The 72,089-nt window shown below is 39.8% G+C and overlaps 3 protein-coding genes and 1 pseudogene across 4 annotated transcripts in view; 3 read left to right on the top strand and 1 right to left on the bottom strand.

Annotated features, from left to right (window-relative positions):
* The window catches only part of LOC137624572 (glutathione S-transferase Mu 4-like), a 6,485-nt gene extending 895 nt beyond the window's left edge, over positions 1 to 5,590 (top strand). Inside the window, exons 2-5 of the mRNA XM_068355506.1 lie at positions 1,799 to 1,939; positions 2,459 to 2,638; positions 4,496 to 4,597; positions 5,381 to 5,590. Coding sequence (XP_068211607.1) covers positions 1,799 to 1,939; positions 2,459 to 2,638; positions 4,496 to 4,597; positions 5,381 to 5,581 — 624 coding nt within the window. The 3' untranslated portion in view covers positions 5,582 to 5,590. The remainder of the gene's footprint in view (positions 1 to 1,798; positions 1,940 to 2,458; positions 2,639 to 4,495; positions 4,598 to 5,380) is intronic.
* Positions 5,591 to 9,009: 3,419 nt separating this feature from the next.
* On the top strand, positions 9,010 to 9,873 carry LOC137624808 (zinc finger MYM-type protein 1-like; annotated as a pseudogene).
* A 5,994-nt stretch (positions 9,874 to 15,867) lies between these two features.
* Positions 15,868 to 54,456, top strand: POLDIP2 (DNA polymerase delta interacting protein 2). The gene is made up of 7 exons (XM_068355502.1): positions 15,868 to 16,019; positions 27,893 to 28,060; positions 28,347 to 28,452; positions 36,805 to 36,982; positions 44,037 to 44,200; positions 44,355 to 44,560; positions 50,005 to 54,456. Exons 1-7 carry the CDS (start codon positions 15,946 to 15,948, stop codon positions 50,114 to 50,116), a joined length of 1,008 nt encoding a protein of 335 aa, XP_068211603.1. The 5' UTR covers positions 15,868 to 15,945; the 3' UTR covers positions 50,117 to 54,456.
* A 13,506-nt stretch (positions 54,457 to 67,962) lies between these two features.
* Cpr (Cytochrome P450 reductase) overlaps positions 67,963 to 72,089 on the bottom strand; it is a 52,720-nt gene continuing 48,593 nt past the window's right edge. For both annotated transcript variants that reach the window (XM_068355500.1, XM_068355499.1), the window contains exon 14: positions 67,963 to 70,985. In XM_068355500.1, the coding sequence (XP_068211601.1) occupies positions 70,841 to 70,985 (145 nt within the window). In that variant the 3' untranslated portion in view covers positions 67,963 to 70,840. The remainder of the gene's footprint in view (positions 70,986 to 72,089) is intronic.

Raw genomic sequence — 72,089 nt, 5'->3', positions numbered from 1 at the left:
TCTTCTTCTTCTTCTAATTCGTGTAAATTCCCTTCGCCTCATTTAAAAAATTGTTTAGTCGTTTTCATTGTAGAAATTTATTGGAAGAAAAATGGATGCAAAATGTATAACCATTTTCAGTGGAACTTCACGGTCAGAGAGTGAAGTGACTAAGTTACTCAGGTTCCAACTAATGCCAGAGATAAGATTAATTGAATTTCAGTGTCATTTGGAGATGGTGTAAAGTTACCAGAGCATTCACTCTTCTCTTATTATGTTAAATAGTTATATATATGTATATATATATATATATATTATATGTATATATATATACATACATACACATATACACACGCATATATATATATATGTATGTGTGTGTATGTATACATACACATATATACACACACACATTTACATATATATATATATATATATATATATATATATATATATATATATAGTATATATATGTGTGTGTGTGTGTTTGTGGGTATATTTATGTACATATATATATATATATATATATATATATATATATATATATATATATATATATATATATATATATATACATACACAGATATACACGCGTTAGATTTAAATCACAGATGAAAATATCAGTATTTTTATAAAGACATATACGCATTTTATGCTAATGAGTGACCACAAAGCAAGTTCCTGTCCATGTCTATATTAAGAGATTGGAACTTGAGAAGACATTTTTTCTTTTGGGGGGGGGGGGAATTAAGTCCTCAAATAGGCCCATTTTGGGCTTGTTTATTTTTAAACCATTTATTTTATCTAGCTTTAAAGTGACGTAATGGGTCTCTAGGAAAAAAAAAACTTTCTGCACTGAGTGTTTCATGGCTGCAACTAGTACTGTTATTGATGAGAAGGGGAATTGTTGTAAGTACTGTATACGTGGTGTGGCTCTTCCATTGACTTTATATCTAGGTAATTCTAGACTTACGACACTCTTCAGCCTCCTCATCATTGTGGTAAATTGTATCCCCTTCCAAAATGGTTTACTAAGCGTTTCCTGTTTTCACTTTACTTTCGCTTAGGTGCCTTAACACTTTTTTAGGTCTGGATTCTCTTCTTTGTGCACTATTTGACCGGAAATTTACCTTTCACCTACTATAATTAGCTGACTATTTCCACCAATGAAGCTTTAATAATTATTTATCTGTAGATACTTTCCCCCTAGCAACGATTTTCTCGTCTCCTCACCTACGTACTGAAATTCGCTTTATCTATCACTGATCATGTACTGAAAATTGCTTATCATTTCCATGGTAATTTTAACTTTACATTTGACTTCATATTGCATAGTTAGTAGGCCTGCAGATCTCTCCTGTGACCTTAAATTTACTAGACATAAATAGCTCAAGAAATTACAATAGGGAAAATATCCCAGTGAGGAAAGGAAATAAATAAATTACAAGAGAAGTAATTAGCAATTAAAAAGAACATTTTGCTATATATATTTTTTAAATTCGTCTAACAGCCTTAATTATTGTCATAGAGAGCTCAAGTTGGTCTCATTCTTTTGGTAAATGCCTGAAGTTTCTCAAAAAGTTATAAAAAATATGCTAATAAAATGTAAATAGCCGTTTTTTTGCAAGGACGTACCAGTACATCCATGTGGGTAAAGGGATGAGTTTTATGAAACGTACCAGTACGTCCTTTGGGGGTAAAAGGGTTAAAATGAAATATTTTAAGAACAGTAACATCGTTATAAAGGCATTGAATACTTGTTACTTATGAAATATATTTCACCATCGTTTATATGCCTCCCTTTTTTTTTCATTTCCAGCTAGCACAACCCATTAGGCTGTTGCTCAAGTACACGGAGACCGAATTTGTGGACAAGCGCTACCCCGTTGGTCCAGCCCCGGATTATGATAAGAAAGAATGGCGCTCCGATAAGATTACTATGGGACTGGATTTTCCAAATGTGAGTTCACATTCCATATGTTTATTCATGTGATTACTCAATGCAAAGTCCTTTCCATATATCAGACAGTGTATTTATTTTAAAGAAATTTTGTTTGAAATTATTTTCGTTTTGCAATATTTATAAGTTTAGTGTTTGGTTTTCAATGAAGTAATTCACCTCCGAAAAAAAATTGTCATGTAATTTCTTTTATTTGCATTCCATTACCAAAGGATTATGCTTACAATATATATGTATATATATATATATATATATATATATATATATATATATATATATATAATTAATATATATATATATATATATATATATATATATATATATATATATATATATATATATATATAGACTATAAAAAAGACTTATGTCAGCCTGTTCAACACAAAAACATTTGCTGCAACTTTGTTCTTTTGAAGTTCTACCGATTCAACCACCCGATTAGGAAGATCATTCCACAGTTACTTTAGTTTCAACTGCAGTTCTGAAGGTACATTATATATTCTCATTATCCTTCACCAGCTGCCTTACTACATAGACGACGACGTCCGAATCACGCAGAGCAAAGCCATCCTGAGGTACTTGGGATGGAAACACGACCTGTGCGGCAACACCGCTCAGGAGAGAGCCAGAATCGAGATGTTGGCCGAACAAGCCAATGATGTTCATTGGGAATTCATCGTGTTCACCTATGATCATTACGTAGGTATTTTTATAAAAAGGATCCCACGAAATTCTTCTGTATTTCGTACTTTTCTTAATTTTCTAATGGGAAAACTCCAGGTGCCTTTGTTGTTAGTATTGTGTAAAGCTTATATCCCCTATATAATTAAGAGCAAGTGTCTGAATATATATATATATATATATATATGTATATATATATATATATATATATATATATATATATATATATATAATGTATGTATATTTTTCCTGTAACTCAGGGGAAGAGGTCCCTCTTTATTATTATTATTATTATTATTTGCTAAGCTACAACCCTAGCTGGAAAAGCAAAATGCTATAAGCCCAGGGGCCCCAACAGGGAAAATAGCCCAGTAAGGAAAGGAAAGAAGGAAAAATAAAATATTTTAAGAGTAACATTAAAATAAATATTTCCTATATAAACTATGAAAACTTTAACAAAACAAGAGCGTGAAATGGAAGTAGTAGTAGTCATACCCTGGTTAAAGGGGTTACCTCGAGAGATACACTCGGAAATTACACGCTCTCACAAATTGCTGAACCTGCGGGTTGTAGTTAGGAAAGGGGGGGGGGGGGGGTTGTGGGAAAGGTTGAATATGTGTGTGCATATCTAAATATGTAGACGTCATTTTTTGACGGCTCGGGTGCACTATAGTCCATTTCTTTTAGCGATGCATATTTGCACCGACTCGCAGCGGTGCCCTTTTAGCTCGGAAAAGTTTCCGGATCGCTGATTGGTTGGACGAGATAATTCCAACCAATCAGCGATCACGAAACTTTTCCGAGCTAAAAGGGCACCGCTGCGAGTCGGTGCAAATATGCATCGCTAAAAGAAATGGACTATAGTCTTTGATAGTTATCCCTATATTCTTTCATATTCACGCGCTATTATCATCGTGGTTTCCATGCATATTTATTATTTATCTTTTGTCTTTATATTTAAAGTTTTCTTCTTCGCCCTTCTAAAGTTTTAAAGGTTTAAAGGCCGCTCATGAATTGCAGAGGCAAGGGACTGTGACATCGCCCTATCAAGCAGGACAATGCCATAGAAGCTGACCATATATACATATGATCAGCGCCCAAGCCCCTTCTCCATCCAAGTTAGACTAAGGAGGGCCAGACAATGGGTGCTGATGATTCGGAAGATAGACCTTTAGGCTCCCCTAAACCTCCCATCCTTAGCTCATAGGGATAGTGAGGTTGCAGACATTTAAGTAACCTTTGCCATTTCTTATGACCATTTTTAATGAACTACCATCAACAATCATTAGTCTCATTACTTCTGATATTGTTAAAGGGTCTTTGCAGCGCCCATTCAACCCCTGGATGCATTCACCCAGGGCCTCCTTGCTCCCCATGTTGGGCCACGACACCAAGTTCTATAAATCAAAATAAAAATAAAAATTTGCCTGATAGGATTGACTGAGAAATGAAAATTGCAAGAATTACGTGTCTGTTCATAGACAAGAATTTTGAACTGATCATTATAGAATAAGATTAATTCATGCCTTGTGTTGCTATTAAATTAATAACAACATGTATTTTAATGTTATTACTTTTCTCAATATCTAATTTGTTTCCTTTCCTCATTGGGCTATTTTCCCTGTTGGAGCCTCTGGGCTTATAGTATCCTGCTTTTCCAAGTAGGGTTGTAGCTTAGTAAGTAAGTAAGTAAGTGAGTAATAATAATAATAATAATAATAATAAACACTTTATCCTCAAGCTGTGATTAAGGGCATGGGATCCATTTTAGATTCAATTTCGATCATTAGAATTTAAGTTTTCACATCATATGCACGTCTTTCCATCTTCTTAATGCCCAGAACTAATGGCAAACATGTTTCCTTTTTAAACCAGGACGATGAGCAGAAGAAGAAGGATTTCATGTCCAGTCTTCCAGGGAAATTCCAGGCCTTTTCCAATTTCCTTGGGGAAAGGAGATGGTTTGCCGGAGACAATGTAAGTGTTTACCTTTTAAATGCAAATATTTGGTTTGACTTGAGGGTACATTCGGGCACACTATTCTATCTTATTACAAGAAAAGTAATTATCAATTAAAATGAAATATTTTAAGAACAGCAACACCGTTGAAATAAATCTTTCACATATAAACTATAGAAATAAAAAAAAATCAAGAGAAAGAGGAATAGGATAGAATAATGTCCGAGACTCTAGTGTACCCTCAAGCAAAAGAAAAAAAAACTCTTCTAGCCAGTGGAAGACCATGGTACAGAGGCTATGGCACTACCTTAAACTAGAGAACAATGGTTTGATTTTGGAGTGTCCTCCTAGAAGATCTGTTTACTCTTACCAAGAGGAAAGTAGCCAGTGAACAATTGCAGTTATGTAGTTAACCCCTTGAGCGAAGAAGAATTGTTTGGTAATTTCAATGTTGTCAGGTGTATGAATACAGAATAGAACGTGGAAAGAATAGGCCAGACTATTCGGTGTTTGTGTTGGCCAAGGGAAAATTATTCGTAACGAGAGAGAAGGATCCAATGTAGTACTATCTGGTCAGTCAAAGGACCCAATAATTCTCTACTGGAAGTATATCAACGTCTGTTTGGTGTCCAGGCCAATCTACTACCTTCAGCGTTTTATTTAGACAATGATTACAACACGATACGAAATAAGCACATGAATGAAATAACTGCATTTATATGAACATTCCGTACATTACATTTGTGCTGATTTTGGCGTTTTTGTCTGTATACGATTTGCACGTTCTTTTATATCTTTCAGATAAGCTATGCAGACTTTTTGACTTACGAGGTTCTTGACCAACACCTTCACCTTGACCCCAACTGTTTGAAGGAATTCAAGAATTTACAGGATTTCTTAACTCGTTTTGAAGAGCTTCCGGCCATCAGGAAATACATGGCATCGGCCGAATTTCTCAGGACTCCATTGAACAACAAATATGCAAAGTTTGGCAATAAATAATTTCAAACAGCTGTTCTTTACTTTACTTTTACTTTTAGGGGTTTATTTCTCGCCCTCCATCAGACACTAAGAGTCTGTTCAGGCGGGCCTTGATGTGTGAAAATAATTTCTTTCCAGTTTATATTTTGCTCAGTATCTTTTCATTTATTCGCTAGCATTTGTATTCAGGCTTAATAGTTTCCAGATCACAATTATAACACTTTCCAAAGAGATAAGTCTTCAGGTTTTTCTTGAAAGCTGCGACATTTTTGCTATTCTTGACATCAAGTGGAAGGTCGTTGAAGAATCTCGGTGCAGCATAACAAAACGTTCTTCCTCCTATTGCATGATTCACACTAATTTCGAATAGTCTATATGGGTCATCAGCATGTCTAACTCTTACAGCAGCGCTAGTAGCTTGAGAGTAGGGGACTAAGCAATCCCGAAGATATTTAGGCTTATCACTTGTAAGTGCTTTGTGAGTCAACAAAAAAATCTTGAATTCAATTCTAGCCTTAACAGGTAACCAATATAGATCAATCAGTGCAGGAGTTATTCTCTCCCGAAATTTAATGCCTTTTATCAGTCTAGCCGCCCGGTTTTGCACATTTTGAAGCTTTCTTAGTAGTGTATTGGGCAATTTATAGTACAGAGAATTGCAATAATCAAGCCTTGATATTACGTGACTCATCACTAAAATTTTTGTACTGCCCTTTGTTAAATATTTTCTAATAAATGCTATGTTTCTCAGGTGATAGTTACACACTTTCACTGTGTTCACTATTTGATCCCTCATTGACAAATTACAATCTATCAGTACACCCAAATTTTTCACAACAGGCACAATCCTAACACAGTGTCACCAATTTTTATGCTTTGAAATAACTGGTAATTCTTCAAAGCCTCCTTTGTGCCAAAAAACATACATTCTGTTTTATCATCATTTAATTTAAGCTTTTTCCTCTGCATCCATGCTTTTATTTCTGTCATTATCTCATCAAATTTCTTCTTTGTATCTTGTGTTGTTGAAATTGAAAGGTAGAACTGAGTATCATCTACATATAGTTTAAAGCCCACTTTTTGTTTTTTCAAGATATGTGATAGCTCGATAGTATATATGTTAAACAAGATAGGGCCCAGAACACTACCTTGTGGTACACCTTTCATAAGAATTCTCTCACTAGATCGGTTTCTAGAAACTTCTACAATAGTCTTCCTGTTCGTTAAGTAGCTTCGCAAAAGTTCCAGTGGTTCCTCAGTCACTCCAATGGACTTCAAGTCGTCAGGTAAGTACTCGTGCACAATAGTATCGAAAGCAGCACTAAGATCTAACATAATTAAAATTCCCCACTTTCCCTTGCCCTACCCTAGAGGGTAGGGCAAGGCTTCCCCGCTTCGACTGCCTTCAGTACTGCCCTGAAGGATTTTTCTGCGAAGGGAAAAACCATAGTGTTGGGAGCAAAAAAGGATGGGTGTTTCTTGCTTAGGGCCGGCACCTTGGAATTGGTGTAGCCCCTTTCCTTCAGGCAGCTGGCGAACAGTGCCTGAGCCTTAGAGTGGTCAAAGACGATGGCCTCTTTAGGCTCCGTTTCTTCCTTAGAAGCCGGTTCTGTCTTGAGACGAACAAAACAGTCTGGGTATGAGTCGAAGTTCGGCCAGAATTCCACATCTTCAATGGGAATGGCGCCCAGCTTGTCCGAGATGACTATCTTCCCGTTTGTGATAGGCATGTACTCGGTATGCTTCCATGGGTTGATCTCTGAGCAGGAGGGAAGGTCCTCAACGTTGAGTCTCTTCTGAGACCCTCGTTGAATCGACAAGCAGAGAAGCTCCTTCTTAAACTCCGCGTCCCTCTGCTTGATCTTCTCGTCGAAGATCGCCATCATGGCCTGGATGGTAGCCATGGTATCGTCCGACTTCGTAGGAAGGCGAGTGGAATAGGTAGAAGGTACCGGTTCCAGGGTAGGAGTTGACAGCACTGAGAGGGATGCCACATCCGCCATCAGCCAAAAGGTCCTTCTCGATGTCTTCTGACACCTCCGACATCCTGTCATCTTCAATGTGGATGTCTTTCATTATATCCGAGACATCCAAGTCGATCGTCAGCTGGATGCATGGGATCTCAGGGTGAGGACATTCCCTACCCAACCTAACCTTTACCCACATTAACCTAGATGATATCTCCTTCCATTCCACTACTTTACCTGTCATCCATTCACTCAGCAATAAAGCCACTCCATCTCTTGCTCTTCCCCTTTCAATCCCAGACACTCTACCAGACATTTCACCAAACATCACTTCACCTTTTCCTTTTATCTTTGTCTCACACAAAACCAATATATCCATCCTTCTATTCCTAAACATACTTCCAATCTCACATCTTTTACTCTCTATCGTACTACATTCACGTACATTCAAACACCCCAAAACTAGAGTACGGGGAGCAGTCACTCTCCCCCAGCTCCACCTCTTTGATGTCTCACAGGATTATAATACAGGAGAAGGGGTTCCCAGCCCCCTCGTCCCATCCCTTTTAGTCGCCTCTTACGACACGCAGAGATACGTTGGCACTATTCTAATTGTTTTTTATGTCCCCGCGGCCACAGGAATGAGGAATATAAGGAATAAAAGTTTTTATGTCAAGAATAAAACAAAATTGTGGATATTTATGATTTATGTTTTTTTCATCGCGGAAAACTACAGTAAAACCCAAGTTAAAAACGTGATATTATTAGAAATTTAGGCTATGTTTACAGTTACCCCTAAAAGTACCTCCAATCTATTTTTGAATGCATTGTTGGTTGACAAAATCGGAAGGGACGGTTTTAGGTAAGTCTGATTTCAAATATTCCTATATATTTTTTGGTTTCTGTGAGTTTATTTATTGAATGTATGTATTTGCACCATTGTCTGCGTAATCAGTGGTGGTTCTTTGCCAAACCAAGGACACAAGGCTCAAGAAATGTTTGAAGGATTAAAAGTTTCTTGAAGATAATGACATTGACATTCAAAATTGTCGTGGTCAGTCATATGATAACGCCTCTGCTATGAGTGGGAGATATAATGGCCTGGAAGCCAAAGTGGCAGCTGAAAATCCTCAAGCAGTTTGGATACCCTGTTGTGGTCATTCACTGACCCTGGTTGGAAAAGATGCAGCTGAATGTTGTCTGGAAGCTCTCACATTTTTCAGTTTTCTTGAGGCAGTTTATGTGTTTTTCACAGCTTCTACACATCGGTATGCAATCCTTACAGACCTACTGAAAACTGTTGAATCTAGTCCAGTATCGGTGCTAAAGAGGGTTTCTACAACATGATAGTCCTGTCGAGCAGATGCCGTGAAAGCACTTATTCAAGGATATCACCCAATCTGTGAAGCTCTTGCCAAAATAGCAAGTGATGAAAACGACATAGCCAAAGCACGGTATAAGGCCAATGGACTCCATGATAAGATGCTCAAATTAAAGACTGCCATTTATGTTGTTTTTTGGCATGACCTTCTTGGCCGAGTTGATGCTACAAGTAACACACTGCAAGACCCAAAACTTGATCTGAACACAGCAGTAGCAGTGTTGAAGTCCTTGGAATGTTTTGTACGTAAAAAGTGAGAGTGATTTCATGTTTATGAGAAGAAGGGACAGGACTTATCTGAAACCGTTGAATGTTCTCCACCACGCATTCGTCACCGCAATGTGCGCCTGAATCCGTTGGATTATGGACGATCTGAGGAAGTAACTTTTTCTGACTCTGAAAAGTTTCGTGTTGATAATTTTCTTCCAGTAATTGATCAGTTTTTGAGTTCCCTTAATCAACGTTTGAAGGCCTACGAGAACACCTGTTCCCTTTTCGGTTTCTTATCTGGACTGGAATCACCGAGTTGTACTGAAATAGAAGCAGCTGCAGTAAAATTAGTTTGTAAATATAATGATGATCTGGATCAATCACTTGGTGTTGAACTTGTACAGTTTGCAGCTTTCTCCACCCAGTTTCTGGATGATTATGTTAAGACTGATAGCTTTGTGAAGGAACATTTCCTTTACAAATTGCTGCTAGACAAGAAAGTTGCAGATACTTTTCCTAATGTTGAGATAATGCTACGGATTTACTTGGTGCTGATGGTCACAAATTGCTCTGGAGAACGTTCATTCAGCAATATGAAGTATATCAAAAACAGACTTCGTACTACAATGCATCGTGATCGACTCAGTCACCTGGCTTTGATGAACATTGAGTATGACATCCTCAGAGACATTGACTTTGACATATTGATCACCAAATTTACAAGGGTCAAGTCTCGTAAAGTGTCTGATCTGTAAATACAGATACAGCTATTGTTTTTCTATTCTACGAAGAAACTTTTGCTTTGATTTTAAGATTGGCGGCACTGTCCGAGTATGGGTCATGCTTCCTAATCACCTTCGAAAAATGGTCAGTTTGTACAGTCAGGTGTGAAGAGTCCTGATGAGAGAAGGCAAACTAACATATTTAGATTTATGGTAATAAAACATATGCTATTTATTTGAAATTGTTTTTCATAATCTTTTTATACTCAGGTGTACAGAGTCAAGAGAGGTCATTTTGCACACGTGATTAAGATGACCAAAATTCATTACTGGCAGGACCCGCAATGATGATTTCTCGGTGGAGCTTACAGCGCCCCTCGGTGAGGCTTGCTTCGCTCGCCACCCACCTCAAGCAGGGTGGGCCTCCACACATAGATTGCCTAAATCCGGCCCTGGTTGTTGATCATAATGTAATGTGGTTCCATAACTTGTGTGCAATTATCCTTCAACTGCTTAATCAAGGATACTCTCGCTCTGTAAAAGGGGCTACCAAATCTCTCTTTTAAACTTTCACATTAGGACTATCAGCAGCTAATGATTCATCACACCTTGTTACACTTTCAAGTTAATTTGCACTTGCTTAGTATTCAAGAGCTTTCCAATCCAACGACTTTGCCACCCATCTATCCATAATATTGTCTTAATTTTTGTCTTGCCAAGACTCATTATGCAACTATATAACCCATCTTTTTCTGCATACAAATCTCTATATCCATTAGTCTTATCTTAGCATTTCGCTTTGTTCAAACACTTCCCACTTTATATTCACTCTGCAAACAGTATTAATTCATCACAATAGTTTCCAAAATTTATTTCTATTGTATTCATTTACCTTTCATTCTCAAAATGAAGTTGACCAAGCAATAGTTTCATTGACTTGCAGGTGCTCAGCTATCATGCTACTGGGAAACCATTTGCATTCATTTCTTCTATTTTACGTGTGTTTGTGATTGTGGTTTTCATTCTTATCGCCAGCCCTCGAGCCATGTGTTACTCCCAACATAAGCGGTGAAAATTTGTTTCCCATTAGGTCAGGTTGCTTAAATACATGGAATGGTGTCTGTCATATTTAATATCATAAAGAATCATTACAAATTAACCTTATCTGCTGAAAACTTCCATGACCCCAACCGCTTTTAAGCAAACACAAAGAAATGTGTTAAATCCCCATACAGTACATTCATTGTCCCATGCACCTCTATTTTGCCCGTGTGGCCGTCTTCCCTTTTATTCTATGATATTAAAAGTCTTTCCTTTCCAGTATTATCAACCATTGTATATAAACTTTTCTAGTTCTTTATCCCCTCTTCCATCCCAGCACTTACACTTTCTCCATAACCTATCGGTTTACATTCTGTAAAATCATCATAATCTCCTCCTACGCCTATTGACACAAAGGGCCTCGATTAGATTTCGCCAATCTTCTCTATCGTGATCTTTTAAATCAGTGCTTCTCCATTCGTCATCTACTTCACGCTTCATAATCCTCAGCCATGTATGTCTGGGTCTTCCAACTCTCCTAGTGCCTTGTGGAGCCAAATACCAAATAATCTTAAAACATTGAATCTAAACTTTGCCTAAACTTTTACTATTTATGTATATTTCCACATTTCTTAACCTTCTAGTTCTGTTAATGGTCATTATACTGAACAAAAAAAGTAATCTTCATTTCTTGGATATTGTTCTTTGTCATTCTCATTTAGTATCAATTTCCTTTTGAAATGAATACTTTCTCAAACTTAAAGTGCCCAAAGACACTCAAAGTCTCATCCAAATTTCCTGCAAATACCAAACATATTTTCAAAAATCCCTCTATTCTTATTTACCAATGGACTCCATACCAACCAGCAATCTCATTCCTTTCCTTGTCACATAATTTGTGCCCTTATATCACCCATCATAGTAAAGCTTACATATTTTCCAAATTTAGTGCTGCATAGATTCAAACAATATGAAGCGTGAAGTAGATGATGAATAGATAAGTATTTATTTAAAAGCTCAAGATAGAGACATTGGGATATAAAGTGAGGAGGTGGGTGTAGGCATCCGTGGGTGCTCTAATGTGGAGAAAGGAGCAAGGGATAAAGCTGTGGACAAGTAAGAGCTGACATTAACTAAGTATCAATGTACGACATCGACCATGATGTTTAAATGGGCAAGGAAATCAGCACCAATGAGAGGCAGTATCACGTCGGTGACATTGAAATTCCACCGGTACTTTGGACCCCCAAATGCCAGTGTCAGCGCCTCGTAACTGTGGTTGAGGATAGTAGATCTCTTGTTGGCAACAGGGCAAACATTAGCAGTCTTGGAATGACAGGATTGCACCCTTAAGAGTGAACGTGGCAGAAAGGAATAACAGGCATTCGTATCTACCAGAAAGCGCGTATTAGATTCTGAATCAATGAAAAAAAGAAGAGATTAATTTGATGGAGAGGCCACCACTACTGACAATGTATATCCACTTTTTTTTTTTTTATCTTTGATATTTGGTAGCATATTTCTTACCAGCAGCCCCGAATCTGGAGTGGTAATAGCACAACTGGTGGCGAGGGGTAACATCCAGGGTCTGTTGAAGGTACTAGTTGGGGCATAGGCTTGCACTGGTTCTATTCAAAGGGCATGAAGTAAGTTCACTTCACAAGGAGAATTGCCTGCATCAGTCTGCAGGCGAGCACTATTGATCATTTCCATGAGAGCTATCGACACCTTTTGATCCCAGCAGTTGTTGAGAGAGCTGAAAAATCTTGGTTACACGGGTACCTGGCGACAGTAAATAGTGCTCCAGAAGGAATGATTTGAGGGGAAAGGGACATCCCACCCCTTACTCTCAAAGCCAATCGTAGATTTCTAGGAAGGTTTCGTCAAGGATCACAGCGAGATTGTAGGTGGTTTTAATGATTGGGCAGGTCATGCCCTTGCTGCGGAACTGAATCTTGTTATGCTGAAACCAGGTTAACACATCTCTGCTGGCAGAAGCTCACTGTGGCTGCATGGACATTTAAGTTGGGGTCAGCGGAGGTCATCGTCGGAGGATATGACATTGACGAAGCAGTGAGCTGTTAGGGCTCGGCCAGACCAAGCGCAGCTAGCGGTGAGGTTAGCGGCAAGAGGTTATGGCGGGAAAATTGAAACCTTAGGTATCTTATGTAGGTGGCCAGATAGGAGGCGCGAGACTTCCCGCGCCGCCTATCTGGCCTCCTACATAAGATACCTAAGGTTTCAATTTGCCACCATAACCTCTTGCCACTAACCTCGCCGCTAGCCGCTCTTGGTCTGGCCGGGCCCTTAGGCAGGCTGGGTATTCAAGGCACTCTGTAATTCCCCAGTGTGGTGGGAGCAGAGGATGTAATAGCTACAGTAATCAATCCTGGTAATAACACAGATGAGGATAAGTTTCTCAACAGAACATTCTTCCTGATATATATTTATATAAGCAATCTTTCTAAATGCAATTTACTGTATAGTGATTTGTATTACATTATGTATTAAGCGCTAAGACAAATTACAGTCCAGTTATACACTTAGGTCAGGAATTTTAATAGATATGGAGACCCAGTTGTCATTATTATTATCATTATTATTATTATTATTATTATTATTATTATTATTATTATTATTATTATTATTATTATTATTATTATTATTATTGCTAGCCAAGCTACAACCCTGGTTGGAGAAAGCAGAATGCCACGAACCTAAGGGCTCCAACAGGGAAAGCATCCCAGTGAAGAAGGATAATAAGGGTAAAGTAAATAAACTTTATAAGATTTAAGTGATGAAATATATACGATATTTAAAGATCAGTAACAACGTTGAAATAGATCAGTCGTATATAAAGTATAAAAACTAGACATATATCAACCTGTTCAACAAAACAAAAGTTTGACCTTTTGAAGTTAAACCGATTCAATCATTAAATTAGGAAGATTATTCCACAATCTGGTCACAGCTGAAATAAAACTTCGAGAGTACTGTTTAGCATTGAGCCTTATGATAGAAAAGACACGACTGTTAAAATTAATTGCATAACTGTAGTCCATTTCTTTTAGCGAGTCATATTTGCACCGACTCGCAACGATGCCCTTTTAGCTCGGAAAAGTTTCCTGGTCGCTGATTGGTTAGAATTATCTTGTCCAACCAATCAGCGATCAGGAAACTTTTCCGAGCTAAAAGGGCACCGTTGCGAGTCGGTGCAAATATGAATCGCTAAAAGAAATGGACTATAGTACTATGAACATTATGGTGTAGTCTGAGACTATTGATGATATGAATTATGAAAAAAATCTTGAGGAACATGTATGAATGTCCGAAAGACATAAATATCTTTTTTTTTTTATAGAATATTGATTATATATGAAATAGGTATTTAAATGTTGTTACTGTTCTTGAAGTATTTTATTTTAATTGCCCATTAATTCTCTAGTAGTTTATTTATTTCCCTATTTCCTGTCCTCACTGGCTATTTTCCCTGCTGAGTTCCTTGGGCTTATAACATCTTGCTTTTCCAATTAGGATTGTAGCTTAGCTAATGATAATAATAATAATAATAATTAAAATAATAAAAAAATAATAATAATAGTGTCTCTGTAATACATTTAATTGACCAATAATATAGATACAAAATATGATTTGGTTTAGCACAGTTCCATGGGGCACACCAATTCATTTTTCATATGATTTATAAGAATTTTCAATTTGTACAAAATAGTGTATGTCAATCAAGTAATCTTTTAGATACTCAAGAGCTTCATCTCTAAAAACCAATGGGTCATAAATCAACAGAGTCAAAAGTAGCATTAAGACTAAGTAAAATCAGGATACCATATGTCATCCATCATAGCTAGGAGACCATCTACAACAGAACTTACAGCTACCACTGCTGAATACAATTGCCAATATGCTGACTGATTAACCGGCAATGCTTTGATTTTTCCTAAGTGACTGACTAGTTAAAGAATTTCATATTATAGCATTTTAGACATAAAGTGAGAAGATCCGGAATAGGTCTGTATGAATAACTGATAATCTAGAATACCTTCCAGAACTGGAGTAACTATGGTCACTTCAGATTTATGATTCTTCATTCAGTGCTTGTATTTACTATTCTTGAAATTACGCCCCCAAGACTAGAAAAGGTATCTGATCAACTGCACATTTTGTTTTCTTTCTCCACTTTGATAATCCTGGTGATTTCATTTACAATGTTAAATCGCGTTGATCTTAGTCATGTGTCTGGTTCAGCATCAATCTGATTTTGAATATCCGGAAACGATCCAACTATATTTTTTTAAATGAACTCTTGAGATTTATCGTAACCCAGGTAATATAAGACCAATGAGAACAATGTCAAAATAACTTACAATCTATTATTTAATCTATCAAAGAACGTGAACGTACACTTTTACCAGCTAATTATTTTTATTTTTTCTTCGACACTGTAGTAATGAGATATAGTCGAGATGAGTCTTTTTATAGTTTATATATGACATATCTGTTTTTGACGTTGTTAAAAGTTTATATATGACATAACTGTTTTGACGTTGTTACTGTTTTTAGAATGATTTATTGTTAATTTGTTCTCATCGTTTATTTATTTCCTTATTTCCTTTCCTCACTGGGCTATTTTTCCCTGTTGGAGCCCTTGGGCTTATAGCATCTTTATTTCCAACTAGGGTTATAGCTTGGCTAGTAATAATAATAATAATAATAATAATAATAATAATAATAATAATAATAATAATAATAATAATAAAAGCAGTTTACTTTGCCAGAAATTGTTTGTTTTCTAACTCATATTCGAAATCTGTGGCAACTTTCATGTTTACAGCTGATACTACCTTCAAATGAGCATATATCATTTCATGTTTACACTACAAATAATTAATATTTTGTTTTATTTTACCATAATATTTACTATTTTATAGATAATTGTCACTTATTCATCATAATTCTAAGTTCTTCAATTATATGAATTGTCAAAGTTGCGTTCTGAAGGATCTCGGTTGTTTATCGTAGTAGGTCACTCTGCAATCGGCGACAATTATGTTGATCAACAGGACATTCTATTTTACCAAGCTCTCTCGAATAACTGTAGTGTCAATAGCGAATTATTCAAGGTAAACGAAACTTTGTGTCTGTTATATGTCATGTCCGACTAGATCAAGTTATATGGATTTACCTGTCATTGTATTACGTAGGTTCACTTCATGGTTGGACTTTGGATCTCCGGGTATAGGATAATTACCGCTATCATACGCTATTAGAATCCTGTGAATGTATTTAAACTTGCTATAATCATGCTCAACCTGCATGTTGGCTTCCTCAATATTTGCCCAAGTTCTTGTTTTAATTTAAAACTGCCAAAGGCTTCTCGGAGTTGCTTTGGTCCCCTACCGAGAGTAATAATATGGGATGTTTGGAAGTAGGATACTCTCAACTTTTGGCTATATCATTCGCCTTATATATCTCCACCTGGGCATATTGGTGGGTGTCCAGGGTGTATGTATGATAGCGGCCACCTGTATGTATTATTATGTCTAATACGGCAGTGTAAGGAGGGTCGCAGGGGGACGTTAGCGCCCCCCCCCCCCCCGTTAGGTAAGTATGTAAGAACACAGCTTGTAGGTTAGGTTAGGGGGGAAAGTTTAGGTTAGTTGATGTCCATGTTTAATCGACGCGTGAGGAACTGGCCACTGATATACAAAGTCTTCAGTGTCCGGTGTGATGGTCTGAACGATCCCCCGGTCTCAGAATTCTCCTTGACATTGTATAATGGTTCTTTTCCGCTATTAGCTCGCTTCGCTCGCATGAAAATAAAACATCAAGCTCGTATGTACTGGCAAGCAGTAATGTTGAGCTGCGCACGCTAACATTACAGGAAAATAAAACATCAACCTCGTATGGATTGGCAAACGGTAATGTTCGCGCATGCGCAGATTATCAAGGAGAATTCTGAGACCGGGGGGTCGTTCAGACCGTCACACCGGCATCTGAGCACGCACATGAATGGTGCTTTGGGGTGGAACTGGGTGTTCTAAGACAAAGTTCCTTACTAAGATATTAATTGTAGAGTGAATTTGATATGCTGCCATGGTTTGAATGTGGAAATAAAAAATAGCCTGAAGTACTGATCCTTGATACAAATTTTAACATTTTGAAATGCATTAAGTGAATTTGATATTAAAGTTGCAAAGCTCTGCATTTGGAAATAGAGCAGTTGCAAAGATAAAATTACAGTTTCAACTAAACGCGGATGTCTGATATGAAAATATATTTTTTCCAGCTTAAATAGTGAGCCTTTAACGAATTTTACCTTCATTTCTACCGCAAATAATCGGATTTAGATATACGGGATTCCCCTTAATAACTACAATAATGGGGTTCCGTAGGGGAAAATCTGGGTTTTTGGTTGGGAGAATAGAGAAAACTGGTAAAATAACAGAAGCTGTCTAACCTAAACACACCAATCATCGTAATGAAAAAAAGTTATAATCAAAATTGAATATTAGTAATGAAACATGGTCAAAACACAAGGTTTTGTTTGCCAGACTTGCGGACGCATAGAAATGCGATTTTCCATCCCAATTTTTAGGGAGTTGAGTCGTTCGTAGCAGTCTTCATCCTAATATAAATACCTCTTTACCTAATTGAGGTAATTATTTATTATTACACCGCTGTATGCTCACTTCATTCGCGATTTATCATTATCTCAAAGCTCTTATGTTCTGGCAAACGGACTATGTTTCTCTACTTGCCTAAGCCCTGTGAGCTAGTATTTAGGTGTTAATTATCAATTATCATGGTTCTTTGGCAAATATTTCCTTAGCCCTTAATTTTCGTATGATTCCAGTAACTTTTTCGTGTAAATCATCTAAATTATATATGATAATAAGTACATAAATAATAGGTATCTGAATTTGGTTGAAACTGATAATACTGTTGCAAGTATTGATCATGGATACAGTTATTAAAGTTTAAGATTGTCAGGGCGCTCCTACTCCGTTGGCGGAAAGACGCCTCTCACATCCTCGTCTTCCTCATTGGAGGATCCTGCCCAGCCTGCCTCTTTTAGTTTCCGACCTTGGCTTCCGTCATCAGTTTCCTCAACGAAGTTCGGTTCGTTCGTCGCCAGCAAGGGATCATTCTCGATCTCCTCCTGATTATGAGTCGCCTCATGAGGGTCACATTTATCCGCCTGAGCTCTAGCTACAGTTCATCGGCAGCGTTCTCCGTCTCGTCAGGCTTCTACTTGATGTTCACCTGCTTGTCAGGTTCACTATTACTGTAACCTTAAAGTCGACTATCCCGTCAGCTCGTGGATTGCCTAGCCATCGCCTACAGCTGACGACTCGTTCAACCTCTTGTAAATTGCCTGCTATGTGAGAATCGCTTGCTGTTCGACAGACGCCTGCTCTTCCATCTCCCTCTCTGGAATCGCCTGCTACTCGTGAGCCACTTGCAGCTCGACAATCCCCTGTTGTTCCAGCCGTTTGGAATAGCGTACTCGGCAGCATTAGGAACTTCTATCTTCTACCAGACAGCGTTCTCACGCGTCTCGTAACCGAAACGTGTCGATCACTATCAGAGCATAAATTGCCCGATGGTGCGTGAATCCCCCCAGCATGAATTGTCGGCCTATCTCCTAATCCAATTATTAGTAGTTCATCAACGCTTAAATGCTCATCGCTTAACAAGCCAGAGTTCGGCTGTTGCTCAGAGCGTTTCAGTCTAACGCATATCTCCTTCGGAACGCAATTGCCCTTCAAGGCGTGAATCGCTCAGCGTTCACAACGTTCGCCTGCTTGGCAGTCTCTCCATCGTCCGGCAGAGCGTGAATCGCTGACGCTTCCATCAGCTCATGGATCGCCTGACCATTGTCAACGATTGACATTTTGTGTACCGCCTAAGCGTTCGGTTACACATGAATCGCCAACGCTTCAATCAGCCCGTGGATTGCCTGACCATCGTCAATGTTCGACAACTCGTGTATCTCCTAAGCGTTCAGTTACGAATCACTTACGTTTTTAACTTCTCGTCAACCTTCTGCTACTCGAGAATCACCTGCTCTTCCACCACCTCGGAAATCACCTGCTCGTCAGCGATCGCATGCTCGTTGGCATTTGCCTGCCCGTCATCGATCGTCTTGCCAACAGCATTCACCTCAGCGCCCACACGCGTAGCTTAGACCTTCACCATCTTGGGATTCGCTCTTCAGTCGCTTCGCATCGCTCTCCTTCGCAACGCGTTCGCCCACCTGTTCGTGATTCAAAAACGCAAATCATCTCTCATCGGTCAGCCTTCACACTGGGCTATGCATTAGTTGTCTATTCGAGGATCGTCGACACACCGACCTACCTCTCATGCAGCGGTAACGATCGATCCCGCGTCATTGCGGTATCACTCGTCAACGCAGGAAGACTCTCCCTTTTATCGAGGCATCGGTCTTCACGTTGGCAATTAGCATCGCGTCTTGAGCAAGAGGTTTCCCGGCGCTCTGCGAAGTGTCAGCGGTCGTCACATCCTCATTTAAAGAGGATCTCCAGCTGCAGCCACCAAAGGGCGGTGGTTGTGGCCGCTAGGAAGGTAGGGGGGTTAACGATCATTAATCGTCGTACCAGGAAGACTTTGGAGACCTTCCTTCTCGCTAACACCATATTGAAATGACCAATGGTTCATGAATCACCTCCTCAAGAGTTGTTGATTCATCGTCCTGCCTCTCGCTCAGCAGTGGCGATTGAGCCCGCGTTTTTTGCGGTATCTCTCGTCAACTTATTATCGTCAGCATCGGAAGTCAACCCTTTGTAGGTTGTCGACATTGTGTTTTCGGAGAGCTCGTCTGCTTCCCTGCCAGCTGCTCCTGCAACTGCGTGTTCTTCTCCATCTTCCGCCACCGAAGTCTGTGCCCCTTCCCCCTGACGAACATCCTTCGTGGGGAGAGCAAAGTCCTTGGCGCGTCTCTCCGACAGGTATTTCCCTTTTTAGTAAAAGGTCTCACATAGAAACTCCTCTTCGGAGGCTTGCTATTGGTCAGCCTGCTGATCTCATGCTCGTATATCGTCAGTCGGCGGCAGGAGTTCTTTCACCTCTTCACCTCCTCAGTCTTTTTCTTTCTCTGGTTACCGACCTTCTCCTCTGTCCATGGGGATCACTAGGCTCCAAAACTCCGCCATGGAGGGGTTCTTCCTCTTCGAGCCAAGGGACGTCTAGTAGACTATGAAGAGGTGGAGGAAGTATAACACAGATTCCCTCCTTTTTAGGGCCCTTACCGCTCGGCTTTACAGACCTCCATCCCTTCCAAGACCAGCCATACGAAACCATCAACTATTTTGGCTCGGATGGTGAACGTATGTTGTCGCTCTTCATCCTCGTCGAATATTGGCAGCCATTAATGACTTTTGCTTTTTCTTTTTCTCTTAGTGTGTGTTTGTGAAGTTGACTCCTGCGACCATGCTCACCTGCCCTGGACTCTCCGGCTGCCCTTGTGGGACGTTTATGTTGGCAGTGGAGACTGATCCTCGCACCCTTTGTCCTTTATGCAGAGGTCAACGGTGTGATACCGTAAATAAGTGTAATGAGTGTAGGGAGTGGTCTTCCTCCCAGTGGGAGAGGTTTGCGTGACGGCGGAAGAAGAAGTCCAAGCGGGATATTTCTCCTTCAAAGGTTCCTTTGAAAGAAGAAAAACCCAAGGCCTCTTCTTCCGTCTCCCGACCCTCCTCCGAAGCTCCTGCTGATTCGGTCTCTTAAGAGAGACCGGCGAGTAGTAGCGTAGACCAAGTTAATGTCGGCCAACCCCGGTTCTCGAGAGCTGATGTTGCTTCCCCTAGCGAAGCAGCCCCACCTCTCCCCCCGGGTGAGGCTTTGTCACTAACCCCTCTTTTACAGATTTGGTCTTCCTTGGGGCTTACTAGTCCGCCCTCCTTGGAAGCTTTGCTACAGTTCATCCGCATGGGTGCTTTTGTTAAGCAATCATCGTCGCTGTCAGAGGTGGATTCTCTAACCCTCGTCGACATTATTGTGTCAGAGGTGTCTCATGCAGTATCATCCAACTCCTCTGCCCTTCCAGACTCTCCAACGGTTGCTGCTAACTTAGTTTCCCCCGTTCCTGAACATCCTTAGAGGGGGAAACTCAAGTTCAACGTCTGTCTCTCCTGCAAGTGTTTTTCCTCCCCCTCGGGGTAGTTCACTTAAAGAGATTCCTCTTTGGAGGACTGCTGTGGCGCATGGTCAGCTTGCTGATCCAACGGCTCCCAGAGGGTGCATTCGTCGGAAAGCACGCCTTCCATTTCGCATTAGAGGTCTCCCTTCACCAGCGGTGAAGAGGCGCCTCTTTGGTTCATCGTCGTCGCAGCCGTCCCCTGCAGAGGAGCCTCCGCTGCAGTCATCTGACCTTCATTCATCAATCATCACTGCTCCTGCAACTAGTCTTGTGACTTCGGTCCTGGACCTCTCTGCTGATCGTTCGCGATCCCCTTTAGTGGATGGTCGCCCTTACAAAGGGCACATCAACCATCCACCCTCCAGACCTGCCGACCTACCATCACCGTTCCTGTTACCAATAAAGCCTATTGTAGCTCTACCAAAGTGTGCAGCTGCGCGCCATCGCCCTGCAGTTCGCCAACCTACAGGACTTCAGCGCTCACCAGCAGCTTGTCAGCACTCTACAGCGCTTCGGCACGCCCCTTCACCTGCTTGCCCTCATAGAAGGCAGCAAAATCATGAGCCTGCCCACCAACGTTCTCCTGCATGTCAGCGCTCCCCTGCGCCCACGCGCCCACGTTCACCTGCGCTCACACGCCCAAGGTCGCCCACGCGCCAGCGCCTATGCGCCTATGATCTCCTACGTGCCAGTGCCCACCTGTGCGCCAACACACTCCTACGCGCCAGCGCTCTCCTGTGCGCCAGCCTGCGCGCCAATTCTTTAATGCACACCAGCTCGCTCCTGCATGCCAGTACTCATCTGCGCGTCGACAAATCCTGCGCGCCATTATTCTTCTGCGCACAAACACTCTGTAGGTGAGACAGCAGGCACAATGCAGCTCTCACCTGCGCGCCGGCGCTCTCTTGGACATTTGCGCTCTCCTGTGCGCCAAATCTCTCGCGCACGCGCCACCACGCGCCCGGGCGCCAGCTTTCACCTGCGAACACGTGCCACCAGCGTGCCCTGTAGGAGAAGGAAAACAGGCACAAGCAGAGGGGTTCAGGATCCCTAAACTGCCTAATAAGGCAGACCCACATGTTACGGTGACTCCTTGTAGGGAACCTACGGTCCCTTACCCTTCAGGGGATCTGTCTGACAGTGCATCAGTCAGTCAGCAGCCTTGGTTCAATGCCTTAGTCAGTGCTGTAACACAGGCATTCAAGTCCGTCCTGTCCGACCGCTCATCAGAGCAATCTATAGCTCTGGACTCAAGACACAGAACCATGGCTTCCTCTACCCCTTTGAAGAGGAAAAGAGGAGTTTCCGACGCGGTCACTTCCTCGAGGGTGAAGCTGACTCAGTGCAGACCATCAAGGCTAGTCCCTCCAGTTTCTCCCCAGGGATACTCTCCCTCCCTGTTGGATGAAGACCTTCCTTCACCAAGGGAATTGCGCGAGGAGAGACACTCTTCCATCACACCATGGAAGGAAACCTCCCTTCACGGGGAGAGTTCCCCTCAATCTGAGACCAGGAGGGACACTCAGGCCTTCGATGTTGGAGTCTTACCTCCTTCCTCAGAAGGAGTCCAAAGACTCCAAGACTCTGCCAAAGTCCTCCACCAGGGCTAGAACAGACAGAGCCAGCCACTCAAGGAATGTCTGCGACTCACCACAAGAAGAGCTCTTGGGGATAGAAGGAGACTTCGCTGCGAGTCCAACATCAGGAGGAGACCAACAAGAATCAGAACATGCATTCTGGCCGGTTCTGAATTTAATGAGGGTTCCCAATGGGTTTTCCGACCAAGAGATACCTCCTCGAGAGGGCAAAGACACGGTCTTAGACCGCGTCTTCGGCACTCAGAAACCCTCAAAGACCAGTGCAGCCCTGCCCTGGTCTCAAGGGTTGAAGAGTACCAGGGACAAGATCACCCAACAGCTCTCCAAGTTTGCCTCCTCCAACCGTACCGGCTCTACGAACAAGCTCCTCCCACCTCCTCGCGTACAGCAAAGGAGGTACGTACTTTGAGATACTGGAGAAACCCAGTTTAGCTCTTCCACTTCACCATTCTCTGGAAGAGCTAACCAGGGGAGTCCCTCTTGAGAGAGACTCCAGCCGGCAGGTCTCGTTCTTGGCAGTCGAAGTCCTTAACCAGGAACAGGTCACTAAGTATGCGATGCAAGCTACGTCGTGGCTGGACATCTGGTTAGGGACCTTTGGTATCCTGATACGATCCAAGGATTTTTCCAAGGAATGTACCAGGAAGGCAATGGAGACCTTTTTACTCTCAGGCACTTCCACGATCGAGTTTCTTGCCCACCAAGTTTCGAACTTGTGGGCAAACACTATCTTGAAACATCGAGATGCAGTATCTGAGAGATTCCACTGACAGGTCCCAAGTGTCGAGATAAATAGGCTCAGACATTCCTTCCTAGAGGGGCTGCATCTGTTTGAGCCTAAGGATGTAGGACTTGCTGCTGAGAGGTGGAGGAAGTCTCATCGAGACTCCCTCCTCCATAGGGCTTTAACAACTAACCCCTATAAACCTCCAGCACCTCAGCAGTCCCGAAGACAGTGGTGTCTAATATGCCCTTTCGTGTCAAGGACAGGACAGACAAAAAGTCCTCCAGGGGAGGAAAGAATCCTAGAGGGAGCGGCCGAGGCCGCAAACGCTAGGATAGGCAATTCCCCCTTCATTTCCACCAGTGGTGGGATTCCTGCAAAGTTGCTCAGACTGGTGGGAGCAACTCGGGGCCGATTCCTGGACAATCTCCATGATCCGTCTAGGATATCACGTCCTGTTCATAACATCTCTACCTCCCCTGACCAGGAATCCAGTGTCAATAGACTCCCTTGCCACGGAATCGGCAAGAGGGCAGGCCTTTCGGCCAGAAGTCCAGACCCTGTTGAAGAAGGGCGCTCTCCAAGAGGTCCTCGATGGGTCCCCAGGCTTCTTCAGTCGACTTTCTTGTAAGAAAGGCTTCTGGAGGCTGGAGACCAGTCATCGACCTCTCGGCCCTGAACAGGTTTTTCAAACAAACTCTGTTCAGCATGGAGACAGTAGACACAGTCAGACTAGCAGTAAGACCTCAGGACTTCATGTGTACACTAGACCTAAAGGACGTGTACTTCCAGATCCCAGTCCATCCGTCTTCAAGGAAGTACTTAAGATTCAGCCTAGACAACGGAAAGTACCAGTTCAAGGTGCTGTTCTTCAGTCTTTCCACAGCACCCCAAGTTTTCATTAGAGTGTTTGCCCTAGTGTTATCTTGGGCACACAGGTTTGGCATCCGTCTCCTCTGTTATCTGGACGACTGGCTAATCCTAGCAGACTCGGTGTCAACCCTTCTTCAACACCTAGACAAACTTCTGAGACTTTGCCAGGATCTGGGGATCATGGTAAATCTCGAGAAGTCTTCTCTGTTTCCTACACAGAGACTGGTATACTTAGGCATGATCATAGACACCAATCTCCACAAAGACTTCCCATCAGACGACAGGATAACAAGGCTGAGAAAGGTCGCAAGACCCTTTCTCAGACGAGAAGAACTTCCAGCCCAAACGTGGTTACGTCTGCTTGGTCACCTTTCATCGCTAGCCCGTCTAGTTCCCAATGGTCGCCTCAGGATGAGATCCCTCCAGTGGCGACTCAAGTCCCGGTGGAATCAGACTCGCGATTCCCCATGGGATCAGCGGAACTGACAGACGAGAACCTACGAAAGGGAGTGAACCTTCTCGTCCTCCCCCCAGATTTGATGCTGTTCTTAGACGCTTCAAAAAAAAGGGTGAGGGACCCACGTGCTGCACCACACGACCTCAGGCCTCTGGTCAGAATCAGAAGAGTACCTCCACATAAATCTCCTAGAGATGAAGGCCGTCTTTCTGGCCCTTCAACAGTTCCTGGGGTGCCACTCAGTGGTGGTAATGAGTGACAGCACCACAGTAGTGGCTTACATCAACAAGCAAGGAGGTACTTTTTTGCAACAGCTATCCCATCTAGCAGCAGAGATACTGAGATGGGCCGAAATCCACTCGATACCACTTTTGGCACGCTTCATTCCGGGAAAAAGGAATGTGCTCGCCGTTTTACCTGAGCAGAGCATCTCAGATAGTGAGTACCGACTGGTCTTTGGATCACCTAGTAGCCAACAAAGTCCAGACTTTGTGAGGTTCTCCGACTGTGAACTTCTTCGCAACGGGCCTGAACTTCAGGCTCCCGCTGTATTGTTCCCCAGTCCCAGACCCCAAGACTCTCTGGCAAGATGCTTTCCAACAACAGTGGGACAACATCGGCGTTTACGCCTTCCCCCATTCTGTCTGATGAGGAGGGTACTCAACAAGACCAGAACATCGGTCAATCTTTCAATGACCCTCATAGCTCTGCTATGGTATCACACAGAATGGTTTCCGGAGCTTCTGCAGCTCCTAACGGAGCCCCCAAGAGAACTCCCTCCACGACACAACCTACTCAAACAACCACATGCCAACATATTCCACAAAGCCGTAGCTTCACTACGACTTCACGCCTGGAAACTATCCAGCATCTCCTCTCGCAGAGGATTTTCGTAACAAGTTACGACTGGGATGTCTGGATACCTGCGTAAGTCATCAGCAGCAGTCTATCAGACAAAGTGGAAAGTCATCTGTGGTTGGTGTCGTGGAAGGGGTACCTCTCCACTCGATGCCACTATTCCAGCAATAGCGGAGTTCCTTGTGTATTTGCGTGAAGATATGCGCCTGTCAGTCCCGGCAGTAAAAGGCTATCGCTCAGCCTTAAGCCTCACCTTCAGAATGGACATTTCTTCATCGCTAGAACTTTACTTACTCATACGGAGCTATGAACTTACCCGCCCCCAGTCAGAAGTGAGACCTCCCCCATGGAACGTGGTTCGAGTTCTCAGGTCTCTCAAGAGGCCTCCCTATGAACCATTACGCCAGGTAACTGATCGCCACGTGACTTGGAAGTCGGTGTTCCTGCTAGCTTTGGCTTCGGCCAAGCAAGTCGGTGAACTTCATGGTCTCTTATACGACATTGCCCATTCAAGGGGATGGGGAGAGGTAACGTTCAGTTTCGTCCCTAAGTTTATTGCTAAGACTCGGAACCTGGGAGTAGCAGATCCACGATTCAACTCCTTCCGGATTTCTAGTCTTCGTACTGTAACAGATGACCCAGACCATCTCTTACTATGCCCAGTGAGGAGTTTGAGGAAGGATCATGAGGAAGGTCACCAAGAACACCATCTGAACAGGGAGTCGCAAGGTCGTAGACCATGCACTGAATCCAGACTCTCCTCCTTCACATCGCCCTAGAGCTGATGATGTCAGGGGCGTAGCTACGTCCCTGGCATTCAAGAGAAACTTCTCAGTGACGCAGGTTCTTCAAGCTGGGGTGTGTAATCGTCAGACCCCATTCACATCCCACTACCTGCAAGACGTGACCCACAGGAGACTCGATACGTTCTCTATTGGTCCTGTGGTGGCTGTACAACAGCTGGTTTAAAACCTCAAGCTCCTTATTGGACAAGTAGCAGAAGGTTGAGGGCATTGTTACCCAGTTTTAGTCTGCGTTAATGAAAAGCTTTGACTGGCCCTTATTCTTTTCTTCATTCTCCCCTCTCTTGGGGAAAGCAGCATCCTGGGATCTCTGCATAGCTGACCTCAAACCATTACAGGTAAAACCTGCTCCCCTGTGTACAGTACCTAGTATTAAGACTAATACTGTTGCATCCCCATACCCTGACGAGGTGGTATTGGGAAAGTCCTAGTTACACAGTTTCTCCTTCTAAAGAACTGGGAATAACTTTACCAGGACAGTCACATGTCTGCATACCTCAACACACAGCTTGCGTAGGCTGTAGACCTTGCGTAGCAAGGTTTTAGCGAGGTGCAAGGACTCCTTATTTTTTGAGTACTGATACACTCAGATAAGGAGCCCACGGGTAAAGCCAAAATCCAGATTGGCTGGGACGTCCACCCTTCCTAATGGGTGAGTCACCCCTATTAAATAGTGTGATTTGTATTCTAGTTACGGAACAAATGACAAATTCATAGATAATTTGTATTTTTCCTAACTATATAAACCTTAGTTATTTAAGCAATCCAGCCCTATCCCCCTTGAAGAACTAGTGAGCAAAGTGAGCTCAATCACATGTGTCTGAGGGGGGTTGGTAGCAAGCTACCCTCCCCTACCCCCGCTAACTAGCAGTATGGGTAGTTAACCGTCGTTAAAAATTAATGGCTCGTCATTTCAGCTACGCCGAAAGTAATACCCCTATTAAATAGCTAAGGTTTGTATAGTTAGGAAAAATACAAATTATCTACGGATTTGTGATATTTTATTTTGATATTTAATATTCTCAGAACTTGCTTTCATCAGTGATTATTCTGGGATGAGCCCCTGAAAGGCTGACTGGAAAGATGAATTTTTGATATAAGGGAGGTGTCATGTTGTGCATTTAGACATACAGTATATATTTGTGCATTTTTTAACTGTTTTGATTAATGAATGCTATGTAAATTTATTCAGAACCTGCTAAGGCATTTATGATGATCTATGCACTGTTCCTTGCTAATTAGAAATACTGCTAATGGTATTTATATCCATGTAACTACTTTATACAAAATTCTTAAAATGTACTACAATACAGTACAGTATTTACATTTTATTTAGCAATGTTCCAGAGAGAACTGCCAGTAAAAATGCTTAGATAATCTGATCAAAATACTATTTACAGGTTTGCAACAGTAGAAATAAATATTTGTATAATTTTATTTGTTTTCAGTACATGAAAAAACAAGCTCTGATGTTAAATTCCACGGACACTAGTTATTTAGTGGAGTTTTCTTTCTTTGCAGTAATTATCGTTTAGCTGAAGTCGGCAAGTTTGAATCTCCAAAAATATCTGGGAAATATGAAACTGGACAACTTTTCTTACATCGTGTATTTGGATATCGAGGAGTTGTTCTGTTTCCATGGCTTGCAAGAGTTTACGACAGAGATGTTCCAAATAAAAAGGAAACAAAGTAAGATATTGCTGCTGTGTTATCTTTGCTGTACTATTGTGATCATTGTTATTATAATTATATTCCTTAATTTTATGTATCAGTGATGTACCCTAGTATATTATTACCTGTAGAATTTTCTAGTACAGTATTTTCTTTTTCCTCAATACTTAACAGTTTGAATATTTGTGAAATCCGTAAAAAAAAGATGAACTATTTTGATTAGGTTTATAGGTTTAAAGACTACTCATGAATGGCAGAGGCAATTTTTTTTTAGAGGGATACTCAACCTGTTTCATCTTTTCAGGCCGATAGAAGAGACACTAAATTATAATCAAGTTGGGAAGGAAGTAAAAGGAAGAGCCCACACTTACTATCAAGTTTTAATAGATTCCCGAGATTGCCCTTACATTGTGAGTATGCAGTGCTTTTAACGTTTATGTGCTCAAGTGTTGGGAATTACTGACAAACTTTGATGTTATCCTTCAGTTAAAACAAACTGCTTTATAGCTTTAAAAAGAAATATCTCATGATGATGGAAGAGGAATTTTTTTTCTTCATAGAGCTACACATATCTGCAGAAGTAATTTCATGAGGTTTAAAGTCACTTGTATTGATTTTGTAATACTAGTTTTCAATATTAAACTTAGCCGGTGATCATATAAGCTGTCAGCTCTGCTGCCCGACAGAAAAACCTAAGGACAAAATACGCCAGCGATCGCTATACAGGAGGGGGTGTACATCAACAGCGCCATCTGTCGAGCAGGTACTCAAGTACTCCAAGTAAACACAGAACCAATTTTCTCTCTGTCGTGCCACCGGCAAGACCTACTAAATACGCTGTTGCTTACTGGATTGATTTTCACAGTTTTGGTGAAGTACTCATTTCTAGTTATTAGCTTTCGCTTTGCAGAGGTTATCTTCAATACTTCCTTGCATTCTTTGATTGACTTTTGGATTATTTGTTGACGACTTGGATAGATTTTGAATTTCCCCTTTGACTAATTCAAGATGTCTGACCCTTCTCAAGTCCCCAAATACAGGAAGTGTAGTGCTAGGGACTGTTCAAACTCAGAGAGGGGTACAAGGCAGACGTCAGGGAGTTGAAGGGTAAGAGTGCAGTGGGAAGTGAAGTGAGTGGTAATGCAGTGAAAAGTGTCAGTGTTGCGCATGAGGGTGCGTCTGTTCGTGCCTGTCGTCCTCCCAGTCCGGGACCTCTTGCAAGTTCCCAAGCCCAGGGGAGAAGCAATGTCGTACGACCAAAGGGTTCGACAGGCTTTATTCAGCGGACAGACGTTCCCTCCGTGGTTTCGGACGTATCTTGCCAAGATCGCCCCACCCACAAGAAGACGAGAGAGCCCGTTCATTCCTCGTCTGCGGAAGAGGTTTCACGCCAGAAATGATGGACCAAGGTCTCACGGCCTCTCAAACGCAAGGTCCCTTCCGCGCAAGTCCAACGGCCCAGGTGTAGCCACTGGGTCAGTTCGGACTCGCTGCAGTCTTCCGATGACTGCACACCTCCTAAGAGAGGCAAAGTGGTACCGCAACAGGCAGTAACACCGTCTGTTGCCGCACCTGCTGCTGTAGACCCTAAGTGGTCTTTGCTACAGTCTATGCAGACACAGTTAGCATCTTTTATGCAGGAGTATCGTGCGGAGAAGGTTGACGCTGCACCCGTTAGCCTACAACCAACCACGGTTGTGCGTCCAGTAGACGCTGAGGCTACCTTCTCCCGCACTCCAGCTGTGAGAGTCCCACCACCCATGCGCAGTGTACCCTGCCAGCTGCACGTTGACGTTCACCGACGCACGGAACCCTCCGTTGACGTTCGCGAGTTACCACAACAACAGGAGGGTGGAGTTAAGTTGCCTTGTTTTGACGCTGTGCGTCAACCTCCGCAACCCACTGTGGTTACCGCTACTCGCCCGCAGCAGACTAGACAGTCAGGAGTAGAAGCTTTGCTTCCCCACACAGCTATGGTTGTTGCCAGCTCACAGACTGACCAACAGTTCCATGACGTTGCGTCCAGTGCAGTCACGCATGCACCCGTGCTGCCGGACTCAGCCGACCAGCTGATTCCTACTCCTTTGCCGCTTCCTCCTCAACATTCAGACGATGGACTCTCTGATGATGACGACGCTGCACATCTTGACGACCCGCACACGGACATCGACGAACCCAAGACCACGCCTCCCTCCTTGGACTTTAGGAAAGTGCTTGCACTGTTCAAGGATTTATATCCTGATCAGTTTGTGTCTGCAGCACCACGCTCTCCTCCCTCTGAGTTCGCTTTAGGCACGCAGTCATCCGCACCTGCCTTTACGAAGCTCGTCCTCGCCCGCTCGTCCAAGAGAGCTTTAAGAGTGCTGGGAGATTGGTTGCAGTCCAAAAAGCAACTTGGGAAGACAGCTTTCATGTTTCCCCCTGCCAAGCTTGCTTCCAGATCTAGCGTCTGGTATGCCACGGGAGAAGTTCTCGGCTTGGGAGTTCCTGCCTCTGCCCAGGGCGACTTCTCAAGTCTTGTAGACTCTCCCCGCAGGCTGGCCATGAGACGCTCCAAGATTTGTTGGACTCCTTCGGATTTAGACCATCTGATGAAAGGAGTATTCAGAGCGTTCGAAGTTTTTAACTTTTGGGACTGGTGTTTGGGAGCGTTGAGCAGGAAGACCTCCCCTTCTGACAAGGAAACTTCCATGCTCATAATGTCCTGCATGGACAAAGCCATACGGGACGGTTCTAGTGAGCTTGCGGCTTCTTTCGTTTCCGGGGTCCTCAAGAAACGGGAACACCTTTGCTCCTTCTTGTCAGCTGGAGTAACCCCATGTCAAAGATCGGAGCTTATGTTTGCTCCTCTCTCGAAGTGCCTCTTCCCTGAGGAGTTGATCAAGGAGATTGCTGCCTCCTTGATTCAAAAAGACACACATGACCTGGTTGCGTCATCCGCACGCAAAGCCACCCCTTTGCCCTCCGTGTCTAGACCCAGGATGGATACTCCAGCGTCAAGGTTCATTCCGCCCTTTCGTGGCAGAGCCTCCAGCAGAGGAGGTGCTCGTGCCGAAGGTCAACGTGGGAGCAAGAAGAAAGGTTCCAAGTCCTTTAGAGGCAGAGTCTGACTGCCACCTTCTTCAGACAGCAGTGGGAGCCAGGCTCAAGAACTACTGGCAGGCCTGGGAGAACAGGGGCGCAGACGCACAATCTGTGAAGTTACTCAGAGAGGGGTACAAGATTCCATTCTTGCGCAAGCCCCCTCTAGCAACAACTCCCATCGACCTCTCTCCCAGGTACAGAGAGGAAGACAAGAGACTAGCTTTGCAGCAAGAGGTGTCTCTCTTACTTCAAAAGGGAGCGGTAGTCAAAGTCCGGGACCATCAATCCCCGGGCTTCTACAACCGTCTCTTCTTAGTCGTGAAGAAGACAGGAGGGTGGAGACCGGTGCTAGACGTCAGTGCTCTGAATGTCTTTGTCACAAAGCAGACGTTCGCCATGGAGACGACAAAGTCGGTTCTAGCATCGGTCAGGAAGGAAGACTGGATGGTCTCTTTAGACCTCAAGGACGCTTACTTTCACGTCCCCATCCACCCAGATTCCCAACCTTTTCTAAGGTTCGTTTACGGGAAGGTTGTATACCAATTTCAAGCCCTGTGCTTTGGCCTAAGCACGGCGCCTCTTGTTTTTACGAAACTGATGAGGAATATTGCCAAATTCCTGCATTTAGCAGACATCAGAGCCTCCCTCTATTTGGACGACTGGCTTCTAAGAGCTTCGTCAAGTCGTCGCTGTCTGAAGAATCTAAAGTGGACTCTGGATCTGACCAAGGAATTGGGTCTCCTGGTCAATATGGAAAAGTCCCAACTCGTCCCATCCCAAACTATAGTGTACCTAGGAATGGAGATTCAGAGTCAAGCTTTTCGGGCTTTTCCGTCGGCCCCCAGAATCAGTCAAGCCCAAGAATGCATCCAGAACATGCTAAAGAAGGACCGATGTTCAGTCAGACAGTGGATGAGTCTGATAGGGACGCTTTCATCACTGGACCAGTTCATTGCGTTAGGGAGACTGCACCTCCGACCCCTTCAATTTCACCTAGCTGTTCACTGGAGAAAGGACAAGACGCTAGAAGCGGTCTCGATCCCTATTTCCGAGAAGATGAAGTCTTCACTGACTTGGTGGAAGGACAACATTCACCTCAGAGAGGGTCTGCCACTGGCTGTTCAGACCCCCAACCACGTTCTCTTCTCGGACGCATCGGACATGGGCTGGGGTGCGACATTAGACGGTCGGGAATGCTCGGGCACGTGGAACGCGGATCAAAGAACGTTACATATCAACTGCAAGGAGCTACTGGCAGTTCATCTGGCCTTGAGAAGCTTCAAGTCTCTCCTTCTAGGCAAGGTGGTGGAGGTGAACTCCGACAACACCACAGCCTTGGCGTACATCTCCAAGCAAGGAGGGACTCATTCGATGACGTTATACGAGATCGCAAGGGACCTCCTCACCTGGTCAAGAGATCTAAACCTATCTCTAGTAACGAGGTTCATTCAAGGCAACATGAATGTCATGGCAGACCGCCTCAGCCGGAAGGGTCAAATCATCCCAACAGAATGGACCCTTCACATGAATGTATGCAAGAGACTATGGGCCTTGTGGGGCCAACCTACCATAGATCTATTTGCAACCTCGATGACCAAGAGGCTCCCAATTTATTGCTCTCCGATCCCGGACCCAGCAGCAGTTCATATAGATGCCTTTCTTCTGGATTGGTCCCATCTAGACCTTTATGCATTCCCCCCGTTCAAGATTGTCAACAGAGTACAGCAGAAGTTCGCCTCTCACGAAGGGACAAGGTTGACGTTGGTTGCTCCCCTCTGGCCCGCGAGAGAATGGTTCACCGAGGTACTGCAATGGCTAGTGGACGTTCCCAGAACACTTCCTCTAAGAGTGGACCTTCTGCGTCAGCCACACGTAAAGAAGGTACACCCAAGCCTCCACGCTCTTCGTCTGACTGCCTTCAGACTATCGAAAGACTCTCGAGAGCTAGAGGCTTTTCGAAGGAGGCAGCCAGAGCGATTGCTAGAGCAAGGAGGACATCCACTCTTAAGTCTACCAGTCGATGTGGGAAGTCTTCCGAAGCTGGTGCAAGTCGGTATCAGTATCCTCAACCAGTACCTCTGTAACTCAGATAGCTGACTTCCTTTTATACCTAAGGAAGGAAAGATCTCTTTCAGCTCCCACGATCAAGGGTTACAGAAGCATGTTGGCAGCAGTCTTCCGTCACAGAGGCTTAGATCTTTCCAACAACAAAGATCTACAGGACCTCCTTAAGTCTTTTGAGACCTCGAAGGAGCGTCGTTTGGCCACACCAGGTTGGAATTTAGACGTGGTACTAAGATTCCTTATGTCAGAAAGGTTCGAGCCACTACAATCAGCCTCCTTTAAAGATCTCACTTTGAAGACTCTTTTCCTCGTCTGCTTAGCAACAGCTAAAAGAGTCAGTGAGATACACGCCTTCAGCAGGAACATCGGATTTTCATCTGAAACGGCTACATGTTCCTTACAGCTTGGTTTTCTAGCCAAAAACGAACTTCCTTCTCGTCCTTGGCCTAAATCGTTCGATATTCCAAGCCTTTCTAATTTGGTCGGAAATGAACGAGAAAGAGTCTTATGCCCTGTTAGAGCTCTTAAGTACTATTTGAGACGAACTAAATCTTTACGAGGGCAGTCAGAAGCTTTATGGTGCGCTATTAAGAAACCTTCTTTACCTATGTCGAAGAATGCAGTTTCCTATTATATCAGACTTTTGATTCGAGAAGCTCATTCCCATCTGAATGAGGAAGACCATGCTTTGCTGAAGGTAAGGACACATGAAGTTAGAGCTGTCGCAACTTCAGTAGCCTTCAAACAAAACAGATCTCTGCAGAGTATAATGGACGCAACCTATTGGAGAAGCAAGTCAGTGTTCGCGTCATTTTATCTTAAAGATGTCCAGTCTCTTTACGAGAACTGCTACACCCTGGGACCATTCGTAGCAGCGAGTGCAGTAGTGGGTGAGGGCTCAACCACTACATTCCCCTAATCCCATAACCTTTTTAATCTTTCTCTTGAAATGTTTTTTATTGTTGTTTTTGGGTTGTCCGGAAGGCTAAGAAGCCTTTCGCATCCTGGTTGATTTGGCGGGTGGTCAAATTCTTTTCTTGAGAAGCGCCTAGATTAGAGGTTTTGATGAGGTCCTTTAGTATGGGTTGCAACCCTTGATACTTCAGCTCCTAGGAGTCGCTCAGCATCCTATGAGGATCGCGAGGCTCAGTAAGGAAGACGTACTTAAAAAGGCAGAGTAATTGTTCAAGTCGACTTCCTTACCAGGTACTTATTTATTTTATGTTTGTTATTTTGAATAACTGCTAAAATGAAATACAAAATACTTAGCTCTTAAATGTAAACATATAATGCTGGTCTCTACCCACCCCCCTGGGTGTGAATCAGCTTATATGATCACCGGCTAAGTTTAATATTGAAAAATTTTATTTTCATTAGTAAAATAAATTTTTGAATATACTTACCCGGTGATCATATATTAAAGGACCCTCCCTTCCTCCCCAATAGAGACCCAGTGGACCGAGGAGAAAATTGGTTCTGTGTTTACTTGGAGTACTTGAGTACCTGCTCGACAGATGGCGCTGTTGATGTACACCCCCTCCTGTATAGCGATCGCTGGCGTATTTTGTCCTTAGGTTTTTCTGTCGGGCAGCAGAGCTGACAGCTTATATGATCACCGGGTAAGTATATTCAAAAATTTATTTTACTAATGAAAATAACATTTTTCTACTGGATATCAGCAGCCTCCCAGGCACCAAATGTATTAGATTTTATCATTTCAAGTGGCACTTTATTTTATTTCTAACAATGATAATGATAATTTAGAGTACCTGGAAGTATCCTGTTTGCTTAGCTATCTTCTTAAGCTCTATTTCAACAGTAAACTTACTTTAGTGCCCCTAAAACTATAACCTGATATTGTTGTTGTTTTTTCAAAGCCTTTATCCATATTCTGAGATGCCACATTATCACACTGCTTTTATTAGCAGTTAAACATATTTTACTATACTGTATATGAGTATCCAGACTTCAGCCAACTACAAGTGTCAAGTTTGGGGAACAAATTAATAACAGGAATTTTTAGAATCTATATTAATTTTTATTGATCTTGACTTTCCCCAATTTGGGTGGTAGCCTACATAAGAATAATGAACTGGATTGTATTAGATGTTTAAATCTCATCAAAAGGCACACCCTCTGACCACATCTTATAACACTTCAGTACCATTTTTAAGTGGTCTAGAGAGTGAGAGCTAGTAGGAATAGAAAGTCAGAATGAGTACATAAAGCCTGTTGTACTCATTTATCTGGATAATGGTCACTGACATGAAAAGGGATTTTGCATATCGTCACCCTCATAAACTAACTGCCTAAGTCATTTTCTCCACTTGTTGGGAAATAAAAAAAACCTTCTCATTTCCAAATTCTTTATATCATTGTATTGAGCTTCAATTAACAAATTCTGATTCACAAATTCTTCTGTTTAGAATTTGTGAATTGAAGCTCAAGACAATGATATAAGAAATTAGGAAATGAGAGGGTTTTTTTTTGATTTCCTAACAAGTGGAGAAAATGACTTAGGCAGTTGGTTTATGAGGGTGACGATATGGAACCATAATATATGAAGACTCTTTACTGGCAAATACTAAGAAATTACTTGATGTCTACAGAAATCTATAGGAAAGGCTAAGAAATTAGTAGGGAAAGGTGACTTAGTAGAAGCTTGGGTAGAAGTAACCAGGACATATCTAAATCACATAAAGGGAAATTCTGAAGTAAAGACTTTCTTGATTGTAATGTAGTCAGTTATGTGGTTGAACTACTGAATTTGTACAATAGAAAAAGAGTCCTTATTAATATTTCTGTAATAATGTAGAGTATTCTTTTGAGTAGTGTTATTGATATCGTTGGTCAAGAAAGGCTGTAATATTGATGTAAATTGCCCTGCACTATTGCCTCAATTTTTCTAAATTGAGTTGTTGTTGTAAGGAAATATTTTACAAAACCACTGATTTGACATTCCTAGCTCAGAGGGTTAGCTTGAGAGAATTGATATATCATATCTTATTTAATAAATCATAACGGCTGAAAGTGAAGATTCTGACAAAACTATAAAGGATTTATTTACAAAGCCTGACATTTAGTGCTGATTGAAAACAAGATAGCCACGTTAGTATTCTGTATATTACAATAGTGTTCTTATTTTTGCTATTTTCTTCTTTGTTCACAAAAGGTCATTTTATTCTGTACTGTATATGTTTTCTCTGTAAAAGGATTCTATTTTAGCTTATTCTATTTCACATTACATGTTCATTTTGATCAGTAAGTAGCTGTGTATACAATGATCAAGTCTTTTATTACCTTCCTTTTTTGTATTCTATATTTGAATTTTTTATCTTCACGTAATATTTAGTACTATAGGAATCGACTTCATCTTATACCAAATTACCTTTATAGTTAAAAAAAAATTTCGGTTACCATTTCTATCATCAGTTTGTAAAGGAAAAGTGATGTGTATTTCAGTTAATGATGTGTGCTTTTTGCCTTATCATTTCGTTTTGTTTATCATCATCATCATCTACTCCTATTGACGCAAAGTGACTTAGTTTATTATAGGATAATTTATTTGTTTGTTTTACAATTATTGTATATTACATGCTATGTAAACATTTCAGAGAGCTCAAACAGAGGCAGTAACATTTTTAGGAAATCAAGACAATGGTAGAACATTGTATGCAGTTCCTGGATTGGATTATATTGCTCATGAAGATGTTATGCCATATATAGCTGGAGATAAAAAGCCAATTCGACATGACCTTTTTGACAAGTTCCTTCAGCATCATGGAGAAAGAGGTAAACTTGTACTCCAAGCTTTTGTTTATCTATGGAATCATTTTGATATGTGGTGATTAATGAAGGCATTTAAAGAGTTTATTTACATTTGTTATTACACATCATACAAGCCTTTGTTCTTTAATCTAGAGATTATTTCAGTGTGAGCTAGAATTGGTTGTTAAAGATGGGTATCGAGCGGTTAATCAACTTACTAGGGTTCGGGGTGAGGAGCCCCGCCCCCAGTTGAAGAGCCCTCACTTTTGATTCAGCTAGTGTCATGTATAGCTATACAGACTGCTCCTGTCAAACATTAATTTTCTTTCTTTTTTCAAGAAGTGAATGTTGGTTGTTAATTATTAACGCAAGAATTGAATGTTGGTGGGGTAGTGGTGGAATCTGCAATATTTTGCTTAAACTGGCTGTAGTTCTACTCTTCCTCTGTGCTTCTTGGGGGCATGATCGTTCCCGGGCATCCCCATGTGTTGAGTGAAGGTCTTGGGCCTAGTGGAGTGTTAGGCCTTTGTCCTGAGAGGAAGTTGTGAGCAAGGCATTCGTAGGGGTTGGACTGGGTAACGCCCAAGGAAACTCCTGTGAGGTCTTTTGTTGTTTCTGTCTACTGAGGTACAACTGCTGCAGTCACCCCTATGCATATCCCTCTGGATTGACCTCAGGGAAATGCGCTGCCAAGGTCCATAGTCTTTGAATCTACAGTCAGCCCTTATTTTTCGCTAGGTTTAGGCTACAGAGATGGACGCAATAAGGGAAAAATTGCAAAAGCGTGTTGCCCTCGGTTGGGATAACTCCTAACCTAACCTAATACTGTAACTCACTGCCATTGCCTACGCTCGGATAATTAACCTGCTAAGTACTGCTTAATATTGTTTTTACTTGGTTTCTATCACAGTATAGTTGTTACCATCTAGTAGTACCGTATAATTCTCTGATACTGTAGTGTATATTACCGTAATATGCTACAGTACTATCACTACAGTAAAACTTAACTATACTGTAAGTGTTCTCTGTTTTGGCGCATAAGTAACCTACATTTACAATAAACAACATTATAGAAATTCTGTACTGTATATATTTTATACAATGACCACTAACCATTTTTGTATGTCGTACACAGCAATATTGAAAAAAGACCCAATTCCTAATGATCATCTCTTTCCCAGTAATCCAACATCTACAGTAACCCAGTAATAATATTCATCACATCTTCGACTTCAATGGGTTAGAAAATTAAAAGATAATGATACTGTAACAGTATCATTAGTTAAATTACAATCTTTGCATAAATGCATTCAGCCACAATAACAACAGAAAAAAAGGGGTTTTGCTTGTATTTTAATATTTCAATGATTTTTTCTACTTACACTGTAATTTGGAAGGATTGACGTAACATATAGAGTAGTATGGTCAGTATAATCATATACTGTAGTTGTGTGTTCAAGTAAAATAAATATGATAATTAATTTTATCTTTACAGTAAAATAATTCGCTTTTGTTCATCTAGCATTGCTTACATTTTCTGCCAAGAGGTGGCATAGATGGTATGTTTACATACAGTTTTCTTAATGACGAGTACTCTATGTAAAATTGTAAACATTGTTAGAAGTCACAAAAAAATATACCGAGAATAAATCCATTTCCAATTGTAGCTCAAAACATCCAATTTCGTTAGGGAACGTTATAGCATTCTAGAAAATTACAATTATTTAAATCCTGTAGTTAATTGTGCTTTAATAAAACATTTATGTACTTTTGTTTTAAATTTCAGGTGTATTTTAACAATCAAGTATTACTGACTTTCACTCTACGTCATGATCAAATCAGCTGATGTCTCGCTCTTATGAGCAGATGGTAGAGGTGGATGAATTAGGAGCTGACCCTGGGTTGACTTCCGTATTAAGAAAGGGTTATATAGTCTTTTATCGACTTTCCCCCCTCCACTGACTTAAGTCCACCTGTGACGATGTCCTATACTAAGGGATCAGCAAAGGACCAGGCCCTGTAGGCCGAAATTAGGACCACGCTAGAGAAGGGTGCTCTCTAGGAGGTCCGGGGAGGGTCTCCAGGCTTTTACAGTCGCTTATTTCTTGTAGAAAAGCAGTCAGGAGGCTGAAGACCCGTGATAGACCTCTCAGCCTTGAACGAGTTTGTCCAATAGACTCACTTCAAAATGGAGATAGCACTAACAGTCAGACAGGCTGTTAGACCAAATGACTACATCTCATTGGACCTGATAGACGCGTACATCCAGATCCCAATACATCCGTTGTCAAGGAAGTACCGACGCTTTACTATGGACGATCAGATATACCAATTCAAAGTACTGTGTTTTGGCCTGTCCACAGCACCTCAGGTGTTCACAAGTGTCCTTACTCTAGTGTCCACTTGGCCACACTAGAACGGTATTCGTCGTCTTCTATATCTAGATGATTGGCTAGTTCTGGCAGACTCAAAGGAGACCCTCTCTCTTCCATCAAGAAAAACTTTTGGCCTTTTGTCAGGATCTAGGGATCCTTATAAATTGAGAGAAGTCTCATATGCAACCGGTCCAAGATATGCTATATGTAGGGATGAGAATCAAGATCACACTAGGCAAGGTCTTTCTGTCCAAGGACAGAGCAGAGACACTGAAAGAGGTAGCCCAGGACTTCCTCGTGAGAGACAAACTGCCAGCACATCGATGGCAGAAACTATTAGGGCACCTAACTTCACTTGAAAAGTTGGTTCCTCACGTCCATCTCTGCATTCGGTCACTTCATTAGCAGCTGAAGACCTTTTGGTCTCGGCACACACACCCACCGGACACACTAGTACCAGTGGGTATCGATCAAAAGAGATCTGAGCTGGTGGGTGTTAGACACCAACCTGCTCGAGGGATTAGACCTCACCTCTCCTCCCCCAGATTTGATGCTCTTCACAGATGCATCAAAAGAAAAGAAGGGTGGGGCTCATCTGTTACACCTGACGGCATCCATGCTTTGGTCCAAATGTGAAAGGCGGTACCACATCAACCTCTTGGAAATGAAAGCCTCTTTTCTGACTCAAGCATTTCCATCAACTCCTTTCCGTACACCACGTAGTGCTGATGAGCGACAACACTGCGATGGTAGCTCACATAAACAAACAAGGAGGTACTTTTTCTCAGCTCCTGTGCCAACAAGCTGTAGAAATCCTCAGATGGACGGAAGACAATGCGGTAACGTTAACAGCCCGCTTCATCCCCGGCAAAAAGAACGTGCTGGCAGACAATCTGAGCAAGAGGACTCAGATAGCTGGTACTGAATGGTCTTCAAATCAACAGATAGCCAACAAAGTCTTGACTTTGTAGGGTTCACCGACAATAGATTTGTTCGTGACGTCTCTCAACCGGAAACTTCTATTGTACTGATCTCCAGTACCGGACCCACAGACGTTCTGTCAGGACGCCTTTCAAGTTCTGCCTAGTAAGGAAGTTACTGAACAAGGTCAGGGCATCCCAAGACCTGATGATGACCCTAATAACTCTGCTATGGCAGCATGCAGAATGGTTCCCAGATATTGTACCTCTGCTCACAAACACACCGAGGGAATTGCCCCCACTTCCCGATTTACTCACCAGCCACACGTGAAGATTTTCCACCGAGCAGTGACATTGCTGTCTCTCCACGCCTGGAGGATATCAAGTAACGCCTCGAAAGGAGAGGCTTTTTGAAGCCAGTTGCTAGACATATGTTGGGTTACCTCTGGGACTCATCGACTGCAGCGTACCAATCAAAGTGGCAAGTCTTTTGTGGTTGGTGTAGTGGGAGGGGTATCCATCCTCTCAGTGCCTCTATCCTAACTATAGGGAAGTCTTTACTGTATCTCAGGGAGGAAAAACTATTAGGTTGCGGCAGTGAAGGCTTTCGTTCAGCCTAAGCCTGGTCTTTGAACTGAACGGAGTGAACATTTCCTCCTCGAAGGAATTGTCTCTCCTGCTTCGAAACTTTGAGCGATCGCGCCCTCAGTCGGAAGTCAGACCATCCCAGTGGAACGTTGTCAAAGTCCTATGTTCCCTGAAAGGAGCCCCTTACGAACCGCTGAAACAAGCCTCTGACAAGACTTGACTCTTAGGTGGCTTTCCTGTTAGCCCTGGCGTCTGCAAGCAGAGTCAGCGAGCTTCATGGCTTTTCCTATGACATCGCCCATCCTTGCTACTCATTGTAAAAAACACACACACACACACACACACACTCTCTCTCTCTCTCTCTCTCTCTCTCTCTCTCTCTCTCTCTCTCTCTCTCTCTCTCTCTCTCTCTCTCTCTCTCTCTCTCTCTCTCTCTCATATATGGGAGACTTACTTCAATGCAGCTGTAAACTGGGACACTGAATTCTACATCAAACACAGAGGGACATAGACATAGAATTTGTCAACAATGAATTCCTTCATCAGTAGGTCAAAGAACCAACCAGGGGAAGTAACATACTAGATATTGTGCTAACAGCAGAAGAAAATATAGTATCCAGTGTTTCAGTAGGCAAAAATATTAGCCGAAGTGACCACAGAATAGTTAGATTTCAGGTAAATATTCCTCATCTAGAAGAAAGGAAAATTATAAAAAAAACTAGACTACAGATGTAGTAACTGGAAAATCTGAAGGAATACACCAAGAATTTAGAATATGATGAAACTGGGAACATGATACACAATGGGACTCCTTTGTAGAAATATATAAAGAAAAAAGGGCTTAACATATACTGCATAGCAAAATTTTATCAAATTGAACTCCAGAACCTAAGTGGTTCAACAGAGAAATAGCTAATGTAATAAGAAGTAGAGACAGGAAACATAAATCAATGGGTCCACACCCTTCAATTCATGTAATTTTCAAGCACAAGAAGTTAAGCCGAAAAGTAGATAAACTAGTTAGAAAGGCTAAGATCAATGAAGAGAAAAGATTGGCTTCAGGTAGTAAATAGAACCCAGAAGTAAGGTCTAGGGTCTCCTTATTTTTTATTCTAATCTACTCATATAAAAAGGGGATCCTGGGTAAAGCCAAAAAGCCAGATTAGCATGGACATCCACCCTCCTAATAGGTGATTCAGCCCTATAAATAGCGTAGGTTTGTATTCAAGTTACGGAATAAATGACAAATTTGGAAATAATTACTTTTTCCTAAAGATACAAACCTTTAGCTATTTATACAAAATTACCTGCTGACCCTGTCCCCCTTGAAGTCCTACCTCCGAGCAAAGTGAAGCAGTCACAGGTGTGTGAGTGAAGGGGAGTTTCTTTAAATTTGTATGAGTTTTAAAATTTTAGGTGTGATTCTCGACAGCAAATTTACTTTTGAGAAACACATTAGGTCTGTGTCTTCTTCAATTGCACAAAAGATTGGCTTATTGAGAAAGTCTTTTAAGATTTTCGGTGATCAATCTATTCTGAAGAAGTGTTTTAATTCTTTCATTCTACCTTGTTTTGAGTATCGTTCTCCTGTCTGGTCTTCAGCCACTGATTCTCATCTTAATTTGTTGGACAGAAACTTACGGTCTATTAAATTTCTTATTCCTGATCTAGATATTAATCTTTGGCACCGTTGTTCAATTAGTTCATTATGCATGTTGCATAAGATTTTTCATAACTGACCATCCTTTACATTCAGATCTCCCTGGAAAATTCTATCCTGTTCATAGTACTAGGCAGGCAGTTAATTCTAATAGCCATGCCTTCTCCATCATGAAGCTCAATACTACACAGTATTCTAGAAGTTTTATTCCAGCTGTTACCAAGTTGTGGAATGGTCTTCCAAATCGGGTAGTTGAATCAGTAGAATTTCAAAAGTTCAAAGTTGGAGCAAATATTTTTATGGTGACCAGGCTGACATGAGTCTTTTTATAGTTTATTAATGACATATCTGTTTTTGACGTTGTTAATAGTTTATATAGGACCTATCTATTTTGACGTTGTTACTGTTTTAGAATGATTTATTGTTAACTTGTTCTCATCATTTATTTATTTCCTTATTTCCTTTCCTCACTGGGCTATTTTTCCCTATTGGAGCCCTTGGGCTTATAGCATCTTGCTTTTCCAACTAGGGTTGTAGCTTGGCTAGTAATAATAATAATAATAATAGTTAACGCTCACTAGATTTTAATGGTTAGTACTTTCAGCTTTGGTGAAAGTATTATCCGTATAAATAGCTTAAAGGTTTGAATTGTTAGGAAAAATTATTTCAAAATTTGTCATATTACATACATTATTATTGGATACAATTAATTGAAACACCAGTTTAATCAAAATCTGGTTTATTTCAAATTCTGTATAGTTGTAATTATTTACCACAATAAGTAGATATACTGTACAGTGTACAGCGAAAACTAGGATGACCTGGATGGAGAGGGGTAAGTGGCGTAAAGCACGGCCAGTGTAAAGGAGCGTTGGCTATATGAAATCATGGCGTTGCAAGAGTATTTGTCGTGAATATGGGATTTTTTATTTATTAGGTATTGCGGTTCTCTGTGCAACGTGTAAGTGAATTCGCAAAGGGGGAACTCACATAAAAAGAGGCCAGACCGTGTGGCCCGAATCTTTTGTACCTTTCATCCATATGAAAGACAGATAGGGGATGGCCGTGGTCCTCGATCGATTAGCTTCTCTAGAGATCATATGTTGATCACTTCCGGGGAAGAAAATTAACTTCCCTGTTTGTGTTCCAGGGAACCGTCAACCCACCAAGCAGCGTCTCCCTAATTAAAGGACAAGGTTTTTGATGGTTAGGAACAAATGAACATTTTTTTTAAGTAATTTTCACTTTTCTTAGCCATACAAACTTGTCATTTAATCTAACTTCTGTTATCAACCATCCCTCTCCCAAAAAGTCAAAAGAGAGGGCTTTCTGACTGTAAATTGGGCAGGGCTCCTTGCTCTGCACCCTCACTAGTTGGAAAACTGCAATTATCCAATTTTAACAACCAATTCAAGCTTGCATAGAAACAATATCCTTTGTTGAAAGACTCAGGTTTGTATGAATAGGGAAAATACAAATTACTTAAAAATTTTGCTTTTTTTGGATAATCTCTATTTGTACATATCTCTTTATAGATCCTCCTTTTGGCCCTCGAGAAACACTAAAGGCTTGGCAAGAACGTAACCATCCATGGCTTGAATTGTCTGATGTACACAAGGAAACAACAGAAAATATTAGGGTCACTGTCATTCCATTTTATATGGGATGTAGAGAATCACAAAGTACCAATGTTTATTGGGTAAGGTTATAAAGATAGATTTATCACATTTTAGTACCTGTATATAGTATTAGGAGTTTGTGAATTTAAAGTTGAAAGTTTAAAAAGTAAGTTTATTCCTACGCTGGTGTGAATCTCAGTTTTTTTAACCGTTTTATGATAAACTCTATTTCAGTGGCGGTACTGTATACGTCTTGAAAACTTAGGAGAATTGACTGTCCAGTTACGAGAAAGACATTGGCGGATTTTTAGCCTTTCTGGTACGTTGGAAACAGTCAGAGGGAGAGGTGTAGTTGGTCAAGAACCTGTCCTATCATCACAACAACCTGCCTTCCAATATTCATCCCATGTCTCCTTGCAGGCTCCTTCTGGTCATATGTGGTAAGATTTTAATTCGTTAATTCTTACGTAACTAGCATTGTGAATTATCGTAACATATCTCTTGAGAACTGAATTTCTCATGATATCATATAGTGGCTCGCAAGATTTTTGTAGGCTGAAATAAATGTTAAAAGAGTGATCAGAAGTTGATGCATGTTACCAGTACATGAACAAGACATGCCAGGAGGATATACTAATGAGCACTGTGTGTTGACATGAAGCATACAGTATTTGTGTGTACTTGATATTTTTTATATTCTTTAAGAATTGTAAACCAAAGTCATATAGAATTAGTCCATGTGCTAATCAGTCATTGAAATCAACTTAAGGTAGTTAATTAGTCGTAGGTAAAGAATAGTGGTTTCCTATATTTCTCATAATTGTAAACCACATTGTTCCTACATGAATATAAACCCTCAAATTTTTATAGGAGTATGATTTCAGCGAAGCTGGAACTCGCCTATTAAGATATATAACAAGGTGTGAATGTTAATGGTAGGTTGCGAAGAAGCACCCCCCCCCCCCCCAGCACTTTATACTGAATAGCCACTTTGATTTCAAGCACAGAGCAGTATGCACAAACTCTCTGCGCTCAACAAAGCTCGGCTGTTTTGTCTAAACATTTTACTTTTTCTTTTCAGGTTATTTGTGTGATTGTGATGGAGAAGCCTGGCTCTTACTTCTCAGGCTCTGGTGCTCAAACTATTGTGTCTTCCTCAGCTTCTTGTAGAGTTGAATCCTCCATAAGAAAACCTTTGTAACTTTAATCTACCCCTTCGGGCAGGGTTCAGGTCAGGTAGATTTATCACCTTTCCCCAGTGAAGGTGGTATTCCCCACCCTTCCCCTTGAAGTTCATTGCCGTAGTAGGTAACGACATCATTGTTTCCATGGACATGGCCCTAAATACCATGTGCCATACCTTACGCCTTGCTGGCACTCCATCCACAGAAAAACCTACAAAATGTCTTGGCTGTGCCTTCCTTGTCTGCCGCCCCACCTTCAGAGAGAGCATCTTGTCCATCAGTCTCAGCCTGCCTAGGGAAAAAATTACTGATCTTCCTCTTCTGTTGTGTTCATCGTTGCCACTTGCAAAGGAATTATTATTATTATTACCTGGTAAGCTACAACCCTAGTTGGGAAAGCAGGATGCTATAAGCCCAATGGCTCCCACCAGGGAAAATAGCCCAGTGAGAAAAGGAAACAAGGAATAATAAAATATTCTAAGAACAGTAACAACTTTAGAATAAATATTTCCTATATAAACTATAAAAACTTGAACAAAACTAGAGGAAGAGAAATTAAGATAGAATAGTGTGCCCGAGTGTACCCTCAAGCAAGAGAACTCTAACCCAAGATAGTGAAAGACCATGGTACAGAGGCTATGGCACTACCCAAGACTAGAGAACAATGGTTAGATTTTGGAGTATTCTTCTCCTAGAAGAGCAGCCTACCATTGCTAAAAGCATCTCTTCTATCCTTACCAAGAGAAAAGTAGCCACTGAACAATTACAATGCAGTAGTTAACCCCTTGGGTGAAGAAGAATTGTTTGGTAATCTCAGTGTTGTCAGGTGTATGGGGACAGAGGTGAATCTGTAAAGAATATGCCAGGCTATTCGGTTCATGTGTAGGCAAAGAATAGTGAACTGTATTTAGAAATAAGGAGCCAATGTAGTACTGTCTGGCCTGTCAAAGGACCCCATAATTCTCTAGCGGTAGTATCTCAACGGGGGCCTGGTGCCCTGGCCATCCTACTAGGTAAGGGGAAGAAACAACTTAATCGTCCTCCTTTTTCTAGTCCTGTACCTTTGACCTCATCCTCTTCCCAGCCCTGTGCATCTGACCTAGTCACATCATACTTTTACCAACCCCCTTCCAGGTGCTTGACGGGTAGAGCTGTACCTCTCACCATTGGGAAAGTGAGGTGGTATGAGGTGCAGATGCTTCCGGTCCTGCTACAGCTATGTGTTGTTCTCTTCCTTCATCAGACAATGAAAGTGCGAGTGAGACCTTCCAAATTAGACCAATGAAGTGATGAAAAACGTCATAGCCAAAGAGTTCCACAAATAATATCTCCACTCGACTGTTCTTCACAGGTACAATCCTCGTATGATGGTTCTTTGCTTTTATGATCTCCATGCACATGATCATTATTACACGCACGTTGTCCTTCCTTTGCATGATCTGCAGAACCTATACTTTTTCCCATCCCATGAGTTTGATGATACTGTAGAAAAGTGGAGGAACTCGAGGGAGGCCTTCCTCTTTCATTGGGCAGTCACCTGTAAGGAACTTGGCACCTCAAAGAAAGGCATCCACCATAACATCATCTATGACCCTTTTAAAGATGACTTTGAAAAAGCCGATGCTATTGGAAAGACATGGACTGCTCAGCCTTTTTGTGCCCATTTTGGTCAGTAGGTGTTGGGGTAGGTTGGGAGATAGAGTGTGCCAGGTTCAGCAGTTCCCTCCTACTGCTGCCACAAGTGAAGCTTATTAAGCTATTGAGCAAGGTGGTGGCATTACGGAGCCAAAGTTTGGATGTTAGAGGTCCTTTGGGATGGGTACCACCTCCCATTCATTGAATCTTACCCTTCCTCACTCAGACTCCAATGACGTTTTCATCTTACTAAGCGAGTCCCCGACAAATCCCTTCCCCTTTGAACAAAGTTGAAGATGCTTGAGATTGTACGAAATGGCTCGCTAGGCTTTTACATTCAGCTGTTCCTTGTGGAAAAGTCGACTGGAGATTGAAGACTGGTCATCGACCTATCCCCTTGAACGAGTTTGTCCTACTAATTCCCTTCAAAAAGGAGACATTGAGCACTGTAGGAGCTTCCATCAGGAGGATCTGAAAAACGGTTATACTTTCAAATTATGATCCATCGGTCCTACAGGAAGTACTTCCACTTTGTCCACAAGACAAAGCTATACAAGTTCAGACTTCTTTGCTTTGGACTGATTGTCACACCCCAAGTATATACTCGAGTATATAAAGTCATCTCTTCTTGCGTTCACGCCAACGGCATTTGTCTTTTATAATAGTACCTGGACAACTGGCTGATCCTGTACTCTCGGAGGCACCTGCTTCAGAACCAAAACAGACTTTTTGCCTTATGCCACAATCGATTGTGGTAAATAGAGAGAAGTATACAGTAGTCTCATACCCAAGCAGAGGATGCAGTGCTTGGGAATGCAGATAGACTTGGCAGGAGGCAAAGTTTTTTTTATTTGACAACTGTGTCAGAAGTCACTGAAATAGCGCAACCTTTGTTCAATTATTATTATTATTACTAGCAAAGATACAACCCTAGTTGGAAAACCAGGATGCTATGAGCTACAAAGGTCCAACAGGGAAAAAATTAATAAAAGATATAAGATATTTAAGAAGACTTGTGTAGTTTGGTAGAAGACCCCCTTTTATGCATATTTGATTAAAGACAGTGGCTGCCTCATCAGCATTAATTTTATGAGACCCCTTTTTTATGGATATAATTTTCTTTTAATCAGCACTTCAATTTGCCAGTAACTCCACTATTCTAATTTTTAGATAGTATATGGATATTCATTAGTTAAATGAATTCATTCTTGATTGTAGAAGAATTGTTTGGAAATCTTACGTGTTGTCAGGTGTATGACAGAGGAGAATGTGGAGAGAATAGGCCAGGCTATTCAGTGTATGTGTAGCCAAAGACAAAATGCGCCGTACCCAGAGAGAGGGATCCAATATAGTACTAACTGTCCAGTCAAAGGACCCAATAAGTCTCTAGTGGTAGTATCTCAAGGGGTGACTGGTGCTCTGGCCAACCCACTACCCACAGACATAAAGTTTGTTCTGTGAAGATATACACACTACCTTTCCAAAAGCAATTTCATTCAATTTTACTATTTCTCAACAAGCTCAAAAAGAATTGGATCTAAATCTTATGAAATATTTGAAAATTATCATGATCTAAGAAGTGCAATTATAAAATTTTTGCTAAAAATTATTATTTAGAAAGGTTTTTTTACATGCACTTCGGCAGCATCCCAAATCTGTTTCTTACTAACATTTTCTTGAGTATTCTTGATTTATGTATCACGCTTGGTACCTTTATGACCTATAATGGCTGGTGGGATATGGGCTGGTAGAATGGTAAATTTAAGAGGTTGGATTAGTAGAATTACAGTACACTTTTAGGTTGTGGTTTAGTAACCTTTTCAAATTTATTTGGTTGTTTGTTGTAAGATTAGGTGTGGCACAGAAATTAAGTTGTTTATATGAATTAATGATTGGGTGATTAAGGTAATTTTTTAAATGTCATCTAGAGTTTAAAGTACCCAAAAAATTAGACTGAAGGTAAGTCTGATTTAATTTATTATAAAAACTAAAAGCCTTCTCTTTAAGTCACTGGTTACCCACCACCTGTAAAGTGTAGGAGTCGGCAATATGAATATCAGGTAATGTTCATAGTAAGAAATGAAATTTTGATAACATTTCTTCATGTTTTCACCTGATGTTCATATATATTTCCGCCCTTCTCGCCACTGATTAGTAGCTTCAAGAGAATAGGAAAGTATTTTGACTTTGAGACTGAAGAAGCCTTCTAACTTGTGCTGGCTATTAAAAGTAATTTTTTAAATGTCATCTAGAGTTTAAAGTACCCAAAATATTAGACTGAAGGTAAGTCTGATTTAATTTATTATAAAAACTAAAAGCCTTCTCTTTACGTCACTGGTTACCCACCACCTGTAAAGTGTAGGAGTCAGCAATATGAATATCAGGTAATGTTCATAGTAAGAAATTAAATTTTGATAACATTTCTTCATGTTTTCACCTGATGTTCATATATATTTCCGCCCTTCTCGCCACTGATTAGTAGCTTCAAGAGAATAGGAAAGTATTTTGACTTTGAGACTGAAGAAGCCTTCTAACTTGTGCAGGCTATTAAAAGTAATTTTTTAAATGTCATCTAGAGTTTAAAGTACCCAAAATATTAGACTGAAGGTAAGTCTGATTTAATTTATTATAAAAACTAAAAGCCTTCTCTTTACGTCACTGGTTACCCACCACCTGTAAAGTGTAGGAGTCAGCAATATGAATATCAGGTAATGTTCATAGTAAGAAATTAAATTTTGATAACATTTCTTCATGTTTTCACCTGATGTTCATATATATTTCCGCCCTTCTCGCCACTGATTAGTAGCTTCAAGAGAATAGGAAAGTATTTTGACTTTGAGACTGAAGAAGCCTTCTAACTTGTGCAGGCTATTATTTTTGTTAGATGCTGGCTTCATTGCTTTACTAGAGGCATTAGTGATTTGGAGATTTTTTTGTTTAAATGTTGACTTTCTGAGCTTCCAGAGAAGAAAGTAATACTGTATGAACTTACGGTGAGCATAGAAATAAATGAAATTCTAACAAATATGTATTTTTTTTTTTGGTACATTTGATTTTCTTTTCAGGGGAACATTTCGTATGGAGAGAGAAGATGGCTTTACATTTGATTGCAGGATCCCTCCATTTTCACTCGAAAGTAAACAAGAAGATACTACACAGCCAACAGGCATAATGTAGTTTTGAAAACTACATATACCAAGTATCTTGTACAGTATATAGGTTTTTATTTAAATTCTGTTTTTCTTTTGACTTATATTTCACTTGTATATAAATTTATCTCCTATTTATCTTAGTGGTAAATATTTGTTACATGATAGGTGCTCAAATTATTCATATATAAGATAGTTCTGTTTTATTTTATTTTATTTTCATTTTGGAAACTTACTCCGAATGCATTAAAGTTGAATTCCCGACTGAGGAATCCCGGTATGATGGGAAACAGAACATTAAGTTCTTCCAAGTTAAGGATTTCTATGATGACATAATTTCAAGTAAAGCAAGAAATAAAATGATCTTTCCCTACCACAATGTTGATGTTCTTGTAAAATAATTTAATGTAGGAGATTCAAAATTCTACTCATAAGGATTAGTTTTTTTTTTTTTTTTTTTTTTTTCTTTTTAAATGTAACCCAAAATCAAGCAAATGAAATCGTCTAGGGAGAAATTAACCAGGGACGACAGATGTAAATGCAGAAAGCAATCCAGCAGGAGTGAAGGGACACTACCAAGAGCTATGCCGTTGATGTAAACCACAGCGGGGTGTGCTTTGGGGAAGGTGTAAGGGTGAACTTGCTACTACTAAATATAGCATATTGTAACTAGATTCACAGGATTAAAAAATATTCATGGAGTAAACGTTTTCCTACACGTATCTAGAATAAGAGCAACTTGCTTTATTGAAAGAGGGAGGTGGAAAATAACCTAATAAAATTGGTAGAAACATTTTGTTAGCCAATGGACACAATGGCCTGCTGTATAAAGCAGGTATTGAAAGAGCAGTTTGAAAGAGAAGCAAAGGCTTAAATGAAACAGAAGAAATTACTAGCCTACTGATTAGTAAATGGGGCAAAAACTTGCAAGGCTTGTGTTAATGAATGCAGCTGATATGATTACTAAAAAAAGAAATAATAATAATAATGCCTTTTGATGGCTTCTATATAGATTAATGACTTGGGGGAAATTAGGAAGTGGTGTCCAGAGGCTGGAAAGAAAATTTACAACTGGCAGTTAGTGAGGAAAGTAATGTGAATCTATCCGTTTATGTAAATACAGAGCAATGTATGCATAGAAGTTAAACACAACTTATTTCTTGTCCAACACCATAGAATAGTGTGGCGTACCATTTTTATAACCTAAGTGTCAGGCATTGTTTCTTTGGGTCCTAGCTGCTACTGTTTTACTACTACTACTACTACTACTACTTTATTTTGAATTTATTTTTTCTTTCTCTTGCTGTTCCAACCTTTATAACTTTTACTTGGTGCAACTATTGGACTTTCCTTATAGTTACATTGGGTATGAAATGATTTTACAGCTTCCAAGCACTGGCTATATAGGCTAAATTCCATAACTTTATTAATTCATCTATCAGAGCTGATGCAGAATAAACAGGGAAGAGATTTACTTATAAAATAATTAATATTAACATATATCATATTTCAACTTTATAGTTGAAATATGATATATGTTAATATTATGGGGTATTTTTGCTTTTTTGTAATACAAAGCCAAATTGAGCCAGCCTTATGAGTGAAGAATTTTGACTTCTGATAAAATTATTTTCTATAGAATAGTGTACCATCTGGTAATTTATTTAGTCATTAATCTAATCTATTTTGTTCTTCTATTGCTCATGAAATCCTAACTTACATAAAACTCATTTCAAAGTCATAGTTGACTTTCTGCAGCCAGGATTCTGTTCGCATGCATTCCTTGTTGGAAGTTCTTTTTTTATAGAACTTTGCAATGACCTAATGAGAATGATCAAGCAATCATAATACAAGTCCTATTTGCAGAAACAATATTTATTTACAGCCAGCTGCACCCAATGCAAATGGGCTATTCTTTGAAAGCAGCATAAAACCTGGTAAATCTGTCAAATGAAATTATCGGGTATATTTTTTTCAAAATTTTTTAGACAAATTTTTATCTTATGAGAACAGATAACATTTAGTTTTATATATGTAGAGTGGATTTTATTGACCAATGCTTCTCTATACCTTCAACATCTAGGTGTCAATTGTGGCTTATCCTGCTTAGAGAACTGTAATTAAAGTTCTTGAATTACGGCTATCTATTAACTTTTATTTTCTTTCTTTACTTCATTCCTAGGAGAGACACTTGCTCTATTAATTTCAGCATAAGTCAGCAAAATTCAGCTGGTAGTTTCGAAATTGCATGGTTGTACGGTAAGTTAATAGTCAACCCTGTATATTTTCACAGAAGTTAGTAATAGAGCACTAGGAGCAGCAAACTGTCAACTCTTATTCCCTTGTATTTAGTATACCTGTAGTGGATCTTATTTTTATTTAATGCACATTTTGTAGACAAAGTTACAGCATAAAATTTTTATATTTCTTTCTCTGTATTTTATTATAATCTGGTTTACACTTGCACCAAATATATTGCTATATTTAGCCTCCTTATCCCTCAGCATATAGAGTTAGTTGTTTGTTAAAGAAAAAGTTCTAATTTTCAAAATATTTAAATATATAATGAAATTACCCTCATTCATTTTCTACATCAGATATCCACACTGCAGTCAAAGAAAAAAAATTCAAATTTTAATGAGTTAACTGGTTGTAAAGGAATAATCAGTTTGACCATGATGTTCATTATATACATGAAAAATTAATGTTTAGTTGAAAAATTTTTTTTAAATGCAAATTTTATCTTTAACAAATGAGAACATTAAATTCAAATTTATTTTTTAACTTGAAAAATCAGGCTATCTTAGACATATTGCTTAAAATTATCTGTAAAAGACCTTAGAATTATTGCCATTAGAAAATTCTATATGGCATGGGTTTAATGCCGAATAGTAGCAATAAAGTTTGTGCACAAGTTTGACAAAAACAGTGTTAATGTAATACTGGATGTTATCACATTACAATAGCAAGATACAGTACAGTAGGATACAAAGGAAGGAAAAGAGGCAGAGAAGAAGAATGTCTGGGTGCACAGTGCTCTTACTATAGAGGAGAAACCAGGATATAACAGGTTTTCAGCTAAGTATTTGATTTTATTCTTTATTGTGAGTTAGGATAAAATTCAGTCTCCCGGGTAAAACCTGCGAATGTCGTACTTTCATGTAATAGAAGATATGTTTTCTGCTCCAGTTGTCACAGAAATACCTTGCTGAGCCATTGCCCTTGGGGTTCCTCATTTGAGTGAAATATTTTGACAATCAAAAGGATAGATTTAGTTTTGTGAAATTGTTTGGTTTGTGATTTTTCGTAAGTAAATGGATATGCAGCTGTCAAGAGGTATTTTACTACACTATTCAGGATATATTTTGAAGAAAAATTGTTGCAAGTCTTGTGTAATAGGAGTGTGACCATTATTTAATTATTCACTATACCAAGTCTAGGAAAAATATGTTTTTGTAGTTCAACATTGGTTGTTAACATTAAACAGTTGTCTCTATGAAGTGGAGTGGTGGATATAGTAAACCACTTATTATTTTTTGGAATGATTATCTTAAATGTCCTGTACTAGATAAATAGGAGAATTAAAGCCAAAGCTTGATTGTAATTTATATAGATTGGTACCAATTAATATCAGTAATTGGTTAGAAAGGAAGAAAGACCTTGTTTTCTGCCATAGTTCTTTTCACTTTTCTTTCCAAGGAAACCTGGTAATAAACTTAAGATGTACGTCATTGAAATTCGAGCTAGTATTTTTCATAAAAAATATTGGTAGTATGTACCTCATAAATGTTGCAGTAGGTGTATCTCGACATGTAACGATTTTATGAATTATTATTTTTTCAATGGTTGTCTCTCACAAGTTGGGATACAAATATTGCAATTGGGTATCTGTGATAGCTGTTGTCAATATGTATCTAGTTTCTTGAGAACAAAGTTTCCTTTAGTCCTTTATGTAATGAGGAAATAAATTGTTCCTATGTGCTCTCATTTGTGAATATGTATGTACTGTATACTTTTTGGAATACATTACATCAATGTATTCAAAGTTGTGTTATATTGTATACATCACATTTAATTTACAGGAATGTTCCTTGGGTAATAGGTTTAAGCATAGTACAATTATCAGATCGAGGCTGTATCTTTAAAATCTATTGATACATTGACTATGTTTATATTTTCACATAGTAGCAGCCAAATTCCCAAAACGAGAGTAATTAAGGAAAGACTCAATATTTTGTCTTATAAGTTTCCTTTTCTTCTTTGTTGTACATACATACCTTGAAGTGAAGAAATCGTAACAAGGAAATCTTATGTAATGTACAGTATTCTTGTAATAATCTTCATCTTGGATTTAAAAATATAAAATTCCATTAATTCTTATTCTCCTTTGGATAAGTAATGTATTTAGTTGTTACATTATAGATTGTAATATAGATCCTATTTTTGGGCTCAACCCATGTCGTCCTGATGGAAGTTCCTAAAGTAGCTTCCTAAGGGATATATGTTACTACAGTGATAATCCCAGAGAATTAAACCTTCAGGTCCCAGAATTCTAACTCCTGGAGCGAATATTCTTAAATTTTCTCTCGAGGATACCGCATAATATCAGAGGACGTATTCTCGACACGCCACATAGCAATCTGCACCCCTAATAGCGTTTACGCTTTGAGGGGGACGTGGCAGAATAGAAGGAGGGGCCGTATCAAGGTTGCCCCCGTTCTCATACTACTATTGACCACTATTGACCACCACAACAGCACCATTCCCAAGATGGCGGACATTCCTAATTTTGTAGCGAGTTCGCTTAGTCGTGATACCTGTTGATCTAACTTTTCGATCAATTTACAAGGATTTTTATTATGCATTCTCCAACTTCTTTCGCCTTCGGAAAGATGAGTATTGGGTCTTTACAATGAGTAATTTTTAGCTCCTGTTTCACAGTGAAATTAAAGTAATTTATTGTGTTTAGAAGCTAAGCCTCATACCGGAGGTGCCATGGGAAAAGTGTTCGTTAGGCATGTGTTATTTAGTTAGTAGAACGACTTCCCTTTTAGCATTAATTAATTATGTAAGCTATTTAGGCAAATTATACTTTTAAAGATATTTATAATGTGCATAATTTTCCTTTCTCTGTCGATCGTATAGTTATGTTTCGGTGAGTGAGGTAACCGAGATCTCGTCTCGCCTAGGTAACCTAACCTAGGCGTTTTATTATGCGTTTAGACATTTCCCTGATTACCATTGTGTATTGTGATTTCAATTCATGCAGAGATAGTTATCTCTTAGAATTAATTCAGGCATGACTATCCTACGGTTTTTTTCTGCCCTTCCCCTGTAACTGCAGATGCAGGTTTTTGGGTTTGGGCCAGAATCTCAGAGTATTTAGTCTGTAGTCGGTAGCTGACTAGCAAGATGAATAGAATTCTTTTGCTAGGTTAGGCTGCCGACATAGGAGGCTAGACCTCCCTAGGCCACTCCTGAGGGGTCTGTACGATATGATACCTTCTCCCTGTGGCCTAGCAGACTAGTCCTGTGTTGGTTGACCCTAAGCTAAAGAATAGAATTCTTCTACTGCTTAGGGGATACCGGCACTAGAACCCAGTTTCCTTTCTGTTTAGTGGTGGTGGCGAGGGTGCTACCAACCTCTTTATTGTATTAATCTAACCCTAGGCTAAGGAATAGGATTCTTTAGCCACATGGGATAGTTCTAATACAGGAACAGAGTTTCGTTAGGTAAGGCAGGACAGGCTATGTGGCCGGCTCCTGCTGTACCTTTTACATGACCCTCTTTTTCCTTTCCCTTCTATCCCGTTATGTTGGCGACTCCCTGCAACCTTACCGTTGCTGGTGGGTTGCCGGGATCGACCAGACTCCCTCTCTTCAGCCGTTGTCCGACTGCTAGTAGCTATTTCAGTGGAAGGCAGCCATGACAATTGCCGGCCGGCAGTTATGACATCTGCTGGCTTGCAGCCATGACAGCTGCCGGCCGGCAGTCATGATGGCTGCTGGTGGCCATGTTGGCTGTGAGTGGGAAGTCCCTTCTATTACCAAAGGTTCTTCAGTTCACCCTTGGACTGCTAGCAACAGCGTCTGTTGCCGGGGTGCTGCCTACCAGGCTGGCACAGATTGGTGCCGACTCACCCGGCAGCAGGCCGACTGTACTGATACTGCCGGGCGGCAGGGTATAGACAGGACCTTGCTGGCGACAGTACTGTAGCTGGACGGAAGCTCGAATGTTACATTCTCCCCTTCCATTTGAACCTTCTTTCTGGAGATAGGTAATAAAATGAGATTTTTACATTCATATTTACTGTATATATACACAGTATTAGGTAGCCTTTTCTCCATGCTATCTCTCTCTTTCTCTCTCTCTCTTTTAGCTAGCAGGCTGGATGTGCCGGCAAATGCTAGCTATGCCGATGACATGCTGGCTGAACTACAGTATTTGTTTATACAGGTAGTTAGTATATTTGCAGTATAGGACATTCTGCAAATAGAAAGCTACTGTATATATTATACTAGTAGTGTTTCCCAATATATTTTGAGTATCCTACCCAAGTATTTGTGGAACCCAATCTCATATTGAAAGAATTTAATTTCAAGATTCTGATTAGAAATCAGTCCTCAGATTACCCTGCAATATTCAAATTTTTAAGGACTGGAGATTTCACTCCTAACCCTTGAAGGGCAGAGCCCTTATCCTTGAGTCTCCATGATCAGTTAACTATGATTTAATATTGTAAGGGAGGTCACAGCAAATAGGTTGGGTGGGATACACAAATATATGTCTTTAATTTTTCCCAGTCCAGTTGGCATCATGCCAGCTGGACTGTGCAGTCAGATGCTTGCCTTAAAGGCAGCACATTGGCTGGATCACACTATATATAATTATACAGTAGCCAGTAATTTGCAAGATAGTGCATACTGCAAAAAGAAAACTACAGTATGATTATACAGTAGTTATTTCTAACATATCTTCGGTACCCTTGTGCGAGCTTATGCTGGTGCCGCTCTTATATTGAAGGAATAGTGTTTCTTCATTAAGCTGATTGAGAAATCAGTCATCCTTACCCCACAGAGTTTAGTATAAAAGGGACTGATTTATACACTTCTCTACCCCTAGGGGTGAGACCCCCTTTTTAGTTGGAGTTCCTTTGATAAGGGAATCTCCTCACATCTAATACTGAGGGTTTGATAAGGGAATCTCCTCACATCTAATACTGAGGGAAGGCAACAGCATTTGTTTGCGGAGGATACACAAGTATGTGTCTTCTACTATTCCTTTATAGCTTGCTATCCTAAGCTATTCTGTTAAGATATGACTTTTGATATATTGGTTATCAGCGAGATAATCAATCGTATACTCATTCTGTTTTCCTTTCTTTACAGGCGGAACACCAGATGTCATGTGTTGCAGTCTTCTGCAAAACTAAGAGCAAGTATTTTTACGGACATAATGCATGCAGGTTTCATGCCCCCTGCAATATTATTTCCGAACCCCTGCATTATTGGAATCCGCAGGCTTGCAAAGTATGTCGGACCTTATTGTCCAAGGGTTTCAAGAATCCCAAGTCGGTAGAGACTAGGGATGCAGCTCGTTTCAAGCTACGCAACTGGGTGAGAGGCTTTCAGAAAATCTCACCTTACCTGCCTAATGACAAGATGTGTAGGATACTATTTCCAACAGCAAGTAAGGAAATAGTGGTACCCCAGACACGAGGTAATTCTCCCGACGGCCAGATAACCCTTGGGAAGGAGCGCAGAAAGCGCCCATGGGAAGAAGGGAAGAATGTCGGATTGGAATTGTCTCCGTCTATTCCGGCTCTAGAACCAGCGACATCGATATCTCCGCCTTCTATCCCTCTATTAGATGGATTGGACCAGTTATGGGCTCAAGTGAGGAATCTAATAGAAAACTTGTGCAAACAGAGCAAAATGCAAGGTAGCCTTGTAAAGCTCCACTTGGCACTCCTCAGGGGTCCTATAAACAACCCATAGATCAAGACCTTCCGACAGGCTCCAAAACCAATCCCTGGAGGTTTGCGGAGCTGATGCCGATTTTAAACGGCAAACTCTACATCTCAGAGAAGATGAGTGCTGTTTCGTTAGACTGAAGGATGAACCAAGGTTAAGGAAAGGAACGTAATCAAAGGAGGTTATGATTCTCGCCCATGATAAAGCACAGGCTATCCTATCAAGTAGCATAGAAAAGGCGGGTTACTCGGTGTCGAAGGTATTAACACCCGGTAACAGGCACTCTTCCTTTCTTGCTCCTGCTTCAATTTATTCCCCTTTACGGAGAAAGCATTTAAATATGTCACCGAAGCAGTGGAGGCAGGTAAACCGTGTCCTACACTCAAGAGTGCGAGCCTCTGTCACTAGCTTTTCCCAGACAGAAGAACTGGAAGGAAGCCCATTTAACCTTTTCAGTAGGAAGACTTGAGGTGGATGTCACCAGTCGACAATTTAAAGAAAATCTCCCTAAATTATCCGAGTTTCTCTTACATGATGAACAAGAGACAAAGGAGAGACTTGCAGCCTCCCTATCTCTACAAAACTACATAGAGTTCTGTTCAGCTCATCAAGACCCCAGACATGCTCAAGGTCTTAGCTAAAATACATATGGCTACCTTGGTAAAAGACCTTTATGCCTTTATAAAGGCTAGAAGAACATGTAGGGAGTTTGTGTTCGCTAACGCGACAGTGAAACACGAAACAAGGAAACTAATATCTTCCAACATCTGGGGTAAAGACCTCTTTTCAGACGAGGTAGTCAGGAAAGTGATTAAGAATGCCACCACAGAGAAAGTAGGACTTCTCCAAAAGTGGGGCATCCTTTCAAAAAGTCTTCCACGGTTGTGGGTCCCCAACCTAAGAGGAAGATTTAAAGGTCTGGAAATTAATTTCGAGCTGTTCAACAACATCCCACAGTTGTAGTGACCGCGCTGCCACAGGCAGGTGGTCGAAAATATAATCCTACTGATCACTCGAAGCATAGAAATGCTTTTCTGGTAGGAGGGAGATTCCTTTAGGATTGCTGGACCTTCGATCCTTGGGTCCAAGGCCTAATCAAGATGGGACTAAGATGGGAGGTGGAGATGTCTCTACCACCATTTCCTCAACTCCTCCTATAATCCAAAACCCTCCTGGAGGAGTTTACATGAGAGCTCTAGAGCATACAGGTGGTAAGGAAACTATAGTCCACCGAATTCCAGGGAAGGCCGTTGTGTGTCTACGAGAAGGACTCAAGAAAATTCAGTGTCATTCTGGACTTGTTGCTACTCAACAAGCCCAAATAAAACGACGAGTTCAGAATGTTTATCCTTCTGAACATAAGGACCCTGTTGCAAAAAAGGGTGCTTGTAGTCTTACCAGACCTGAAAGTCGTCTATTGGCAACTTCCAGTCAATCACCCTCTACCCTCCTATCTAGGATTCAAGTTACACAAAGTAACGTATTTCCTAGGAAAGATACTTGTCAGACAAGACACAGTCCTAGATATCTTCATAAAATTGGCAGACACAGTCACGCAATAATTAAGCCTAGGAAAGGTTCAGGCAACAATGTTCCTGGAGGAGAGGTTGGGGTGAGCAGCACCCAAGGTGGCTGGTCTATGAACATTCAAGGAAATAATCCGGTCCCTGGAACATAGCGGATGCAAGATAAGCTTCAAGAAGTCTCGATTCTCTCCAGCTCAAGGGTTTCAATGGCGAAAAAGCCATTGAAGCCTGTGGTCACACCAACTCTCCTTTCCTTTGGGAATGTAAAAGGAGATGGCAAGGTCGTTCTAAAGAGAGTGGTAATCAGTCAAATTCCCAAGACGCGAACAGGGAGGAGGTCTGATCTCTATCCAGTTTGCAATAGAGACAGACCCAGTGCTAAAAGCACTGCTGCAAGATGAGTCGAGTGTCTGGAGAAAACAAGCATCAAACGCTCGAAGAGATCTAAAAAGACAGATATCAGTCCTTCCTTAATCGCTTCCCTAACAAAGGTCAAAATCCGAAAGTCCCAAGACCATGTTGGTCCTGTCATGAGTGGGGAAACACTCTCCACGCAGATCAGATTGTCTACGGCTGATCTGGGACTTCGAAGCGATAACGAGATGCTGCAATCGACAATGCCAGAGAATGTCTCATACAGTCTGGGTGTAGTTAACCATCCCTTACCTTAAGGGATGGCACCTGTCAGCAGTTCATATACAACCGATCCGCAATGTGACAGTGGATGCTCTACTCGGGCTCAAGCAGATAAGAGTTAGAATGGTCCACGGACGTAGACCTCATTCTCTCCCAGATGGGAACAAGTCCCCGGACTGCAATCCAACCTCCTCTTTACGAGCGTCGTTAAGGAACTACCTCGATACGGAGCCCCATACGAGGATCCTCTAATAAAAATGACAGACATCATGTCTCTGAAATGGAAGGGATAGACTTAGGATTTCCAGTTCATCCCATCCAATCACCTGCTGAGATCCTTCCAGGGAGGAGTAGCTCTGTTGGCTCCCAGGTAGCCCAAGAGCAATCTGTCCTCTTTGAGGAAGGAACGGAGGCTGAGGCTGTCCCTAGTTCTGAACCAAGGACTACTTCAGAAGGTTCAGAGATTAATTGCCTGCGATTTATCTCAGAACCCGAACCCTTCATTGCATGATTTTCTGGCCCTAGCGGTTAGGAAAAGATTTGGGATCTCATAAGGCAATATATTATTATTAGAAGAATACAAGTCTAAGTCAACTAGAAGACAATATGAGTCATCATGGAAAAAGTGGGTTGCTTTCGTAAAAACAAAAGGACCAAAAGAGATTTCAATGAACTTCTGTCTGTCCTTCTTTATCCATCTTCATAACCAAGGTTTAGCGGCCAACACGATAACTACGTGCAAGTCAGCCTTGACTAGACCTCTTCAAAATGCCTTTCAAGTGGACTTGGCGAATGAGATCTTTAATAAGATCACGAAGGCATTTTGGACAAGGTCCTACATTATGCCTCATCCATGAACAATGAAGATTGTTCGCTTAAGGATCTAACCCAAAAGGTTATTTTTCTGTTTGCTATAGCCCCTGAAGAGTTAGTGAAATAGTGGCCCTATCTAGGGATAAGGTCCACATTCAGTTTGCAGAAGCAGAACTGAATTTCTTCCCTGATCCAACCTTTATCGCTAAAAATGAGCTACCCACTAAAAGGTGGGGTCCCTGGAGAATCTGCCCTCTGAAGGAAGATGTCTCTCTATGTCCAGTAGAGTGTCTAAAGGTCTATCTTCGTAGAACTTCAGACTTCAGGGGAGGACAGCTCTTTAAAGGAGAAACCTCTGGATCAAACTTATCCCTAAAACAACTGAGGGCGAAGCTCACCTACTTTATTCGTAGAGCAGATCCTGACAGTACTCCCGCAGGTCATGATCCGAGAAAGATTGCTTCATCACTGAACTTCTTTCAGTATATGGACTTTGAGCGTCTTGGTTCATACATCGGATGGAAATCATCCAGTGTGTTTTACAAACACTATGCGAAATAGGTTCATGAACTGAAACACTATGTAGTGACGGCGGGTAGTGTATTAAAACCTGCCCCTAATTACTATCCTAAACAGTAATTGCTTGGGACTTCGAATGTCCTCGCTCATATAATGGATGAGAGTCATCCAGTGTGTTCTACAAACACGATGCTAAGCAAGTCCATGAAATGAAGCATTATGTGGTGACATCAGGTAGAGTATTTAACCTGCTGTCTGATTCTGCGATGAACAGCTAATTGACTGGGACTGTCAATTAAAGGGAGAAGGGGTCATCTCTTTTAGTGTGACCTCCTTTGAATAAGTGTTACCATGGTGACACTAACTCTGCTCAAAATCCCAGGTGTGGAATTATACAGTTAGCACTAGTGCTGTGTGTACGTAGTAGACAGTGTCGATAGAAGGTAACCGGTACAGAAATTATGAAGAGAAAGTTTATTATAAATTTTCTTCAATCTGAGAGTGGCACTCATCATTTCTTTCTTCTCAAGAAAGAAATATAATCTCTGTACATGTTGCACCCCAAACGCTATTTGGGGTGCAGATTGCTATGTCGCGTGTCAAGAATACGTCCTCTGATATTATGTGATAGCCTCGAGAGAAAATTTAAGGATATTCGCTCCAGGAGTTAGAATTCTGGGACCTGAAGGTTTAATTCTCTGGGAATATCACCGTTTTTTCAACATAAAATGCCATTACAAAGATTGCAGGGTAAATTTCTAGGTTAATGAAACTAAATAACAATGTATATCTGTATGAAAATTCTCAACCATCCATCTTCACACACACCTACCTCACAGGAATATTAGCTTTGTACTGTGGTATTATGCCAGACTTTACAATAACATGAACAGAATACACAAGTACAAGTATGCATTTATCATGAGGATGTTGAATAGGAAGATTTAATTGGATGTTTTGCTAGCATTTTGAGATAAATATTTCAAGCCTTTTATAAATTTTGCCTTCTACTTGTGCAAAACATGTATTCATCTACCTAAATATTAATATACTCTTTCAAAAAAAATGGATGAAGACAAGACATGAATTACTAGTGGAAGAGAGATAAGAATTTTTAAGAGAAGTGTGTTTAACAAGAGAAGTTAAAGATTGTAATTTTAAGATACAGTACTAACATGCTTTTCTAAGTTAAACATATCTCAGCAGTGTCCAACTTTCAGCTATTTAATTATTCAAATCTTAATTGATTTAAATTAAACTTTTATAGATATAAAAATTTGGGAACCTTCCTAATAAATTATCTTTTAAAAATGTCCACCAGATTTCACCTTTGTTCTACTGAAGCTTAAGAAAACTAAGAAATAATTGCACTTGCACTTTCAAGAAATTTAAGTCCTCTCCAAAGAAGAATTACCTCTCCACCTTCTCATCTATCTTAACCAATTTGAAACCCTGCAGCTTAAACATCAGTGACTTTAATTACGATAGCTCTTTCTATACAAGTAACATCAAATTAATGAAAATTTACATCACGTAAAATATTCCAAACCAACTGGCTGGTGACTGTCCTGGAGTGCTACATTATTAAATTTTTTATTTTCTTGGAGAAAAATAATTTCAAGCAATACGTTCAAGCTTACCTCATCCCAACCTTGTTAAGAAATAACAGTAAGCTACTAATTTCTACCAAATGAACCTAGAGGAAAATGTTCTCTGCATATCACGAAATGTTTACGTTTTATGGGGGTGTCTGCGTAAGTATGGTATTGTACGATATATGCAATGTTATTCTGATGCTATCAAAGTAGCATGGGTTAAATCAATGTGATCATATAAGGAAAATGTAAAGTACAACTATCAGGTACTGTAAAAGCAACATGCTTATCTCAAATTGAATGTCGCAATAAAAAGGGGGGGGGGGTTAAAATAGAAAACAATTCAATGGAATGCCACATTAAAGAAGAGCAGTGGAAAGGTAACCCTAACTTTAAAAAATTACAAGTGCAATAGTTTATCAAATTTTACTCATATTGCAGGACAACTAATTAACATCTCTATGAATGTATAGTCAAACTCCTGGTAGAAGACAGATTCCCCATGAAACTACTATGAAACATGCAATTATACAGAACTACTAATTAAAAATAGATTAAGGTATTTACGTAAATATTAAAGTTTAATGCACTTCCATTTAAAGAGTGCCAATAAGAGTTTACAGGACTAAACTTTCAGTTTTAAGCTAAAAAGCTCCTGTACATATTGATGCCCATTTTCAGATTTTTCACCTCTATGCTAAATGCAAACATCCTTTGATTAGATACAGGCACAAGGTGTATTTACATACTCGATACAACCTTTACAAAGTTGCATAATTTATATAAAAGACTAATTAATCTACGTGTCAAGTCTACACATAAATTAGAAATTATTTACAGTACTATAGTCCAAGATATAAATTTAATAAAATAAAGTTCTACAACTTTTCTGCGCATGGAAAATATGTCTACTTCACACAAAATTTTACTTACTGTGTTGATTCAAGTATTGAATGAGAAAAAAAAATATATACGTCTCCAATGTCAATAGTTTTTGCATATAATTTAGCCACATACCAAGATTTCACTAGGTAACGTTTTAACGTATATTACGTTAAAACGTAATATACGATGACAGCTTGTTTTAATGTTTCACTACCCTAAAACACTGATAAAATTTAGGCTAATGAAATATGGTTAAAATTGTTTCAAGGCATACACCAAAATAAAATTACAGTACAGCAGACAATGAAAACTGCATTTGCCAATTCAATAACAAAAAATAGCACCTTTCTTAACTCTGAACCTTTTGGTTTTTAAGAGGTAAATGCATTGATTTGCCTTTTTATAATGAATTAAAGTGACTAACAAACAATTTGTTAAAAATTCCTATTCATAAGCAGTTTACACTGCAAAGTATTAAAATGATTTGTCATCTATAATGTTAACAAAACAAAATAGGTAGCGATTGTTAATAATAGTTCCATAAAAATCTTTTTAAGAATTATTATGAAAGACTAGCACAATAAAAAAAAATACTATGAAAGACAAGGCCAATTGAATTATTTAAAGTTAACTGCCAATGGAATGATTTAAAGTTAACTGATGATCTAATAAATGACAATTGTCCACAGGAAACAACACCAAGCTTTGAAGGGCAAAAAAATAAGATGCACCTTGGTAAAAAAAATTTCAAAATAATACCAATTGATTGTTGACAAATCCCTCCCTGGAATGACAAAAATGATTGATTTGTGAACACTTTGAACACAAAAGATGCAGCCAATACCCATGTGTGATAAGATCTCTTGGCGCTTTATTTCTCAAGTAAAAGGTGTGATAATAAATAAGTACATTTACATATTTGGGGCTAATGGTAAAATTTAAATAATCAATATGGTGAAATTAGTTTTCTAGAATTAAATATTTGAATAAAGTAAAAATACTTGACTTCTAACACAAGTTGTTTTAAAATTATTTGACATTGAATCCAAGAGTTCATAGTTGTTACAATCTTGAATGAGTCAACAGTATTGTACTTGAAATTCAGAATAATATTTATTGGAAAAGCAACTTGAATAATTTAATCATGTTTAATGATTACTTGATTACTGAAAAAAATTTTAATTGAAAAAAAAAATTAGTAAATCACCTGAAAATTGAAGTATATATTGCAAGTTGACCTAAAACATGGCTCCAATTCTTATGAAAACCTTAGGTCAAACTCACTTCCCTTTGTACTGGTCAAGATTCCCAATGGTCAATTATGACACTCATACCAAGTCAATTCCCAGTTAGGTAAAATATTACAATTTATGGCACCATTTTACCATTAGTACAATGTTTTAAGGGAGTTTACTAAAATTTGGAATAGCATATTTGTGCAGCCCTTTGGGTACAACATTTGAGCTGAAAATCACATAATAAACCAAATTGTAATAAGTGTTGAATACATTTTTATCATTCGAAACATTCATGGTATTCCTTCCTAAAATTAATCTCCATAGAATATTAATGATTAAAACCAATAATGCCCTGTAAACAGTTTCTTGCTAATTCTGCAACACTTGTGCTCAAAAAAAAAAAAAAAACATACATACATACATACATACAGTACATACACACACACACACACACACACACACACATACATACATATATATATTATATATATATACATATATATATTATATATATATATATATATATATATATATATATATATATATATATATATATATATATATATATATATATAATATATATATATACATATACATATATATATATATATATATATATATATATATATATATATATATATATATATATATATATATATATATATATATATATAAGTAAGATTTATAAAGCCCATTTGGTGATTGCTTCAATAATGTATACCACCATTTTTCATGTACTGTAGCTATCTAACCTTAATAAATATAACAAATGGAAATGAAATGCAGAGAGGGCATTCATAATTTCCTCTCTGCCTTCAATTTAACAATAACGTAAAATTTAGCATGACTAAAATTTATGGTAGTTTAGTAAAGATGTTTCAATACTAATTTTCTACCTTACTTGATAACAGTTATGTAAAGCTATTAACACTATACAACAAAACAGTTTCACTGCTCCAGAATAGTCAACTGCCCAAAAATAAATACATTAGCTGCGAATGAATCAAAATAAAAAAATAAATGACAAATACAATATTTTCAAAAATGGAAGACACATGGTTAATCTTGTAAAGCAAATAAAAATTGTAAATGCCAGCAAGATTTCAGCTATTAACTATTATGAATGAAGGGCAGGATCTATAGCTTTATCACTTAAACCTAAGTTGTAGAATGTATACAAGTCATTTTCTCTTTATACTGTATAGAACAAATTTTAAAATACTTTGTTGAAATATTTTTTTAATTAACTTGAAAAAGATAAAATCTAAGACATTTAAAATAAAGCACTTCAACAAAAGTTATGTAATGACTACAACAATATGACTACTGTATAATTAACGCGGAAAACCTACGATACCATCCCATTGGAAAGTATGGTACAGTATTACAAAATAATTTATGTTGGTAAATTCATATCTTCCCTGCCTATAACAATTAGCAAAGCTTATCGAGTACAGGAACTAAACAACTAAAATATCTAATAATAAAGATTTAACACAATTCTTAAGGGACATATGAAATATAATTTACATATGTGGAGCACAAAAATAAAGGCGTTTTTAGGGGAGGTACTGTGTGGTCTCCAAAAACCTAACTAAGGGAGGCTAGAACAATGAATCCAATAAGACAAGACAGTACCAAAGAAATATTGTATTCCTTACTCCAAGAAAATTGTATCAACATGCATATCACAGACTTGGTGAGTATAAGGAAGACATGAATTCAGGCCATATTGAACCTGTCACAGTAACTCTTGTAATGAAATACACAAGAAAAATGATAAAACATCACAGAAAACCAATACTGGTAATGGACCAAGAATACTGGTTACTAGTATGTGCTCGACTACCATCTTCAATATTCAGATTAAGGCTCATTTGTCTTCCATACATAAGGTCTGGGAAAACCAGACAACACCTCACCAAAAATAGCTTTTCTTCCTTCTGCAAAACTGATTTTTGGGGTTAATGTGGTATAGAAGAAGTACACTCATTTACCATTAACCGACAATCTCAACCCAAGCAAAATACTAATTCATGCATACCTGGTGAGCATGAAATAAAATGTTGAAACATCTAATGAGAAAATCCCTGGCTAGGGAGCTAAAAGGCCATCATGGCCATGTTTGAGGGCACCAGTTGAGAGGGTTCCTCTTCAGTCGAGTTACCTCACATAGGTACCTCAAACGAGCCAAGCATCACACACACGTTGTACCACTTGGATTTGTTTCAGGTAGTGTCTGTGTCTATAAATTCCATGTTGAGTTGTGGTGGCGTATTGGAAGAGTACCGGTCAAACTTGAAAGTTTCATGTAGTGTCTGTAGCCTCGATATGCTTGTAAACAAGCTAAAGAGAGTTTTTCCTAAACACGCCGCCTAAAACGGAAACCTTCCATTTGTTTAATGTACGCTCCAGCGCCAATTATAATGAACAAACGAACGCATTAAACACATGATCAAGGTGATAACTAATGATATTAAAAAGCTTTTAGTAAATATTTTGTTATTACAAATCTTTTACTTACCGTATCCATATAAATTCCTACTTAAGTAGCAAAAAAGGAAAACCATTTTGTTTGCATTTAATCAACAATAGCAAACTACCGCTAATGACAGTATGATAATTTACAATAATTATAAACTATTACTAAGGATATTTGTCCATTCCATATCCTAAATACTTTTCCTAACTTCACTTATAAGTCAAAATGTACCCAACTTAATTATGGAACCATCTCCCCCCCAAAAAAATAGAAGAAAGTACTAGGCCAGTTTTTAAAATCATCAAAATACTCCATTACCGCTTTAACGTTTGATGTGGCAGATAGTGCGAGATTGGAGAAAGTAAGGATAATTTGAATCATGATTGATTTTTAATATAACAAACTTTGTGGAGAAACCAAGATCTCATTTGTTAGAGAGAGAGAGCTTTAAATGTACTAAATTAAATATATGATAGGTTATAACACATTGGTGCTTATGTAATATTAACTATATAGATGTTTTGATTAAGTTAATAAATAGTATAAACAATACTTTGTTACTGTATTCGTACATGCACATTCTTGAGAGCGGCAGCTAAACATCAAATTCTAGGGTTTAGTCTGAAAACTTTTGTATCGTAAAGACTGTTTTGAGGTCCATGACTAACCCCACTAAAATTAGGTCCAACGCTCTTGAAAAACTAGTTGATGACCCCACAACCTATGGACGTTCACTGCCTTGATCCTTTATTTTTGCGAAATGAACCAGCATCCCTTCTTCCTCTCGGCTACCTCTAAGTGCTTTTTATCCCTCTAGAAAATATGCTGAAGCACTCGAGGATTAGTGTTGTCTGAAAATGTTGGAATTGCTACCTTCTATTCTCTCGAGGTCTCATTTATAGGTCTTATAAGTTGGGACCTTATAATTGAAAGTTATCTTCAGGAAGATATAAAGCTTTTACTCCACTTCTGTAGAAATAAAAGTATTAGCTGTATGGGCACTAGCTCTATCCAATAAAGAGTAAAGAAAGAGGGATTTATACCGAGGATTGCCGTGGACGAACTCCTCCATTTTTTCTACCTTACCCATATCAAAATTTCTTTGGCAAAGTTCTGTATAGCCTCATAAGTAGGCTTGCACAGCTTTTCCAGAGCTTTACTAGTAATCCACGATTCGCCGACAGCACCCACTTCCACAGAAGACATGACTGACACCAGACTAACTAGTGTGTGTCAGGCACCAAATCTGTTGTCTTAAGATACTTTGGGACAGACCGAAAACCGTCTGTCTGCAAATTGCAATACGCCTATATATGCCTCCCATTTCTTTGTGAAAAAGACCCTGTGAAACCCCAAAACTTGTATGAATTCTTCAAATTCTTTTGAGAAGACACCTAAGGAGATACATTCTCAGGTTAAGAAGGACGCCCTTTTAGCAACATGTCTCTCATAGAACCCAAACCCCGCATTATCCTATTGGCCAGGAAGGGAATCTTCTGGCCTGGCACTGTCATCCCAACCGTAGAGGAGTCTATAAGACTGTGATCGAGATGCAACTGCCTAGCATCTGAGACTGCTTCTGCTAGATTGTTAGAAACAACCTGTGCGTCAACAAAAAAACTCTTTGGGAGTAAACCGAGGACAAATATACAATTGAAGAAATGTAGCATAATTCATGAATTCCACATCATTGAAGAGAATATCAGCCTCTAGCAAAAAATATATAACAACTCAGAATAGCAAGCACATACCCTGCCTGATTGCTAGGGGTTTCTCAATTGATCTCCCTCCTCTACATTTATAGTGGACAGTGCCTCCAACTCCTCTCCTCTTATTGAGCCAGAAAGACTGATCAGGAAAATAGGCTCCTACTGGACTGATGATCCAGGTACCATTGAGTCCCAAGGTTGGAGTGAGGTTAGAGCAAGAGGACTGCAGGAGCTCATGGGAATGAAAGGACCTTGAGGAGCAGATTGATGCCATTATTACTTCAGTCATAAATGAGGAATCCAAAGATGCAACCTAACCAAACTCAGAAGGGACAGTGACCTGCCTAGTGGAAGCTTGAGTTGGCGCTGAACTAGCTAGCTGGCTAACGCCACGGTAGGCAGGGAGACCAAGGTCTCCCTCCAAGAACCCCTGGGTAAATCAGCCTCCTCTTTGGGTCTAGACACATGACCTCTTTACCAAAACCCTTGCTAAGCAAATACTCTGAAGACCCCAAGACCTTAGAAAAATCGTTCAATCATCTAGAAAGGAGAAAAATGGAGCTCTTTCTCTCAAGCCTGCTGCTATTGGATTTGTGCTCTTCGAAAAATAAAACCATTGCAGGCAGATATGCCAATTTACAGGGTCTCAATCCTTGCCCCAAGAAGCATATTAGGCACTATGATTAACAGTGGGCATGGCACTGTCTGTGGTTGGTAAGTATGACCTACTTGCTTGGCCGACAAATTAAAAACATGGTAATCGAGTGCATGCTAGTGATCAGGTAGCCTTGGCTCCAGTACCAGTACTGGTTCTCAGTGATGTGTCATTATAGGTCTGACATTCTATCATAACAGGTGAGGACAGATTTGATAAAGCCTGAATCAATATGTTTTCCTTATATTCACAGAGTCCATACTGAAACCCTAACGCCGGAGCAAGGTAGACAATATTTCTTTGGGATTTTCTTGTATTGGATTCCCTACTCTAGCCATCCACAAGAAATTTCTTGGAGCACACAACATAGTAACCCCAAAAATGTAATTGGAATCATCTGCAAGCATATTGAATTGTTCATGGCAAACTATTCAAAGGAATATTTCATAGTAATTTTTCTAAATAATTAAAAATATTTAAAGAATCTAATAAATCAGTGCACAGTACCATACTGAATATAAAACTCTCAACTTAAATATCCTAATGACCAGACATAAACCAAAATAAAATTTGCATTTTAATCTTAAGTCTTATCGTTAAAGATATACAGTACTTAAATGTCACAATCAATTTTTATAAACTTATTACAATTACCTAAAAGAATTTAATATCCACATTAAAAATTATTTCCATATGTACAAACTGTGTTTGTACAACACATTAACTCCAAACATCAGAGGAATAACGCTTTTGAGTGATCAGCTTTTTCACAAATAGCTCTGCTTGAGCAAGATCCATCTTCCCCTCATTTTGGCATATTTTGATAATGAGAGCATTAACATCTCGAGCCATGCTCTTAGCGTCCCTGTGGGAAAAAAGACAAAAAACTTGCTGCATATAAAATTAAACACTTGAAAACCTACTTATCCTCCTTCCATGTAGTGCTGCTAGAAAATAGAATTATTTTTTTTATAATCCCATGGCATTCATATGGCTTCTCTCTTGAAGCTCGTTATATGTTGACATCTACCCATTAACTAAAAATTTCCTGTTTTATTTCCTTGTAATTGTCCTGGGCCTTTTGTGTAGTATTGGGATCATATGGTGGAGTATGGCAATACTCCCATATAGATAGATCATATTTCTTTGACTTTTGGTCCTAAGGAATATGACTTTCAGTCCTAATAGCATGAACTTAAATTTTTAGATCCTTCATTTGATTATTATCGATTATCTATTAGCTACTGTCACTAAATTCTTAAAAGGAAGACATATATAGCATTCTATGAAAGAGGAGAGTTTGAAATCTAAACTGCACAAAACATTAGGAACCTTTACCACAAATAATTTTAGTTTTTTAGCTTGGTCTAAATATCACTAACAGACCGTTGTCAATTATAAGAATCCATTTTCAAGGTATTACCAACCTCCTCTTTGGAAGGAATGTGGGAAAAATCGAGGCAAACTTGTTTTGAAAGTCTGTAAAAGATAAAATAATTTTCTTCTAACCAATATCCATATTCAGGGAAAGCCAGTACAGTATTAAGCCGAGGTATAATGTTGACTTTGAAATCGATGAATATTTTATCTAATGCTGTAGTCACTTATCAGTAGAGGGCTCTATTTCTTGGTTAAAAGTATGCATTTGTTGGTGGAAAAAAAAAATTCTTAAAATTTTCAACATTTTTTGGTTGTGTCGATTAAACCGGGCTTTTGGAGAAGAAGCAATATAAACATCAGGAGAGTATAGACATAAAAATTTTGTTATTTTTTAAATATATTAATTGTACCTACTCAATTGTAACTAAATCTAAAAAAAAAAAAAAAAAAACTATTTAAATTCCAGTATTATTTCTCATTATCAATACCATCTAGTACATCCAAAAATTCTAATCTGTAAACGATGGATGCCAGAGATTACTCATTGTATCAAACATTACACAAATAATGCATAAAATTTAAATAATGT

Source organism: Palaemon carinicauda, chromosome 31 (genome assembly GCF_036898095.1).
Source record: "Palaemon carinicauda isolate YSFRI2023 chromosome 31, ASM3689809v2, whole genome shotgun sequence".
Lineage (NCBI taxonomy): Eukaryota > Metazoa > Arthropoda > Malacostraca > Decapoda > Palaemonidae > Palaemon > Palaemon carinicauda.
Note: the sequence above shows the minus strand (reverse complement) of the source record. Positions and strands in the feature narration are given on the sequence as shown.

Coding starts and splice junctions, on each gene's coding strand:
- POLDIP2 (XM_068355502.1), top strand. CDS start 15,946: ATGTTGATCAACAGGACATTCTATTTTACCAAGCTCTCTCGAATAACT. Junction 28,061..28,346: donor CCAAATAAAAAGGAAACAAA/GTAAGATATTGC, acceptor TCATCTTTTCAG/GCCGATAGAAGAGACACTAA. Junction 36,983..44,036: donor TCAGCATCATGGAGAAAGAG/GTAAACTTGTAC, acceptor ATCTCTTTATAG/ATCCTCCTTTTGGCCCTCGA.